This window comes from Prenolepis imparis, unplaced genomic scaffold (assembly GCF_030444845.1).
Source record: "Prenolepis imparis isolate NDT839.2.m4 unplaced genomic scaffold, iyPreImpa1.0 SCAF_5, whole genome shotgun sequence".
Lineage (NCBI taxonomy): Eukaryota > Metazoa > Arthropoda > Insecta > Hymenoptera > Formicidae > Prenolepis > Prenolepis imparis.
In genome coordinates, this window is record NW_028141163.1 from 13,852,997 (window position 1) to 13,907,129 (window position 54,133).

Sequence of the window (54,133 nt, forward strand, 5' to 3'; positions counted from 1 at the left end):
TCTTTTGTACCAAGTGTTTTATAACTTGTATGTCTGATTCTTAAGTGAATTTCAAGATAATCATAATTTTAAATCATTTTAAAGTTCCATAAAAGAATAGATCAAGCTTAAACTTTAGATTATTTTTAAGGAATGTTACCTGAATTATATTTAAGATAGATATATAACAATGAGATGCATTTCTATCTAATGCTGTGGAAACCATCATATTTTTTGGTTGCAGTAATCGTCGCATTACATCCAAAACAGATGTTTTCCTTACAGATGGCTCCTGTTTTTAAACAATACTTTTTATGAATACATCATAATTACAAAGTTTAGTCATAATTAGCAATATATGAGATAATTTTTCTTTTACGTGACAATTATATGTAACAAGCCTTAAAGTTTAAATCAGATTGAACTTTGATAAATACAGATTATATACTAAATATACAATACACACATACACATACATGTGTGCGCGCATATATATTATAATTTCAATGTATATTAGCAAATGTTATCTATTTTATAAATGGATATAAATAATCATTAGCAAGGTTCAAAAGTTACCGTCTCTTATAGCTGACTTTCTAAAGAAGCCTATTATCATTCAAACTCAACTGCAACATTGTCATAATAATACTTTTACTTAACATGCTGTAAGCCAACCATAAGAGATGATAAATTCTGAATTCTGATTCTTAGTTACCTCTTGATCAGTTGTAAGTGGAGTGTATCCAGTCATTAGGAAATGTAAGCGAGTTGGTATGAGCGGTGCAATCAAACCAACTAAATCATTATTCATATACGAAGGATATCTCAAAGTGGCTGTACTGGCGGATATTATTGTCGAAACAAGTTTATTAATATGTGTGAAGCTGGGATTCTGAATATGTAATCTATCTGAAGCAATTCTATTCAAAGCAGTATTATCTAAAACCACCACACAATCCGCACATTGAGTCAGCCTTTTTAATGTTAGCAATGAATTATATGGCTGTACTACAACATCGCTATAATAAAAATTTGATTGTTAAATACGAATAATTGAAATGTTAAATTCGAATTGTTTTTCAGTACATATTTACCTTATCTCATCTTGATTTGGAAAGACACTGTATGTCTGCATTAATTTCTTAGGAAATCTGTCGGCAAGAGATTCTAACATGAAAGATCCCAAACCAGAACCTGTACCTCCCGCTATCGAATGGCACAAAACGAAACCCTATATAAGACAAAACCCTTCAATAGTATTTAAAAAATTTTAAACCTGTATATAACTCTATATGACAAGAAATTAACACTAATCTTTTCATATGTTTATTATAGACATGAGACTAAAATCATATATTATTAATGATAAAATGTAAAAGAATAAAAATAATTACTTCCAAGCTGTCACTGTTATCAACTTCTCTATCCAGTATATCAAAGATTTCTTCCTGTAATTTTTCACCCTGATGGTATCCAGATGCCCAGTTATTTCCAGCTCCTCCCCCATGTTTTGATAAATAGATATTTTCAGGATTGTACAACTTGTAACAATTTAAAAAATGTTGATTTTTATATGTCAATTATAAAATAACTATATAGGTATATAAAAAGAATATATAAAAATTATAAGATGCGTATTACCTTTGAATATGAAGAATTCATAATAGTATGAATAACCCTGGGCTCTAAATCTAATAACACAGCTCATGGTACGTAATGCTCATCATCTGCTTGATAAAAAAAGACATCCTTTCTATCCGTTCCCTCTATTGCATAATCTTCCAAGATTCCTTCTGGGCTGATTCCATGCTCTGTGCATAATCTCTTCCAAAACTCAAATCCAACTATAAATAAAATGTATAAAAATATATAAATTTTATTCTAAGAAAGAAAATATATAGGTTTTATTACAAATTATAATAAAAGAGAAATTTTAAGTTTGTAAAATTGAGGCATAATGTAAAAAAAAAGACGATAAAGATATTCGTTATTTTCATATTTGTAAGTGTTTGGAAATATTGTAGCATTTGTATCAAAAAATTATAAAACGTATGAAAAGGATTTATATTATATGAGACAAAATAACATGTAATACTTTGATTGCCACATTGGCCAAGCTGCAAAGTTATCACCTCGCTTGGCATTTTAACGTTCTAACAATTCAAATATAAATCACTTAATTTTCTTGATACGAAAAAACCACACACAACTGTATAGGCTGCTTTCAGCAGAGGAAATGGCTCAGTGAGTGCTTTACGTTATGCTTTCAGCGGTTTACTGTTTCTGCTGATCATGAGTGTTATTGTTTTTTTCTTTTGACCTTTTAAAGTAAATGCTTTCAGTCTGTACAGACTATCTCGCACTTTTATTATTAGAATATTACTAGAATATTACAAAGCACGCGTTACATTTGTTTCTTTATGGTATTATTTAAATAAATTGCAATTAAAAATCCCAAACTTAGAAGAAAGAAATGCTTTTGTCAATCCATAAAAGTAAAATTATATACTGATAAATATAAATATGCACATTCTATTTTCAATTTACGAATTTATCACATAAAATTTTGCATTACTATAAGGTTCCACCGATCTCTTTGTAAAACATATTCTTCTAACTCAGATACATAAAACAGAACATAAACATAAATGTACATACATATTCATATATATGCATAATCATAAATGTACATACATATTCATATATATGCATAAACATAAATGTACATACATATTCATATATATGCATAAACATAAATGTACATACATATTCATATATATGCATAAACATAAATGTACATACATATTCATATATATGCATAAACATAAATGTACATACATATTCATATATATGCATAATCATAAATGTACATACATATTCATATATATGCATAATCATAAATGTACATACATATTCATATATATGCATAAACATAAATGTACATACATATTCATATATATGCATAATCATAAATGTACATACATATTCATATATATGCATAAACATAAATGTACATACATATTCATATATATGCATAATCATAAATGTACATACATATTCATATATATGCATAATCATAAATGTACATACATATTCATATATATGCATAATCATAAATGTACATACATATTCATATATATGCATAATCATAAATGTACATACATATTCATATATATGCATAAACATAAATGTACATACATATTCATATATATGCATAAACATAAATGTACATACATATTCATATATATGCATAAACATAAATGTACATACATATTCATATATATGCATAATCATAAATGTACATACATATTCATATATATGCATAAACATAAATGTACATACATATTCATATATATGCATAAACATAAATGTACATACATATTCATATATATGGATAAACATAAATGTACATACATATTCATATATATGCATAATCATAAATGTACATACATATTCATATATATGCATAAACATAAATGTACATACATATTCATATATATGGATAATCATAAATGTACATACATATTCATATATATGCATAAACATAAATGTACATACATATTCATATATATGCATAAACATAAATGTACATACATATTCATATATATGCATAAACATAAATGTACATACATATTCATATATATGCATAAACATAAATGTACATACATATTCATATATATGCATAAACATAAATGTACATACATATTCATATATATGCATAATCATAAATGTACATACATATTCATATATATGCATAATCATAAATGTACATACATATTCATATATATGCATAATCATAAATGTACATACATATTCATATATATGCATAATCATAAATGTACATACATATTCATATATATGCATAAACATAAATGTACATACATATTCATATATATGCATAATCATAAATGTACATACATATTCATATATATGCATAATCATAAATGTACATACATATTCATATATATGCATAATCATAAATGTACATACATATTCATATATATGCATAATCATAAATGTACATACATATTCATATATATGCATAAACATAAATGTACATACATATTCATATATATGCATAAACATAAATGTACATACATATTCATATATATGCATAAACATAAATGTACATACATATTCATATATATGCATAAACATAAATGTACATACATATTCATATATATGCATAAACATAAATGTACATACATATTCATATATATGCATAAACATAAATGTACATACATATTCATATATATGCATAAACATAAATGTACATACATATTCATATATATGCATAATCATAAATGTACATACATATTCATATATATGCATAATCATAAATGTACATACATATTCATATATATGCATAAACATAAATGTACATACATATTCATATATATGCATAAACATAAATGTACATACATATTCATATATATGCATAAACATAAATGTACATACATATTCATATATATGCATAAACATAAATGTACATACATATTCATATATATGCATAAACATAAATGTACATACATATTCATATATATGCATAAACATAAATGTACATACATATTCATATATATGCATAAACATAAATGTACATACATATTCATATATATGCATAAACATAAATGTACATACATATTCATATATATGCATAAACATAAATGTACATACATATTCATATATATGCATAAACATAAATGTACATACATATTCATATATATGCATAAACATAAATGTACATACATATTCATATATATGCATAAACATAAATGTACATACATATTCATATATATGCATAAACATAAATGTACATACATATTCATATATATGCATAATCATAAATGTACATACATATTCATATATATGCATAATCATAAATGTACATACATATTCATATATATGCATAATCATAAATGTACATACATATTCATATATATGCATAATCATAAATGTACATACATATTCATATATATGCATAAACATAAATGTACATACATATTCATATATATGCATAATCATAAATGTACATACATATTCATATATATGCATAATCATAAATGTACATACATATTCATATATATGCATAATCATAAATGTACATACATATTCATATATATGCATAAACATAAATGTACATACATATTCATATATATGCATAAACATAAATGTACATACATATTCATATATATGCATAAACATAAATGTACATACATATTCATATATATGCATAAACATAAATGTACATACATATTCATATATATGCATAATCATAAATGTACATACATATTCATATATATGCATAAACATAAATGTACATACATATTCATATATATGCATAAACATAAATGTACATACATATTCATATATATGCATAAACATAAATGTACATACATATTCATATATATGCATAAACATAAATGTACATACATATTCATATATATGCATAAACATAAATGTACATACATATTCATATATATGCATAAACATAAATGTACATACATATTCATATATATGCATAAACATAAATGTACATACATATTCATATATATGCATAAACATAAATGTACATACATATTCATATATATGCATAAACATAAATGTACATACATATTCATATATATGCATAAACATAAATGTACATACATATTCATATATATGCATAAACATAAATGTACATACATATTCATATATATGCATAATCATAAATGTACATACATATTCATATATATGCATAAACATAAATGTACATACATATTCATATATATGCATAAACATAAATGTACATACATATTCATATATATGCATAAACATAAATGTACATACATATTCATATATATGCATAAACATAAATGTACATACATATTCATATATATGCATAAACATAAATGTACATACATATTCATATATATGCATAAACATAAATGTACATACATATTCATATATATGCATAAACATAAATGTACATACATATTCATATATATGCATAAACATAAATGTACATACATATTCATATATATGCATAATCATAAATGTACATACATATTCATATATATGCATAAACATAAATGTATATACATATTCATATATATGCATAATCATAAATGTACATACATATTCATATATATGCATAATCATAAATGTACATACATATTCATATATATGCATAATCATAAATGTACATACATATTCATATATATGCATAATCATAAATGTACATACATATTCATATATATGCATAAACATAAATGTACATACATATTCATATATATGCATAAACATAAATGTACATACATATTCATATATATGCATAATCATAAATGTACATACATATTCATATATATGCATAATCATAAATGTACATACATATTCATATATATGCATAATCATAAATGTACATACATATTCATATATATGCATAAACATAAATGTACATACATATTCATATATATGCATAATCATAAATGTACATACATATTCATATATATGCATAAACATAAATGTACATACATATTCATATATATGCATAAACATAAATGTACATACATATTCATATATATGCATAATCATAAATGTACATACATATTCATATATATGCATAAACATAAATGTACATACATATTCATATATATGCATAAACATAAATGTACATACATATTCATATATATGCATAAACATAAATGTACATACATATTCATATATATGCATAAACATAAATGTACATACATATTCATATATATGCATAAACATAAATGTACATACATATTCATATATATGCATAAACATAAATGTACATACATATTCATATATATGCATAAACATAAATGTACATACATATTCATATATATGCATAAACATAAATGTACATACATATTCATATATATGCATAAACATAAATGTACATACATATTCATATATATGCATAAACATAAATGTACATACATATTCATATATATGCATAAACATAAATGTACATACATATTCATATATATGCATAAACATAAATGTACATACATATTCATATATATGCATAATCATAAATGTACATACATATTCATATATATGCATAATCATAAATGTACATACATATTCATATATATGCATAATCATAAATGTACATACATATTCATATATATGCATAATCATAAATGTACATACATATTCATATATATGCATAATCATAAATGTACATACATATTCATATATATGCATAATCATAAATGTACATACATATTCATATATATGCATAATCATAAATGTACATACATATTCATATATATGCATAATCATAAATGTACATACATATTCATATATATGCATAAACATAAATGTACATACATATTCATATATATGCATAAACATAAATGTACATACATATTCATATATATGCATAAACATAAATGTACATACATATTCATATATATGCATAAACATAAATGTACATACATATTCATATATATGCATAAACATAAATGTACATACATATTCATATATATGCATAAACATAAATGTACATACATATTCATATATATGCATAAACATAAATGTACATACATATTCATATATATGCATAAACATAAATGTACATACATATTCATATATATGCATAATCATAAATGTACATACATATTCATATATATGCATAATCATAAATGTACATACATATTCATATATATGCATAAACATAAATGTACATACATATTCATATATATGCATAAACATAAATGTACATACATATTCATATATATGCATAAACATAAATGTACATACATATTCATATATATGCATAAACATAAATGTACATACATATTCATATATATGCATAAACATAAATGTACATACATATTCATATATATGCATAAACATAAATGTACATACATATTCATATATATGCATAAACATAAATGTACATACATATTCATATATATGCATAATCATAAATGTACATACATATTCATATATATGCATAAACATAAATGTACATACATATTCATATATATGCATAATCATAAATGTACATACATATTCATATATATGCATAAACATAAATGTACATACATATTCATATATATGCATAAACATAAATGTACATACATATTCATATATATGCATAAACATAAATGTACATACATATTCATATATATGCATAAACATAAATGTACATACATATTCATATATATGCATAAACATAAATGTACATACATATTCATATATATGCATAAACATAAATGTACATACATATTCATATATATGCATAAACATAAATGTACATACATATTCATATATATGCATAAACATAAATGTACATACATATTCATATATATGCATAAACATAAATGTACATACATATTCATATATATGCATAAACATAAATGTACATACATATTCATATATATGCATAAACATAAATGTACATACATATTCATATATATGCATAAACATAAATGTACATACATATTCATATATATGCATAAACATAAATGTACATACATATTCATATATATGCATAATCATAAATGTACATACATATTCATATATATGCATAAACATAAATGTATATACATATTCATATATATGCATAATCATAAATGTACATACATATTCATATATATGCATAATCATAAATGTACATACATATTCATATATATGCATAATCATAAATGTACATACATATTCATATATATGCATAAACATAAATGTACATACATATTCATATATATGCATAAACATAAATGTACATACATATTCATATATATGCATAATCATAAATGTACATACATATTCATATATATGCATAATCATAAATGTACATACATATTCATATATATGCATAATCATAAATGTACATACATATTCATATATATGCATAATCATAAATGTACATACATATTCATATATATGCATAAACATAAATGTACATACATATTCCAGATGCGTACTACCTTTGAATATGGAAAATTCATAATAGTATGAATAACCCTGGGCTCTAAATCTAATAATACAGCTCGTGGTATGTAATGCTCATCATCTGCTTGATAAAAAAAGACATCCTTTCTATCCGTTCCCTCTATTGCATAATCTTCCAAGATTCCTTCTGGGCTGATTCCATGCTCTGTGCATAATCTCTTCCAAAACTCAAATCCAACTATAAATAAAATGTATAAAAATATATAAATTTTATTCTAAGAAAGAAAATATATAGGTTTTATTACAAATTATAATAAAAGAGAAATTTTAAGTTTGTAAAATTGAGGCATAATGTAAAAAAAAAGACGATAAAGATATTCGTTATTTTCATATTTGCAAGTGTTTGGAAATATCGTAGCATTTGTATCAAAAAATTATAAAACGTATGAAAAGGATTTATATTATATGAGACAAAATAACATGTAATACTTTGATTGCCACATTGGCCAAGCTGCAAAGTTATCACCTCGCTTGGCATTTTAACATTCTAACAATTCAAATATAAATCACTTTATTTTCTTGATACGAGAAAACCACACACAACTGTATAGGCTGCTTTCAGCAGAGGAAATGGCTCAGTGAGTGCTTTACGTTATGCTTTCAGCAGTTTACTGTTTCTGCTGATCATGAGTGTTATTGTTTTTTTCTTTTGATCTTTTAAAGTAAATGCTTTCAGTCTGTACAGACTATCTCGCACTTTTATTATTAGAATATTACTAGAATATTACAAAGCACGCGTTACATTTGTTTCTTTATGGTATTATTTAAATAAATTGCAATTAAAAATCCCAAACTTAAAAGAAATGTTTTTGTCAATGCATAAAAGTAAAATTATATACTGATAAATATAAATATTTTATTTTTAAGTTACGAATTTATCACATAAAATTTTGCATTACTATAAAGTTCCACTGATCTATTTGTAAAACTTTTATTCTTCTAACTCAGAAATAAATTTTGAAGCATATTAAAAGATACATTACTGCGTTTGCACTATTCACATTTTTTCGCAAAATCTTCTAATAACTTTAATGTGTATTTTCGAAGATATCTAAAGGTGCACATTATTGCTTATGTAAAAGTGCATTACTTACTTCTTCGCGAAATATATTTTCCGAATAATTCAGACGAACTTTTGAGAGTATGAAAAGACGCGTATTACTGCACGTCAACAGCATTATCTGTAAATTAATAGAATATATGAAAATTAATTATATCTAAATATAAATATCTTAATAAATTTCCAAAGTTTGAAAATAGTATATAATAATAATCTTAATAAAATTGTATATAATACAAAAAAAACTTAATAAATATTTCCAAAGAAATGAAAATTAATTTTATATCTAAATATTATATATCTAAATAAATTTCCAAGTTTTCATATAAATATTAAAAATACATTTTTAAAATACTTATCTTTATTTTATATAATTGATACTGTGCTATATAAATTGTTTTACTTTCTATTCTTTTTTTTACATAAATAATTTGTAGAAAAATTTTACATAATACTTCAAACAGAGATATACTTGTTTGAAAAATGAATACTTACACATAAAATGAATACTTAAATAACTTTCATCATAAGGATCTTCTGGATTTCCTAAAGATCATTTTTGAATATGAACATTATGGGTTCCAATAATACTGAACAACTCAAGTTGAAACAAGCTCAAAGATACTATTAGCATTCATCGCCCACCTGTCGCATAAGTTTTGGTACAGTTTTATATATAAATTTGTATATAAGGGAGGAAAAAATATATATAACTCTTTTTATAAGAAAAGTGAAAAGAAAGATACCTGTATTCTTCTCTGTTTGTTGTTTTGGCTTTTTAACAATAAATGTTTTCTCCTACACACATTTAAATCCACATGACAGAAATATATCTTTATTTGAGAGATCCAAAAGCAACTCATCCTCCAATTTGTTAATGGGATTTGCACAATTTGTATGGAAACAGATTTTTGTTAAAGCCAAAAAAATGTCTGCGTGACATCTGCACTGCCATAATTCATATGTACTTGTGTATCCTTGGGAGAAATTGCGTCTTCCATATATGATATCTTCTGCGTTTCAACACCTATCATAAATCCAAACATGCAATCAAACAGTGCATCCACATAATCTTATCAATAATATAAAAGTAATAGAAATTATATTTTAATTTTCAAATTATTTGTTAAAATATAACAGTTGATTAAAAGAATTGTAAAGTGCTTGTGATACCTGCAGCAGAGACTCTTCCATTGCTTGCATCAATTCCTTCGTTTATAAAAAAACAATGTTGATAACAAAATCCTGTCCCCATATCACACTTGTTTATATTTATTAATATTACGACTAATAGCAGAAAACATTTGTACTTTATTATACTTTGCAAATATCTCCTTGCCACTGCATGTAATGAAGATACATAGAGCCAGAATGAATAACAATGTTTGTGCTTGGATTTGCTGAAAAAAAAAAACATTTATTATTATGTATATTTGAGAATAAACAAATATAAAACAATATATGAAATATATCGAAAAATTTACTAATATTTATCTCCCTGTAAGTATATATATTTTTAATGAAGGTATAATTACTTTTGCATCCTGATAAATCGCCATTTTCTCGCAATATAATATTATAATAATAATTGATAACACTTTGAGTATTTTATTTTTCTTCTTTTATTATATCAATTTTCTTTTAAAATGCAGTATTTTCTTTCTTTTTCTTTTTTTCTCCTTATTTCGGCATTTTATTATAATTTTCGCGTAAAAGCTGTCATCGATATTTCACATCATGACTAAATATTTTAATAATTGTTAATAACAACGTTCATAGTAATACATATTGTATTTTTTATTATTATGAATTTTTAATTTACGAGTATCATCAATTTGTAAAAATTATTTAGCATTATTTAATAAATTTAATTTAATTTAAAACAGTAGGTTATGTATCCCATATGTGCCACGTGTCTCTTAAGACGTTCGAAAAATCGTCCGAGTTAATAGGAATACATGTTATGCAAAGAGGTTGTTCAAAGTAACGTCGGTAATGAAGGTTGGTAAATTATCGACGTTATTATCGATAAATTACCAACCTCTATTACCGACGTTACTTCGATCAACCTCTTTGCATAACATGTATTCCTATTAACTCAGACGATTTTTCGGACCTGAAAAGACACATATTGCTACACTATACCTCTTCGCAAAATATGTTCCCCTATTAACTCAGACGATTTTTCGAGCGCAATAAGACATATATTATTGCTCGTTAACTATTTATCTCTTTGCAAAATATAATCTATTAATTTAGATGAATTATCGAAGATATTAAAAGACTCGTATTATTGCACGTTAATTGCATTAATAATTATCTATAAATTAATAACAAAAATATATGAAATAACTGATTTTTCTCGTAGATTCTGTCACTGAATAAGCGCAAGAAAGAGTCCTGATGTCTTTTAATATATTTTAAATATGTTATAATACTTTAAACTTGATTAATATTTCTGAAAGTTATCAGCTGGATTTCTATCAAAAAATATTAATCGAGAATAAGATATTATAACATATTATTTACAACATATTACTATTTTAATTTTTAATTATGTTATTACACATGCGACATTTATTTCTTTACACTATGCATTATTTATAACAAAATATAATTAAAATATCTCAAATTAAAGTCTTCTCAGAATATGAAAATTTATAATTTGCAAATTGTCAAATATAGCAAGCAAATATCAGTATTGATGAGTATATGATTGTATTTGATGAGTATATGATGAATTTAATAAGATTAATCATTTGAAATAAAAAAAACCAAATTAAAATTAATTTGAATTAAAAATTTTAGATATACAGCGCAAAATTGTATATATGAATAAAAATAACTTCGTTACTTTGAAGTATTCCAGAGTTTTCTTTTGTAAAATAAATAAAATAAAAAACCAAAAGGAAGTATTTATAAAGAACTTTGCAGAATTTATTTTGTGAGATTTAAATAACACTTATGTAAGAAAGATTGCGATATTAATACTTAAATATATTTATTGTTCAATTTGGAGGTACGACATATCTCTACTTTCTAGAATGATTATATAGCACCTTAAGTAAAGGGCTTGCTGTCGTAAACATAATCGAATAAAACTCAAATCGTACATGTAAGTACATGAAATTCAAGTACATGCCAGACATAAAGATATCACAATCTGAAACAAAATATCAGACACCGAAACAAAAGCTTTACAGGTACTAAGGCCTCGTTATTTATAGTAACTCTAACAGACATCAGTATACACGATCATATATATAGTTAATACATTGACGTCTTAGCTCCAAAACAATCGTATCTCTCCCAGAGTGACATTCTTTGTCGAAGCAACACAACTTTTCTCAATTTTGTAATCATAAATATTAATTTACATTTGTCGGTTCATAAAATACACCGCGTTTATATTACATATATATTGTCCGTTTACTGTGAAAACTGAAATGTAAAATCTATCAATTGCCAGTTTTATTTAATCATGTAAAAACACCCTCAATAAATTATTAGATTGGTGAAACTTCTTACATTGTATTATTTTTTTATATTTTGCTTATTTTATATCATTTATGCGTCTATAATTCTATAGATTTCATCAGTTTTCATAGGAAACCGACTTAAATCTGTGTATTGCAGTGCTTCATTACTCATTTTGTTAAATGGTTGTACATTTATTTGATTTTACCGCAATTACTGTGATTCTTAGTAATACACTCTGAAGATATGATACGTCTGCTATTCACGAGAGATCTACAAACTATCTAAATGCATTTTTTATAGTACACTCTAAGTCTTTCATGCAGAATATTTAATTTTTATCTTGTTCATAAATCATCTTTTACGAACAAGATAAGCTCAAGTATTTTTTTCACATAATCACATCTCTAAAATATGTAACACTATTTTGCGGGAATAAATCATCATCAGAATATATTAAAACATATTTACATTGAAACCGTATTCTTCAAATACCAGTATACAATGTGTAATTGCAGTAAAATATGTTTTTTAACAATCGCCTCAATCGCTCTATTTACAATAACGCACATAGCTATTGCACTGAAATTTTTTCGGCTAGGCCTTTCAAACGATCAAAAGAATACAAGGAGATGCTAGCAAACAGTAAGATAGCGACACAGCGTTACTTTATAATTTAATTTATTAATCTGTACGTCTATGTACAAAGCTGCGTCGAGCTAAATTCACCCTCTCTATAATACACGTTGCAATCTCTTCTTACATAAAATTCAGCTCCATTTACATTTAGTAATAAAAAGCTGCAATAAATTACCGCAAGTTACAGAAGTTTAAAAAAAAAGAAAAAAAAAAGGAAAAAAAAGGCCCTTTATCATCCTGTTACATTTCAATTATGTACAATACTTGATGATCAATGCTAAATGTACAATCTTCCGTGTGCAAAGACTGACAATAGTATTGATGATACTATAATTTCGTCATCAAGAATTCCTTAAAAAAAATTAGCACCAACTTGATTGATTTTGTGCCAAACTGCATAAAATGTATTATAGCAGGATGCATCATATTCTCAGTATTCCTCTTCCTTTATATATTATTTATATCATATTTCGTGTAACAATAACTTATTCTCCAGAATTATAATCCAAATTTCGAATACATGATATTCATTTCACTAACTATTCTGCCATTATTACAGCTCCTTTCACACATTTGTATCTCGTTTTATATAATTAGAAACGTATATCTTCAATCTTCAACTGTATAAATATGGACTGTATATGTTAAATAGTTAAATGAATTGTGTTTATAGCAAAATTCAGTGAAATGTTCCCAAATATAACAGATGTTTGACGTATCTGCGTAAAATTTATATATTTATCTCAACTATAAATATATATTGATAATATAAAAAAAAATAAATACAATAACTAGACTATATGAACTAAAAGCTGCGAGCTGTTTTTCATACTCTCTTTGGCAGGTCTTTATTTTAAATATATATATTTAATATATATTATAATGATATAATATATGTATATAAGATATATTATATATATATCTAATATATTTAATATATATATATAAATAAATATATTCTGTATATATAAAATAGGTATATATATTTATATACATATTTTATATATAAACATAATATTGTATATTCCTTTTTAAAATAAAACTTTATAAAATCATAGTTTTTCATAATAGTAGTCAGTATTTCTTTCTAACTTTTAAACAAAAAAGTATTTAATAATATCTATTAAAAAAATATTTAGATATGTATCCTTATTTTTATAAACTATACAACTCTTTCTTCTCTTCTTCTAGCAAATTTAATCTTATAAATTTTGTGAATCACACACATGCACACGAACTATACATACTTTAATTCTTAATTTATTGTATTGCTAGAATATAAGATGCGTGAATGAAGCAACTTGCAGTCTATAGATATACAGTCAAAGATTTCATAATGCAATCACAAGTTAAAATAATCTTTAGTCTTCATTTCTGAGCTAATAGTTTACAGATTCTTATTCATTCTTTCTATTCTTTGATAGATTTTTCTCCCACATTTTCATTCAATCATCACAAATTATCAAAACATCCAGCTTTCAGTGTACGTATAACGGTCCTGTTTTTAATTCATTACAAGATAGAACTTAGAATATAATTTCATGTTCACTATTCAAAATGTGTTCAAAAGGTCTGCCTTTATGTATTTACATTTTTAGTTCATTATAATTTTTATAACAAAACTTAAAATAAAAAATATTTACTGTACAAAGTATATATTATTATTACAATAACCTGATTTGTAAAAATGATTGAAATTAACGTATTCATCAAAATTACTTTTGACATTTATATCTTTATAATTTATGGATTTGAGAAAACTGTATTATATGAATCAGCAAATAAGAAATGCAGACGATCAACAATACTGACAACAGGCGTATATCACATATTCCAAGTAATAAAATGTAATAAAAAAAGAATTTGTTTTGCAATTTCTGTTAACAATTAATTCGCTGGAATTGATCGATCCATCCTTATAGACTCTATAAAATATTCATAGTAAACCGCCCTTGCGACCAAAAAGAAGCGAGCTTATCGCTCCTAATGCCGACTGTTTAGTAGATTCTTTAGTAACGGGCGTTGAAACTGGCGGCTTAACTCGTCCCAGATCGGGCCTCGTCGCTTTAGCACCCGATCGTCGTTGTCGATCCGGCGACTGACCCGATGCTCTCGAGTTAAATGCCCAATTGGAACCGGACACACTAGGTTCGGGCTCCTTGCTGTAGTCTGGTTTGTCCGGCGATTTGTCCAACGGAAACTCATCACTGATGGAGGATGTTGAAGACGAGGGAGATATTTTTTCTTGGCTGGTACTGGAGGATATGGAAGTTTTGAGGAAAGTCAATTGTGCCATTGGACTTCCAGTCGAGCGACGCGTGTACAGAGCACCTTGTAGAGCTAGCGGCGAGATCGACGAGCTAACCGTGGTAGCCATAATCGTATCGATTCCGATTCTTTCCAATTTCTCCACCAGACGTATTCCCGTGAGAGCCTTCTTATCGGAGCGCGTAATCGTTGATTTTGGTGGTCTCTTCTTCTTAGATTGCGCTGCCGGTACCTCGTAACTGAAAGTACGCCTCAGTAATTCCGCGCCGCTGCTGAGCAAACCCAATGTCAGAGAAGCACCGCTTTCCGGTGACAGCGGCGGCGACGACGATCTCGTAGGCGACAAACTCGCATCCGGGCTGTTGCACGGTGTAGCAGTCGGCGAGAAATTTCGTTCGTCGGTAGGCGTAGCTACGCACGAAGGCGTAACTGCTTTGATCCCTCTTTCGTTCAGCATCTTGGCTAGTCCGAGCGTGGTGGAGAACGTCGACGTCGAATTGCGTCGACTGTGCGTGCGAGGAGTGTTCATACCGGAGTTCATACCGGAATTCATACCTGAATTCATACCGCTGTTAGGTGCGGTAGCGACGCGGCTGCCGACGATGCTCGGTGTTACGCTGCTAGTGGTATGATCGTCCGGATGCATCACGGTGCTGTTAGTAAACGTGTAAACGGAACCGGTATCCTGGAAAGGTTTACCAGGATTTGTATATTCCTCGTCCTCTTCCAAATCGCTCAGGGCGAACGTAACGAGACCGAGATCCTCGAGAGCGCGACCACCCCTGGTCTTCACACCCGGCCTGTCCTCCAACAGTCCACCCAACGTCGGTGTCGCTAATCGCGACCAGTGATGCAACGTCTGAGAGCCCTCCATCGGTTTAACTATCTGAAGTTTTTGCGGGATACGCCAAGCGTTGCCGCTATTACCGCTAAGACCGCTCAGATTACCGCTGCTGCCGGTCGACATAATACTATCGGGAGTGCGACAGTCGAACGGCAGAAAGGTTGACGGGGAATGTAACGTGCCACCATCGTAATCATAATTATAACCGGCGCCTGTACTGAGACACGCACGCCTCGCCAATACTTCGGCCGGTGTCAAACGTCGCAGAGCGGCCTCCAGATCAGCTGCACCAGGAGCACCGGGTACACCCGTTCGTTGCGGTCCTCTGAAACACCACAAAGGATATCAGGGTTATTAAAAAAAACCAAATCAAATTTTCGTGAATAAGCAAAAACAAAAAAAATAGATACATACGGATAATCTTCCGACTCGGCCAGCAAAGAGCCTTCACTATCACTGTGACCGGTAGAATCCAAGCTAGGAAATGTAGACACCTGTGGTCGTATCTGTCCACAACTCATCCGCGGACCAGTAGAGCTGCTGGATAACGTGGACGTCGTCATAGAGCCTAACCTAGGGAATTGATTCGGATCCATACCCGCGTACGACGCTCGGGATGCGCTACGAACGGTTTCAAATACTTTCTTGTAGGTTGATCTACAGAATTAAAATAATACGAATTGTTTATTAAGTGAACGTTGAAACCACTATTTCTCGTGATTCGAATATAAGAGAATGTATTATTTATGTAATTATAATTTTAACTCTAAAAATAATAGACGTTTAAACGAAACTTTGCAACATACATTCTGTCGCCCGCACAGATTCCAGAGTCGAGACTCAATTCCGAATATAAGGACGATTCTAGTTCCGAAGCGATGGAATCCGGTTGAGGCGCCGCGCCCATCGACGGAAACAGCGATCCACCGCGTACAGTCGGCATTCCGCGTTTCCTTTGTTTTCGCAACTGTTCTTGAGTTTCAGCTAGGAGGTTTACCACCTGGTGCACACAAATAACACGAGACATTCAGCGCGTTTCAACAGGTTTACATAAGTGAAATAAAAACGATAATTCAGGATCTTTTCAAATCATTAATCATGAAATTATTTTTATCTTTTATACTATGATCTATGATTCTTTCACGCGTGAAATTTTAAGAGAATAATTAATTGTATGTCTTGTTGAAAAAAAGAAAAAAAAGAAAGAAACATACCTCTGCATATCGCTCCTTGAATTCGGCTAGTTCACTGGCAAGTGTATTTTGATTATCCCTAGTAATGACTAGAGTCGTTCCCACTTCGTCGTGCTCCGCTATAAGCTGAGCGAGCCTGAGCTCCGTCTCAGCTAATTTCGCAGTGAGACTGACTATTTGCTCATGTTGCAGGCGATTCTCCTCCTTTTGGCGACCGAGCTCCTCCGCTATGCCGTCCACCTCCATATTGGCACTTGCTATTATTCAAAAATAATTAAATTATAAAAGTATTATTTCAAAAATATAGTACTATCAATAATTGCTTTCAGCTAATTTTTTAATATACTCCTCGATATAATTTTATATGTAATTTTATTGTCTGATAAAGAGTTAAATTTTATACCAAAAGATTGATCGACGCGGTATTTAATATCAAATGCAAAAAAAATTTAACAAATAAAAGTTTGTGTATAAAAATAAATATAAGAATATGCACCTAATTGTGCTGCAATGTCTTTTACGAGGCGTGCCTCCTGTTCCTCGGAATTGTCGGTATCGTGCACCAAATTAGCGAATTCGTTGCGTAGCTGCTTGTTTTCGTCCTCCAGAGAGCTAACCTTCCTCTGTAGCATCTCCAAATTAATTCCACGAAGGCCGGTGGGAGTCCCGGCCTCCGAACTAGATTCGTCCACATCATTCGTTAGTATCTGTATCAGCTCGGTCTTCTTCAACACTTCATGATTCAACTGGGTGATCTTCTCGTTCGCTTCCTTGAGCTCAGCTTCTAACGCGTTTACTGTGGTCTCGAGCTTCTGATTGTGTGCCAACAGTTCCTTGCCGATGCGCGCTGTCAGCTCTAAGTCTTTTTCTTTCTGTCAAAAAAATGTAATGTTTGTCTTTCGTTGTTATTGTAACTCAAGATTTCTTGTACACAATTATCATCGAATAACTGCTTAAGCTTATTTAATGTTTCTCTTGCATAGAGCAATGCATTTTTTTCAATATCTCAATATAAATATTGTCTAAAGAATTTTTAAATTTGCAAGATATTTTCTTTTTTTAAATCTGTAAGTAACAATTAGACCCAAATTTTAAATACAAACTTTAATAGTTTGATATACTACATTCTATACACACGAAGTGCGATTATATGTTATTTAATTCGTCACTTAAATGGTTTAACTATTTATTAGTTTGTTACGTTTTATCGATTTGTGTCACATCTCATTAATATTTTCAGATACGGATATTACGACTCGTAAAATGATATGCGTGAGGTTTAATTTCTACTAACTCTTAAAGTTGCCAATCAGATTTACCTCCTCTAGAAGCCTTGTAACTGCCTCTATGTCATTATAGGTCTTGGTCATTTGGCTCACCCGGTTGCTACATAAGACTGTAACAAGAATAATATTTTATCATTAAATTGCCAGATCCAAAAAAGAAGTCATCATAGCACTTTGATAAAAAAATATATGCAGAGAGGCCGGACTATTACATATAAATTTTGTGAGAACAACGTAAGCGCAACATTTGATAGGCTTGGTTTTATACCTGCATTTGCTTTTATTTATTCCGTAAAAAATATCACATCGTATCGCCTAAAATATTTTTACATTTTATTATAAATATATTATACCTATATTTTATTATAAATAATTAACTATACATACATACATACATATAATTGCAGCTTTTCGACTTGCTATATATAATTGCCATAAAATCGTTGTAGTTTTTTATATACAATTCTAATCTCAAATATATTATAAGTCGTTCTTATAATATTATACATTTTAAATGTGTTATATAAATACATCGGTTTTATTTAATTTTTTATATTAATATTAATTTAATTTTTAATTTAATATTAATACGCATTAAATATTCTCTTGTCCTCCTATACTCTTATCTAACATGTCACGTATAGAATCGCATCGCGTGCGATACAATGTCTTCTACTATTTTTACGTCGCAATCGATGTGTGAATACGATATCATATTTCTTTCGTTGAACGACACTTCGCACGTGATCTATTTGCGTATCGACGATGCATTATACGACAGAGTGATTGAAACCTCGGTGTAATTTCAACGAGTTCGGATTTCAGGATGCAAAATCTCGACATTTATTCGCGATAATTGAATTCGCTAGTCCGTAGAAAAACCAATTTTTCTTTATATCTATAGTATCAAGAATTGAATTATATCGATTCGAATTTTGTTTTGCTATATGAAAGAAGATTGCTATATTACAAATTGAAATTTCACTCGGAAACGAGTCAAGAACAAGAAGAATAACGCGTAAAATCTTTTGATGCATACACAACTATCTTGTTGCCAATAATCGATTTTTTCCGCTATTTATAATCTCCTGTATTAGTAACTATTCCGATATCTAAAATTGTAATGAATAGGCAAAGCGCATTATTATGTTCGTTAAACTCGTTGTTTAATCTTTATCAACAAGAATCAACGGAAATAGATATACATTGTCATTCTGACTCGTATGAAAAAGCGCGATATTTTAATCTTGTTAATTAATTAAACTTATGAAATTTTATTTGTTTAAAAAATTTAAATTAAATCATGTTTTTTAACCAGAAACACGTCTGCATGCGGTTAATGTATTTTTTTCGCTTATTTTTTCCGAATATAACTCATCAGTTATCATTTCGCGAGTTGCAGTTTTTATATAATGATATTTTATGACGTTTTTAAATACCATTTTGATGTATTGTTAAAATCATAATTTTTCTCTTCAAAGACATTATTAAAATATAATTTATACAAAATATAATTATAACCATTACGTTGTTTTTTTGAACGTTCAAAAAATATGGATAAAAAATTTTAATTTCTATTTATTATATTAAAATATATTAATATTGTATTCGCTCTTTAATATGATGTATTTTCTGATTACCTGATGTTTTCAAATTAAAGGATTTCGACGTGTATTTCATGCACTCGTGATCTCGCAACACGATTGCGCCAAAAGTGCGCACAAACATGATATTTTCAATGTTAAAAGTTTAAGCTTGAAAAACTTCACTAGATCCAATGTTAATAAAACTTATTTATGTACATATATGAATAGATTTGTTATTTCTGCTTCTTATCGTAAATTCACAAAATACAAAAAAGAAAATTCTAACTATAAGATAAAATAAACTATAGACAATTTTAACGCACACTGAACATTTTCACTTATGATTTCCACTTATGATCTTTTTCAAAATCACAACTTAACAAAGATTGCAATATTAATTTTCTATTCCTCAAGTTTTCATAAACAAAGCAACAGGCAACGGATGCTCGTCGCGAATTCCCAGCGACTGATCGCTCGTTCCGCGCGCGAGACGAACTTGGCGAGAAAAATCGCGAGAAAATGGCAAGGAGACACACGACATCGCGTGTTTTGTGTCGAGGGGTGCGGTATATAATGAGAGCAGTGAGGAAACAAGGCACGCGAACGAAAAAGAGAAGAAAGCGTGGAGACGAAATGACGCACTCGCTCTTATAAAGAGAGTCGTAAAGTCGAGAATCCCTTGCTTCCCTTCTATCGATCGACTTCGCCGGCTTGTCAGAAGCGCACACGCATTTGTTTCACTTTCGAAGATTTACGTCTCACGTGCAACCAGACGGGTCTGCACTTCCAAAAAGATTTGACTTTAAAATAAGGTTTTGAAATGTAACCCAAGATGAGACCCTAAACGTAAAAAAAAATTAAACTGAAACTATATATTCAATTCTGTTATGCATTAATTTCTTGAGGGGATTATTTAATTTAGAACTGAATTATTATTATTATTATTATTAAGCCTGATACATCATAAATTGCATCGACTAATAATTTTATCGTGTAACAAGAAAGACGAGACACACCTATTGTAATATTTATATTAATATTTATATTTTCTAAAAATATTATAGTAGATTTTTCTCAGGTTGTTATAAAATATTAAATGTAAAAGTGAAGAAGATGATGTAAGCGAAATAAATCTAAGACAGCCGTAATGTTTTTGACAAGATAGACACTTACGCCTGCCTTCATTACATAATTGATTCACGAGTGATTCTTTTTTTTATTAAAGGGAGATGACTGGTTATCGCATAACAATCAAAGAAAAGAGACTAAACGAACGTAATGATCTACTTTTAATTCTAACGAGAGACACGCGCTTCGATGCCCATCACTGCATTTCGAATGAATTCTCCGTCTTCATGACGGAGATGTCTTTACGAGCGAATATGTTAACAGACACCTTATTCATGGCCAATTAATCGCGATGATCGATGACTGAAATCGCTCTCTTGATCATCTTCGTTCGATAAGCCCCTGCGAAAAGTGGATCTTGGAAAAAGCGGCGACGCGAAAATGGAGCTTCGGTTTTATTCGCGCGCGAATAAGCTCTCGCGAGTCTCGCGTTTTACCGAAACGCGTCGAAGATTGTAATAGCTAAAACCCGGGCGTCGCCGCGCGTCGCGAACGAAAAAAAACGCGAGTGCAAGTGTTTCGAAACTTCTACGAGAAGGAAGCCCGGGGAGGCATCGGGCAACAAAGGAGTAGCAACCGTGAGGTGAGTAAATTTAAATTGTTTAATAGTTACATAGTTCCTGATTATTTTTTGAAAGAGTTTTGCAATTTTTATATAGAGATAAAAAAACATACTTTCAATATCGAAGATATTTTAGAAATACCTTCGATATTGAAAGTACGTTTTTTAATCTAAAAATTGCAGAACTCTTTCAAAAAATAATCAGGAACTATATAACTATTTAAAAGAACCTTAAAACTCTGCTCAAAACTATTGGAACTCGATGTGTAAAAAAATGTGACGTTGGTACACCCTAAAAAAGCATTTCATTCATTTTAAATAAATGATATCGAGAAAATCAATGATCTTGTAATATTTTTGTTAAAGTATAGTATTCTTGAGTATAGCTTGATATACGTTTTGGATAGTTTCTAATTTTCATTTTGCTGCGAAACAATGCCATTAGAAATCACAGACCATACAGTTAAAATAACGTTAACTCTCATTATCCAAAGGCCACGCGATATTTTATGCGTTGCTGTTATCCTTGATAATGGATTGAACGCAACTAATAATTTCACAAATTAACAAACATTTAATTGAAAATGTAACCTAATGATATGTAAATCTTTCCTTCATTTTATTACATTTCATTAGAATTTTGTTACATTTCCCTGCCTACTATTATACATGGACCTTTCAGAAATCAAACTGATCAACACTCCGCTATTTGTAAATTTCTTTTATAAATTGTTGCTTGACTTCTGAGAAGCTTATTGTCATAATTCAAATTACACTGATTTATAATATATCTCTTGGAAAAATAATTATTTACTCTTTTTAAAATAATTAATTATGTGTTAATTACGTATTGACGAGATAGACGATTAATCAACCTTTCGTTGAAAAGCAAAAGCAATATTATTAAAAATAAGATTTGATAAAAATCCGTTCGTTTTAATTGTGAAATTTTTCTCAGATAACAACATATATTTTATTTCTACTTTTATCGAAAATGCCGAACATCAGATTATAATCCATATATTAATATTGATGCCATCCGGTTATTCTATACGCGGGACTTTAAAACCGGTCCTGTGTTTTTTCATTCACTACGGCAGACTCGTCGATTTGGTATGCACAATCGGAATGCAGATAAACCCTTCTTTCCTCCTTTTCTCCCTTTCCCCCGATGCTAAAAAATCACGAGGATGCAAATAGCGTCCTGTATGCGCTAACTTGTTCCCGCATTATAAAGAGAAAATTAATCATTTCCAGAAAAGTTTACACTTATTATTAAATATTCGCAGGAAGAAAAAAATACAATATATCAAGCTAATAGAAGAGTAAGAATTTTTCTAACTTGGCAATCAGATCTTTCAGGCTAACAGATCTTTTCGAATATATATGTTAGTACATAACAGTTTTTTTGTAATAATATATCCTAATTTTTAAATAAATTTCTACAAAAAAAAAAGCGTTTTCAAGCAAAGTGGTGGTACGTGCATATAGCAGCAAACAATAAAATATTTCCATATATAATAATAAAAAAATTTGCATTTGTAATAAACACTAACTGCGCAATAATATTCGCAAACAAATCGGCATGTCTCGATTGATTGTATCTTATCTAATTTTATCGAGACAAGCTGTTATTTATTATCAATGTACACTATGGCTTATCTAATGTGCGTGCATTATACAATCTATGTTTGAGTTTAAGCTGTGTAATTTCGAATAAGCCGTCTGTGTCAGATTCGATATTTTCAAAAGTGAGTGGATTAGGCGAAAAACGAAATTCAAAGCAGCACGTAAAACGATGCGACGAAATTTAGAATATAAAAAAAGACAGGTGAAATGCACAACGTTGAAGAGACAGATGACGACGGTGCCACTTAAAAACGTCCACACTGCGCCAGATAAATATATGACTCGCTAAATATTTTGCAAATGCATGACGTAAAACGAGATGCATATGTGTATGTGTATATATATATATATATATAAAGGAGGAACTTGGATTATTAACTATTACAAAAGTATATCTCTCATAATAATCGTCGCGCACAATCAGAATGATTAGAATACAAAGTATCATTCATCCGTTAATGTCAAGAGAAAGTCTACGGTTATGTAATTTTTTATGTTCGCTAAGTCGCTAACGAACAGATAAAAGATTGATCTAGAAAAAATATTTGTCGATTTAAAATTTTATAGTATAAGTTTATTGACCCCCTTCTATTTCCACAAAGATAATGTGTATAATAATCTTGAAAAATAATCTTTAAAAAGATTGTAAAATGCGTCAAATGTATTTTAAAAAATTAAAAATAAAATTAAAAAATAGCATATAACAACACTCTGCCCTTTAATTATATATATATATATATATATATATATATATATATATATATATATGTATATATATATATATACATATATGTATATAAAATTGTAGAAATAGAAAAAAATTCGGCGAACAAATATAAATTAAAAAATATAAATTAAACATAAATATAAATTAAAAAAGTCTATATCGAAAAATATATGTTGCGCGATCAATTCTAATAATTTAATTAATTGATTCTTGCATTCAGAATCCCAGTATCTATTTTTAATATCGTGACACAACGAGAGACGATTTAATTAACCACCGGGGAAATCAGTTCTTATTAACGCGCTGTAATCCAGACGCAGTGCGGACGCGAACGACACATCGATTAGAGCAACAAAACGGATTTACTGACAGGAGGTGCACGTGCAGGATGCCTCCGACACCGGCGAGCCGAGGAGGAACAACGGCAAGCCCTCGACGGCGCAGCCCTTGCATCCCCAGCAGGGTGCACTGACTCTCGTCGTCGGCACCGAGGAACCCGAGACGAGGTAATTCGCCGCTTCGAACAGGGACAGGCACTCCTCGTCCTCGTCATCGGAATCGCGGTGCTCGCCGGAGGTCGTCGGCAGCCTGATGTCGTCGTCGTACTCGTACGGATCATCCTCCTGCGGATCGTCGTGCACCCGGCCAAGCTCCTCCGGCTCCACGACGTCCGGCGTCGGCGTACACTCTTCGCGGGTCGCGTTGTCCTCCTCCAGGGTATACGCGTCCGTGGGCCGGTTCCGGGACCAAAAGCTGCCGTAAATAGTCTTTCATGCCGACGCGCTCTCGCGATTATTCGTAGTGATTCATCGGAGAATGAGAGAGAAAACGAGCGATTGTCGCGATAACGAAGCGATTGTCGTCTGATGGGCACGTCTACATCTCTCCGTTCGGACGACGAGTAATTGGTTACGCATATAAATAAATTATAGTTTCATCGATGAAAAAATTGTATTGTGTACGTGTAATCTTGAGGAAAAAAGATCGCGCAATATGTGGAATTTTAATTGAGAAAAATGTGTAATAAGAATAGAAATAATTCAAATTTATGTTTAGGTCGTGTATTTGAAAAAAATAATAAATAACAAAATCAAATGATTGCAAAATCATGACACATTCCACGTGACGGAATTCAAATTAACGTCTCTCTCACCCGTAACTTTTGATCGCTAATCACCGATCGATAAGCGTCTTTTGTTATCATTTCCCGTTATGCTTTCCCTTTCATATTGTTCCTGCGTAAATTGTGCAATGTAATGATTTTGATCTCTGTTGACTTTTTTCGCAGAAACACTTTGAAATATTTAAATTACATTGATAGCACCAATGAATAGCATTATAACATTTTCAGTTTTGTCATTTCATCATTTTTCAATGCTACTTTACCAGTCTAATATATGCAATCCAAAATTTGACTTATAATTCTAATTCTCAATAGTTTTGCATTTATTGGATATTTTGTTTCTATTGTGATTGACATTAAAAAAACTTCGAGACGAAAATTATTGCGCAAGTCATTAATTATACAAATAATAATGTCTTAATAGCACATATTATTATGTAATTATAATATATATAACAATATAAATAATTATACAATATTAATTTTTATTTCACTTAAGTCGACAACTCATGAGTAAATTTTAAATGTTTCTTTGGTCTAATTTTAGAAGAAAAATATTAAACAAGAAATAATAAGATAATATTTATATATTAAAATACTTAATGTGTCAACATTTCAAGCTTGTATAAAAAAGTTGCGAATAGCGTTACGCTAGCATAGCAGCTTCTTGAGGTAAAGATGAGCAGGTAATTTATTGATTTCCTTGCCGCACTTGCATAAGAATCTGCAGCGAATAATGGAGAATCTACAAAACCTTGCGGAACTTAAAAATGCATACAGCGCAAGCAATATTATATATTAGAGATAGAGTCAACAGAGATAATTTTTTATGATACGCGATTTATTTTTAATATATTATATATCACACATAAATGTATTTAATATACACATTTTTAAAAAGAATTTATTAATTTTTTCTGGTACGTGTTTTTAATTTTCAAAAATAATTATATATCATTATAAATGTTTCCCGAATAATTATAACGCACGTGCGCGTTTAAGGTTAAGAAGAATAAAAAGATTCACAGTATCCTAGAGTTCTCGGTGATTAACGTATAATGAGTATTATTTTGAGTTTCCTGCTTTTTTGCGACACGAATGCGAAGTGCTTATTGTAAAAGAATTGGATTACGAAACCTGTTTCTGTTATCAATGCCATTCATTGTGTTTTATGTCCCATTTCTGCGGTATGTAATGTTCAAGACTGTAATGTGCAATTTTCGTGCACAACTGTTTATCGCATTCGCGCTTTTTTCTACGGCAAGACACGCCATCGAAATATATTTTTATAAAAATTAATTTATATCTGTTTCTTTTTTGTATAAAATGATACTTAGATTATTTTAGATTAATCAAGAATAAAATATTAAAATTAGAAAAATGCTAAATTAACATTAAATATTTCAAATGTGTTAAAGAGATTTTTATTATTCTTACGCGCCTTTGTTAGTTTTCATTCTTTTATTTTATTGTTAGCAAAGCAAGTCTATTTGTGAATTTACGACTTATGTTATCTTCCAATATTTCTAACGTAATAAGACTAATAAATCGATAACGTAATAATGTTTGATATACCATATAATAAGTTGAATTTGAGATTACGCCATCAGCGGCCTTGAAATAATATCATGCGCAAAAGACGAAGTGAACGTTTAATCGTAAGACGTTAATTTGAGACCGTCTTATCGGCATGTACTCAAACTTTATTATTGAGACTTTATGTGTGTCTGGTATGTGGAACTGTTAGATTACACGTAAAACTACACTTAGGTCGTATTATAATGCTAATAACAAGTTTGCAATTTTGCTCGCAATATCGTAAAATGCACATAAAATATGCGCATAAAAATGCAACAAATTCTCAAATAAAATAAAAACATGGAATAAAAAAATTAATATGAATAAAACTCAGTCACATTTATGAATATTGAAAATCATACGTAGAAATATATATTCGTATATATTAAATATTTATCGTATTAATGAAAATGTATCATTCGTCGCGCAAAAGCATATTTTTCACTAAATTGTTATTTTTTTCCTTATAAGCGATATTTTTTCAATGAGAAAAGGTATGAAGCAAAGTTTGTTAGACAACGCAAACGTCATAATAATCGGAGTCGCGACGCTAGCTAAAGACAGAGAGAGAAAGAGAGACAAAATGATAACAAAAAAGAAAGAGAGAGAGAGACATGGTGAAACGCCTAGTCTGGTTGCGAGACGACGTATTTATTCTCACCCTCCCGAAACAGCCAATCGCGATCGAAAAGCTGATTTCACGGTCCGATTGATTAATGATACCTATGCCGATGTACGTGCAGAGAGCTCTGTAATAGCAATATATTTACCATTCAACGCGTTATTCCGCCGAATAGAGGCGAGCCGAAAGGCGAAGCCGGCAGCGGGCGAGCGTGACGTCACGTTGCAAGACTTCACCTCAGCATGCGTGACTCGGCGACGCGTCTAGAGCGCATCGTTTCCAATTTCGTTCTTCCGTTCCGCACAGATTTGCGCGCACAATTTTACGCGGAGAAAAAAAACAATCTCTCCAAGAGCGAGCGACGCTGATTCGCGCGCACGAGAATGCGAAACGGCGAGTAGAAACGTCACGCGACAGGATCAATGCGCGCCATGTTAAAGCCGTCCGTGCCGCAGACGACGGAACAGGAACACGGCCGGACGGGGCGGAACGGAACGGAAATGGAACGACCGGGCGCGCGCGCAACCCCGCCAACTAATAATATGAAGATCCCAACCCCTCGGCGACCTTGGCGTAATGCTTCGGGTTTAATTAACGACGACCTCGGACCGCCTTTTAATCACTCGCTCGAAGTCGTTTTCCATCTTAAAAATGCACTCTTTCATCTAGCATCTTATTGTTAGAGAAATGTGGATTTTCTACGAAAACATGTGCGTGCGCGTACAATTACTTTTTTTTTAAGTTTTGATCGTCGTACTTCTGTATTTTAATAATATTCTAAAAAATGTGTAGAACTGATGCAAATATTAGTTGCTATTTAGTTCTAAACACAACATACACATATGATGTAAAAATATATATACATATTATATAAGTTGATATAAAATAAGCAAAAAGATAGTGGAAGAGTATCGATCGAGATACGTCAATTAAATCATAGAAGATTGGCAATCATTTTTTCAACTATTGAAAATTTTGTAAACGTCATATTCATGCAAAATACTATTTGTTTCCGGGATATTGTGCGGTTTAAAACGGGGTGGTGCAAAGATAGAGAAAAGCGAAGCCGTCGTGACCGGTGATATTAAAAGGGAAGCTGTGTACTTATTGTTAGAAAGCGACGTTGATATTATGACCTTTCCGCGAATAAGCCAACACATTTAACACAGTCTTACAGTATATCATATTGACGTAATAAATATCAAGTTAGCAATATAAAAAGCAGCATATAGCAATCTGAACTATTCGCTGGCCTTTGCAAAACATTTTGACAATCACCGCGAATAATTTAGCGAATAATATAAAATCATATATCTTCGAGAAATGGGAACGTATTACATTACATGTTCGCACACTATTATATTCGTTGAGGCCGTTCGAGATCGATAATACTGCTATTATGCGTGATATCGTGCGCTATGCGGTATTTGGATTTTTGCAAAATGCATCCTGTTATCGGAGGGCACATGCAGAATAAATGGATGGGGCGCTGAAAGTAGCGCGAAGAAACGCGCTCCTCCTCTTTGCATTGCCCATCGGCGAGATAATACACCATGGAAATCAAATTTTCACGGTCTCGAAGCGGTCTTTCCGGCTGCAAGCCGCGCAGATCCGATCGATTTCTCGAGCGTGTCGAATATTTCGTGCGCGACGTTATATTCCTTCGTGTGCTTTAAAAATAAAGGAAAAAATACGACCGCTGACAATTCGAGGTTAACGCGAGGTCGTGTTCGAGTTCTACTCGCTCTGGCGAATGTTAGAGATAAAAAAAACCATGTTCCTGTTTATGCATCTCGAAGAGATGAGAAATGACACACGAATATGTGTTTCTCGTATTTATTAATTTCGTCGTCAAACAGCTTTCTAACGGGATTATTTTTATCGAAAAGAGAAAAAATAATAAAATTTTTTAGGACGTCCGGATCTAACTCCTATTTTCACGTAATAGAAAATTTGCTTTTTCTCATAAAAGTAGAAAGAAAGAGATTGTTCAATATTAATGAGTTATAATAAAATAAAGAATTATATAAGAATAAAGAAAAAGTATATCAATTTAATTTCCGAAACCGATAATAGAATACTTATCTTTTTAAAATAATTTTATCTAATTTTTAGACTTCTTAAGTAATATATCTTTCTTCAGTAATTATTCTTTACTTTATCATAACTTATTAATATTGAATACTCTCTTTGTTCTGAGTTATGATAAAGTAAAGAATTATAAGAATCGAAAAAATAAATATCAATTTAATTTCCGAAGACGATAATCACTAGAACGATTTACATTGGTAAAAGATATGTATATTACTGAAGAAGTTTAAAAATTAGATAAAATCATTTTAAAGAGATAGGTATCCTAGCGGAAAAAAAGATGACTCGACATAAAATTATCGAGCGTAAAATTATAACATTGTAATTAAGAGCGACAGGCGTCAAGGAACTCGCACTACACGATTCGCGTGCAAAGTGCCATGTAAATGTAAAGAAATAATCGTGGGAGAGATATAAAGATAGACGCGTATAAATACTGACGAGAGACGAGTTCACAGATTTCACATGACCTGAGAACCGGAAGAGCGATGCATAAGATGTTAATGCTTCGTTAACTGTAAATTATTATTAATTGCATGTCTCTATTTAGACGCATGATAAACGATGGTGTTGATGTGAACGGTCACATTTCATTTCGTAATTTCGACGTTAATATTCAGCGATCGAAACTCTTACAATTTCGATAAGATTCAATCTCCGACAAGTTCGCGAAGTCTTACGTGAATTATTTAATACATTTTTATTAACGCGAATGAATACAGGGAATATTTTTCACCTTTATATATCTCGAGAATTGAACTTGACGAAATTTTATTGCAATTCCATCCCTTCAATCCATTATTATATTCGAGCTATATTAAAAATTTTGCAAGAGACATATATTTTAAACATGCTAACAATATGTTTAGTGGGTCAATCCATCACCTTGTGAAATACAAATTTGTAATCTGTCCATATATAAGATTGCATCTCTGTCTTATAAATAGAGTTACCGTATTAAACTTGGTCTATTTTAGATAATCTTAGAAAATATCTCTATTCTGCAAACAGCAGCGTACAAAATTGTTGGCTGTATCTTGTCAATTTTATTTTATATGACATATTGTGGATTATAAAAATTCAATTATAAAATGCTTGTCTGTCGTCAATATTTGCATGGTCCAGGATATCATAGAACCCTATTAGACGACATGCATGTTATACTACAATAACATTAAAGGAGTGATTAATGAGTTATACATCTGATGTTTCCGCTTTCAAGCTATCAAGATCATGAATGAAACACTAATCGCGTAATGCTCGATTAATCTAATCTCTGACTAACAGTAAATAGTACACATATTAAATTATAAATGATTTTTGTAAATTATTCCACGTGATTTTCCCTAAAATCGAAGATTCTGTGAATCTATGAATGATTAATCTATTACTTTTTAATAGGAATTTCTGCATTAATTAATTAAAGATCATTCTTTCTATCTTTTTTTTAATTAGTAATTTAACAAAAGTTCTGTTAGCCCGTCGATACGTATGTCACATTAGACTGATGAAACAATATCCTAATGGCGTCTAAGTGAAATAAGATTGCTGATAGTTATTTCGATTGTAAAAATCCTTCGCTGATTTCGAACGTATGTGATACTTCGCATACGCGTTACTTTATGTATATACAAGATATTTCGAAGAAATTTTGCTCTTTAAGAATTTTATCAATTTAACAAGAAAAAATAATTTCTTTTATATAATAAAGTAATTTATATGTATATCAGAAAATAAACATTTTTAAATAAAGATTGTTAAATTTATATTTTTATTATATTGTTTGTATTATTATATATTTATATTATTATGTATACTTTAATCTTTTTATAATATGTAGTTTGCTAAATTATATTAATTAAGTTTGATATATATTTATACTTTTATTTTAAAAATGTCAAACCCCCGCAAGAATAGCGGAATATAAAATCATATACTATTGGTATCAAACATCCTTTCTCTTTGGATGCTGTACTTCTAATGAATCAATTCGATACCAAATAATATAATAATGAGACAATCGCTAATAAAAACATTCAAATAGATTAATAAAAGACGCAATGATCCTTTGATAAAGTCGGATCGTAAGATACATCGCATATAACTAAGAACACATTTAATAGAGATTTGGCGCAATTTAAATCAATGTTTACCTCTATTCAACAGCAGAGTCCGGATAACTCTTATGTAGATCTTGCCGTGTTTAGTTCGCGCGACGTGGAAGAGGAAGTCCGAGAGATCGCCGTCGCCCTCGTGTATGTCCGTTCTCTCGGAGAGGATCTCCCGGAGCGTCGCGACACGTTCTTCCGGTGTGCTCTCGTCGGGCCGACCCAGCTTTCTATCGAGATAGTCAACCACCCCAATGTCTTCCCAAAATTGCGGTGAAGCCGGCGCATTCTCTCGCGATGTATCTCTCAACTTGGTTCGTTTACTGCCAGAGTCAACAAGATCGCTCCCCGCGGATACGTCGAGACCGGCATAAGACACGTCCAGTGCGAGACTATCGAAGGTCGATTCGCCGAGAGTGATGATGGAACCGATACTTCTACCTCTCGAGGTCGACGGGGTAGCCTCATCACTCTGACAGGAAGGCGAATGCAAAGGGCTCGGAGATGCGTCGCTATTTGTACGAAGGGGGGTCGAGCTATTCATGTCCTTGACATGACCCTGTCCATCGAACGATCGAGATTTTGGGAGACTAAAAGCTCTCTTTCGAACAGCGAGCTTTGTACAAAAATGTTTTATATGGAAATTCTTTTCCTCGTTATCTTGTCCAATATTATCTCTTAAGTCGTCACAATATAGCAGCGAATATCAAGATGTGGATATCCATCGTTAAATTCCTTATATAAATAATCGTTTTCTAATTTTCAGAAAAGATGTATTTCGCGTTATCGCTGTCCAGATCTTGATTTTCGGCAAAATCATCGAACAATTGACAATTTGGCACGCGTCTCTTCTCATTCAGTGATAAATCCTTTCATTTGTCTTATTACTTGTGCGATTGTTGTTTGATTATTGTTATTATCGTTTTTTCTACGAACGTCGTATATCAGTCTTCTATAGAGAATGTCGCAAATATTAATCTTGCGGTGACACATAAAGATTTATTCAGTCCTTAGAGTCTATATACACATAAAACTGCACATGTGCGTCGTAGATTTTTCTCATTAAACTAGTTCATGCCGTTGCATTTTTTACACTTTTACTGTTGATGTAGACGGTAGTTGTTTAACTCGATCGCGAATCAGGAAATGATGCAATGATCTATTATCAGAGAATGTCAACCATTTCCGGAGACTATCAAAAATCAAGGATTATATTCTAAGTCCCATAACTTACTAAAAAGAAAAAAAATATATCGTCTTTTTATAGAGTTCTTTTTTTATCGTATATAATATTTTTTATAATAGAATATTTCTCCCCAAAATTTAATGTTACATATTTAGTGCTCGGAATACGTGACATTTTTTAATACGATAAGACCGAGAACGCTTGACTCGAGCCATAAAGAATAATTAACACGGATTAGAAATTTTTCAAGACTTGATAAGCAATACGACAATTAATTATCGTTTAAAAGCACGAACTGCTTGGAAATTGGCCGCAAAGGAATAAATCACTATTTTGATTTACGCGAAAAAATAGCCAAGTTTTATCCCTTTACAAAATTCATAATTATATATATAGCTATTATTATATTATATAATCAAATTTCATTATTTATGTCACGTTATACACGCGAATGTATATAGTCTATGCGATGTTACCGCAATGATAATCTATTGAGGTAGAAGTAGGTGAAAGAGGAAGATTCTCTCGATACCGTGGCAAAAGTAGAAAGAAGCAAACGCAAGTTTATCAAAACAGAGCATCAAAGTAATCAGATATATGTATTGTATGAGTCATCTATTATACAAAATGTATCAAGATCCACAGACACCGGAAAACGAAAAAATCTAACATAGTCAAGTTCTTAAAAGAAACCTCTTTGACAATCGATTTTTAATATATTATATTTAATTCTAGATATAAAATCATGCAACTATACTATTCAATAATAAATAAATATTGTTATTATATAATAAATAAATATTTTAAAATTATATTAATATTTCAAAAATATTTTGTGTTACAAGATTAGAGATTAGAGATCAAAAATTATTTTTGGCTTTAAAGAAAATATTCGATCTATTCATATAAATATTGGCACGATTTGGACAATTAGGGTTTTTTTTTAAAACGTACAGTTGCACAATGATATAAAAATTTACTATTGAAAAGATTCCATTAATATTTGATATTTGTGAAAATATAATAAGTTCCGGGCATTAATAATGAGTGGATGTACTCGAAAACTTTAATCATGAAGAGAAACAAGAGTGTTTACGTATGTATATAAGTACTACACGTATATTCAACCGCGTGTATAACGAAAGATATCGAGCGATCCCCTTTCGCGATAATTTCAGTCTGCGAGATCGACCGCCCTAAATCGACGAAATCATTTCGAAACGAAGAGAGCTTTCGCTGCACAAAGGTGAGAGTCAGTTTTTAATGTAATAAATTCGTTTTAATTCGTACGAATTTAAGGATAGCGCGAGAAATGTAAGGAAAAGTGTTAAGGGAAAACGAAGGAAAAATCCGGAGGAAGCGGAAAAATCCGCTTCCTCCGGATATAAAATTGCACTCGAGACGAGCTCGATCGCATACGCGCCTCTTTAAGATTAAAGTAAAAAGAAAAAAAAAATTGTTACCACCGTTAGACTAAACGTGTCGGATAAATTTTACGCGTCCCGTTGCAACGTAGGTGAACGGTATTATCGCAAACGATATTACGCTACTGACATCAATCGTTATCGTTGCGTCTCATTGCGCGATAATATTGTCAGAGACCAATAATTCCACGCCAACATTTTGTAAGACGGTCACTCTGCCATGAACTTATAAATGAATAAAATATACGTTCCATATTCATATGCATGGAGATAATTTATTCATTACGCGCGTAGTAGAAAGGGAGAAGAGCCAAGAGAGTATAAACGTCGTAGTAGAATTCTACATTCTAAAAATAATTTTAAACGCAGTGCAACGACATTCTAGAAATAATGTCAAATGGCACCGACCGTACGTGTATTTGTACAAAGGTTGAAGTAGAGCAACGGGGAAAAGAGAGTTTCGATTGCCTATAGGGACCTCTTATATGAAGATAAAAAGAAAAGTACAGCTGGTGACTACATTATCGTGTCATCAGGTATCGCGCGCGTTTAATATTTATTTATCATATGCGTAAAACTCATGTCAAGGTAGAGATCACAGATCGTGAACAATACCGAACATTTCTGATACAATGACAATGATCTCGCCTATTTGAAAATGAATTTGAGAGTAAACAACGCGAAAGATAAGAATGAAGTATCGCGAAAACATGACTAAGCGCCTGTATAATCGACATGCGTTAAATAAAAAATTAAACAGCGATAGATCGAAAAAATTTCCTGATAAGACCGATATTGTCCGAGTATCGTAATCAGGTGGAAAATGATTGTACACAATCTAAATTTATTGACTATTTACATTCTTCTCTACTCTCTCTCTTTAATATTTGAGAAATAATTTCTACGAAATAAAATGCGAAGAAACTGTAATAAATATTTATACATAAATTCGTATAGTTTCGAGATACAGTGTATAACTTTTGATTGCCACACACGTCGTTTACTCGTAACTCGCCTTTTCCCCTTACACGTGACACCAATGATAATGATAATGTAAATACACGTAGCTCCTTCGACTGACAATTGTTTGTACAGTCAACTAAGTAAGAGTTACTTCAACTTCGATTTATGTACACGCAGCGTATATTGAAAAAAATAACTACACGATGTTTTTGTTACAAATTTTTCAGATTATTCCGATCGCTCTAACATTTATCAAATAATAAGCTCGTTTCGCATTTAAATTTACCGATCGGTACAATTTTCAGAATAAATTCATTGTGCATTCCGAATTAGAACACAGAGAATTTTCTCTTAAAATTTATTTCTCTGAAAATCATGGTAATCGTGGGACAATGTAGAAAGAATTTTATGAGAATTTCTCTGATTAATATTTATCACAATAAAAATAATAATATATCTATCACAATAAAATATAAAACATGTTTGATTAATTAAACTGCATGGTAAAATTACTCAAACATGTTTTATATTTTAACGTTTAGATATTATTATGTTTATTGTGATAAATATTAATCAGAGAAATTCTCATAAAATTCTTTCCATACCATATTGTCCCACGATTACCATGATTGGTAAATTCTAAGAGAAAATTCTCTCCGTGAAGAGATAAATATAGAAAGAAGTATAAAAATATTTGGCAATATCGATCTTTCTGCATGAAAAATAAGTTGTTGATGTAAGGTAAACTGAGAAATTTGACAAGTAAACTTGATGAAAAGTAAATGAAACTGGATCAACTCGAATCAAGCTGCGCGAATGAGAAATGTTAAGTATTAATTAGGATTAGAGGAACACTTCATTTGGGAACACATTGCGATCGATCGGTGCCAGAGTCTATGGCACCGGATACGAACGATATTGACGTGTGCAACGTTAATTACGCATTGCGGCCGGCAGGAGCAGCGAACTCTGCGTAACGGTAACAATGCTTAACTTTTTCGCCATGATCACTAATGCAATGCGGAATGCGATCTAACATCTAGCGGCTGTTTTACGCGAGCGGGACCAATCGCGTTCTATTAATAACCGCGCCGTTTGAAAAAGGAAAAAAAAAAAAAAAAAAAAACTGAAATATTGCGCATTTCCGAATCCTTGCACGAATCTACATTAATATTCTCGAAGGAGCAAATTATCCGAGATAGGGTAGGATAGGGGATAGGTACGGCTAGGTTGACCCCCGTGAGACTGTCAAGGTCGCACTTTCGTGACGTCATACGAGAAAGACGGAAATAGAGTTATTTCATGAAGGACTGCATCGCGGTCCGAGTGAAAGATCGTCGTCTACTCCCTTCGTATTTTGAGAAGGTCATTATCCTCACAGCAAAAATAAACATTAACATACAACTTTAAATTTCACATGAAAAATAAAGAGGATAATCGATTTTTTCGCTTTAAATTTTGCATGAAAAATAAAGAGAATAATTATTTCCTAGAAAAAAATTAAAATAAATAAAACGTAACGACGTGCTTTCTATAAAATATAAAACGACTCTAAAAAATGAGGTATAAGGACAATTTAAAAGCAGGAAAAATGTAGCAATAACTTCATAGCAAAATTAATTCTAATCCCAAGGTATAAAAACTCACCAACCCACTCTCTCTCTCCCTTTCCTAAAGTCGCAATTAATAAATTCTACACAGAATGAAAAAGAAATGTACGAGTAAGACTTTGCTCTCGGTGATAATTCATCGATGCTTTTCTCGCTCGTAAACAATCATCACGTTAATCCAATTCCTATGTCATCACATCGTGACATTCTTTTATATTTTTCGATCTCTCGAACGATCACGATCACGTGGCGCGAGTTTCTCGCCGGAACAGCGATATAATTCGTCTTCGAGGCACGTATGAAATGAATATACGTACAGTGGATGTGGAAAAGAGCGGATTCGATCCGTTCGTGGCCAATTTCCTGTTCTCAGAGCGACCTAACCTAGATCGCTCCGCACCGGGTCGTCGAAATTCGCGATCGAGCTTAAACTACGAGACTTTCGACAATCCAGCTTCCGTTCGCGCGCTGGACCGCCACAAGGTCGACGATGCTCGAGCGATAACGCGATAACGCGGTCGAGTCGCGACGCATCTCGCGCAAAGGAAATATCTCGCTCGCTCCGTCACGCGCACGAGCGGGGAAAGATGTTGCAGAATCCGGATACGGGCGGCAACTACTACCTAGAGAAGAGGAACGGCTCGGTCGCGCATGCTCGACGTATCGCACTGTGGACCGACGAGGAGGATGTACTCACGTCGATGCGTCAAACGTCTCTTCCTCGCGCACACTGGACGGAAACGTGGTTCGCGCACTTAACCTCGCGACGAGGCAAATCGGATGTGACGACGACGACGACGAGAGTCGACGACACAAGAGCGCACGAGGCAAACGTCGCGGCCGCACAAGCGTGACTGACAACGAGCCGCACGCGGCGCGGCGCGTAAAGGCGGCCGGCGAGTTGAAGTTTGAAGTGTCGCGCCACGTGATTGGTCGAGCCCGTTCCTGTCCGTCCGTCGACGAGTGCGTTGAACGTGCGAGAGCGAGGAAAGCGTGATTAAATGAGGAAGCGCGCTCGATCGCGAGTTAATCGCGACAACCCTCGAGCTGCTGATAAGATTGAATTTTTTGTTATTTTCCAACCACGTATTGCATTCGATATTAATAATCGCGAAGCTTAATGAGATAAGCTTTTAGAGCCCGGGGTATTTATTTATATATATGATTATTTAAACTTTTAAAGAATATACACAAAATTAAATATTGGTTCAGTTATCGTTGAAAAAACTCGGATGCATAAACGTAAAATTGCGCAATTCGTGTGAAAAGATGCGCAGATATGTACGCAATGCGGAGAGAAATACGGTGTATGATATCACGTGACGAAAATTAGATCAAGGTTCGCTTTGTTGTCGTATCATATCGTTACAATGTGTAATACTATTCCCCAATATATCTTTTTTAATTATAAACAATTTCAGGTGGTCACGACACTCTCCCTCTCTCTGAGGAGAATTTTTTCAGTATTTATCTTAAAAATATATTATATATGCATATTTTTTTTTATTTATATATCTGACATTCTGATCTTTTATCTTTGGCAGCCTGATAATAATGATTACATTACGTTATGTAATTGTTATTTGGTTATTAATTTTTAAATGCGCAATTGCTATGTCGAATGTTTGAGTCAAAATTGATTTATACTTTGTGATAGATATAATAATCCTTTCGTGCAAGATAATTCGTGACTGGCAAACAAGGAATGCGAATTGCGTTATCAAATTATTCGATCGCTGATGATAAACACGAGAATATTAAGCGCAAATAGGCATCCGACATTTTCAAGAGATGATCTTTCAGGATACCTCGAGCACGCTTGAAAGATATTCCTTGAGAAAGCATTGCTCTTTGCTGAAAGATCTAACAGATAGATTCTTAAAGCGCAAAATAGCATCTGCAGTTCTCACTCACTAAGAGAGATACATTTTTATTTATTTATATCTAACAAAAACTAATAATTTTATTTTATTTCTCAGTTTAATATTTTACGCGAACTTTTTTAAAGAGACACATGTCATATCGATATGATATTTGTGTATACAAAAAACCTGCAGTGTTTTTTAATTAAATTTTTTGGAATAATTTTACACACAATGCAAGTAACGATTTTATAATATCTAGTGAATACATAGAAATATGATTATTTATATAAAATTATGAACATTTAATAAAGTACATTAATCTTCTTAGTGAAAGATTAGAGGAAAAATGTCGGAGCGGATGTTATACCTCGAAGGCAATTACATTAAAAAGTTCATTGTACATATATCTTGGATATTATCTTCACTCTCTAATATAAATAAAATTTCTCATACAATACAATAAAGATCCATTATTCCTATCATTAAAGAGCTCGAGGACAATTTTCCCTTATTTACCGAAGAAAAAAATGTTATATAAAAACCGCGAAATATCTTCGCGGTTTAATAGTTAAATGACAGGTAATCAAATAAAATCATTAACCACGTAAAAACATATTAATATTTTCTATGTTTGATACCGCAGCATTTTGAAGTACGTTTGACTTCCTTGTTTCTTCGACCGATGAGAAAATTGACGTCTCGAATTGATCGGAGAACGGGGGAGAAGGGATAACAAATGACTGAATAGCGTAATTATAAATGACAAACTTACGAACAACTTTCTACGCCGGGTGCAACGAAAAAAATGAATGGAGAAATCACGCGCGACGTCAGAAAACAAGAATGAATTGCCGTGGGAAGCGAAAAAAAAGAAACAGAAAGAAATGTCGTATCATTCTCCTTCCGTCTGATGAAATTTCACCGTTTAACGCTGTCGAGGAAAAGGCGACGTATATGCAAAATATAATAAGAAAAGTGGAGCGGCTAAGAGAGGATACGTCACGTGTGTCGCGCTAACAATGAGATCTCGCGCGCACTTCCACCCCCGCGAGATTGTGAGAGGATTCTCATTATTATCTTCGGTAATAACGCGGAAAACTATGATTAGTTGTGTAAATGGGGTGGCCTCCGATAATAATATAAAATTCGATGTGAGAGAGAGTAAGAGAGAGGCGGAACGAGAAGTTTCAATCATGATTCGATAGAGAAACGCGCGAATAAACTCGTTCCGTAACGATATAAAATATGAATGAATGAATGGACGGAATATTACTTTTGCTGGATAATTTTATAAGAGAAAGTTAATATATAAATATAGGAAATATATATAAATATTTTTTATTATCTCCTTCATTAGTAATTTTATCCTACACAAATTATTGAAATATCCGTACAAACAAGTTGAGGTGTTATATCTCTTTTTATTTGTCTACTTAATTAGTTTTGTAAAAGTAATTGAATAGATGATTAACGAAAGAGAATACGATGTATACAAAATATTTGCTAATGAAAGCGATTAACGTAAACATTTTCTTTCGATTATAAAGGATGAATTTAATCGATATCGTGCATGTCTCTATTTTTATATTACGTTTTTCTTTCATTTTCTCTATTATTACTGTTTCCGGATACTGTTTATTTTAAAATAGATCGCGCCATTAAATGCGCATTTATTATAAATCAATGTATACATATTTGTATACACAGTGAAATTATACAGTCGTGATTATCCCACGAAATAAATATAGAAAAAAATCGTTAAAATTACACAAGAAGAAGAACAATAATTTACACAAATAACACATAATTTACACAAATCTAATATCACATATTTTCTTATTATATATGTATACGCATTTTTGCACGTATTATTAATCCTATGTTTTTTTTTCATAATTTTAGAATTTTAATTATAACAGGAAAATATATTTCCTCTTATATCAATGAAATTTAATAAATAGATATAGAGTCTGAGAAGAAACGAAATGGACGAAAAGTTCAACGATGAATGATAGAGATATGTAGGGAGAAAGGGAGATACTTTCGCGTACCAATTACTAAATAGACTGGTACATCTTAGGTACCGTTCTCTCCCGTATTCGTCGATAGTCACAAGAACGTCTGACCTGGCTGCGCATAAATATCGAGTCCTTCCGTGGAACGAGATGTTCCGTAAAGGAACTGAAAGGTCGCGATTATTTATCTACTTTCAACTGCCGAGAAGAATATCAGCTTTGTGCCAAACCAAACATCGTTTAGAAAATAGATCTGTTTGTGCATATTTCATGCAATACATATTTATGAATGAAAGCTGGTATACGCCAATTCCTCATGCGTATTTAAGATCTCGGTACTTAAATTATTAGAATACTCACGTATTATGTAAAAAATAGAATATATTAAATGATGAATATATTCCGCGAGAGAATATTCCCTTTTTCGGAACAATTCTTGTCGTGGAAAAAATAAATCACGCGCATGGCAAATCAAATTTTCCCTATTAAATGTCATTTTACAGCGAACAATGCGATCGTTCGGTAATCAGATGTTACCTGTCTACCACGGTATCTAGAGCATGTAAATGAAAATAAAATCGCGGCATTATTTCTCTGTATGTTTCAAAAATAGAAAGAGAAATACGCGAGTGACACGCGAGATATCTTGGTCGCGACACTTGCACCCGCATCGCGTATAGCGAAACGAGCGCATCATTTTCCGCTCGTGCGGGAAAATCGTGTCAAGCTGTTTCCTTTTTTTTCTCTCGTTTACGAAAGAGAATCCGCGAAATCTCTCACACGCGATCAGTCAGTTGCGCGAGTTATAATAATCGCGACACACACGATTTCCACACCTGACATATACACACACATAGTGGTGATAATTCTCCACTTTTCCATCTCGTTTAGCAGGACGTAGGTATGTATCTCTATATGTTTCTGTGCACTTTCCACGCATCGTGCAATTGCAAACAACGATTGCCATTGCGCCACGTCGGGTCGACGGTTTTCGATTAAGCGGCTTTGATTACATTTGATTTATTCCGCTTATTGCATTAGCATTCGCGATCTCTATATATGCGCTATATGCGATTGATGGATCTTACTGCCTTCATTTCCATTTTTCCCCCTACGTTATTTTTTCAATTTCCACGCTATTACGTTTTAATTGCTATGATAATACAGTGCAATTAGGTAGTAATTGCGTAAGCAAATAACAAATAACGCAATTACGAATCTCGAAATATTACTTCGATAATAAAAAAAAATTAAATTTTAACACCGAAAGTGCACATAAACTCACGGGCTTTTATTAAAGCGTTAAAAGGATTGCTCTTAATTCGCACATAAATAAAATGGTTGCGAATTCTATTTCCAGGTCTCTCTGTTTTCCTCGAGAATTATTCGTTCGATTCACGTATTATATTCTACACATTTATACTATCTACATAAAAAAAAATTCCACAAACATCGATAAAGAAAATTGAAAATTGGACTTACTGAAGTAGTTAAGAGTCTCCCGGATCTGATCCGGTGATAATTTCAAATCGATGTCCTCCGATCTGAGCGCAGGTGACGGAATAAACCAATCGGCGTTCTCGTATCCTGTAAAAATCATGCATACACGTTCCTTTGAAAAATCTCGCCGCATATATCGCAATCAGTCTAATCTAAATTGCGCAGAGAATCGATGCGTTCCGAGTTCACGCGCAACAATCTAGTTTACCCATCCGCTGCAACGGAGAGATTGCAAAAATGTGTTAAGCGCCTCGGTCTGCATATTATGATAGAACACCAAGTTGTATACACGAGGGCAATGTATTAGCGTGCTAATTAATGCGATAATCATATCCGTTCTGAAGACGAATAACAAAAAAACGCACATTGCGCCTCGCGTGTTATAATTCGCACGAGGCGAGCTAAATGTACTGTAGCTAATTAGTAAATATACGCGTGCATTAGGCGCGGCCCTGGAAGAAGGCGCGCCTTTTAGAGCTTCGTTTTATTGACCGAACACACGATACGGGGCCACTGATCAAATTAATGGTTAATCAATCGTCATATACTGCCTTTAATCCAATGCGTTCATGGAACACGATGCGAAAATAATGATATTCTTTGCGCTTTCTTTATAATACATATGCAAATAAAGAGCTTTTATCGTAAACATTTTTTTTCACTTCTCTATAATATTTTTCACTATTTTTTTTTCATCCCTATGCTTATGTTCCAACATATTTTTATGTATGAAATTTGTCTTACTTTTCGCGCAGATATTTTGCAATTTCAGTGCAAAGTTAACGTGCTTGATAAAACCCTTATTTGCGTACGAAACCCTAAAGATTCGCACAATGACGTTGTAAAACGTGAAACATTTATCCTATAGGTACGGTCATACCCTCGTAACAGGCTTCCTCGTTTAATTAGGCCGCACATTTCCTCCGACATTCGATCGGGCGCACAAGTTGCACCCTTTAGCATGCTAAGGTTTTCTTCGTTCATTTAGATTTTCAATATCGCGTACGTACCCTTTCATCAAAGATGCGTCATATTAAAAATGTATAATATAATCATCCATAAAATTATATATTACATGTTTTTCTCCTCGCGAGAATAACGTTTGTACAAAACGATTATATATTTTTACTGTCGATTTAATCGCTTATTGATCAGCTGATCACTATCGACATATTTATTACAATTATCTTTTATTGCTATGGATAAATTATTTCACGCGATACGAATACAACGCGATAAAATGTAGATCACCACGGAAATATATTTTCATATAAAACGAAATTTATTTTCCGATAAAACGGATCTCTCTTTATAATATTGGTTATAATTAACAGCCGTATATATTTTTTTCGTTTCACGCTAAATTTACGCGTTTCATAAAAGCTTAAAAGAGAAGAGGAAAAGAAGAAACGGATAGCCAGCTCACCTTGAAACTGCGTTAAGGTGTCAGCTCGTAGACGGTATCTCGGTATTTGCTCCTCCAACAGACTGATTATCTCGACTTCTGGCAGCTCTTCTCCGCTGCATACATCTGTAACAATCAAGCAGCATCCACCATGGCGTTACTAAGTGCGAAAAGGCGTTCCATTATATTTGCGCGCTACAAATTGCCGTTCCGCTTTAAATCGCACATACTCGAGCGTGCATAATTACATATACGTCGTGTACATACACGACGTCATTCCGACGCGATCCGTAACGTGCATACGCGAATTACGATGCGACGAAACGCGACGTATGCATCTTTTCGTTGCATCAAGCTAACTGTGCGACTAGAACGCGAGAAATTGCAATTGCAGTCTATCTGTCATCACTTGTGCGCGAGTCGAGATGACAGTATGATTTAATAATAGTGTTGGCGTAACAGTTTATGTCATAAGAAGCGTGAAAATAAACAGCGAAAAGAAGCGAATTTACGTGATAAAACATTCAATAAACATTTTGTTTTTAATGCAAATAATATATAAGAGAGAAAAATACGCGAAATTTTTAATACACACACAGAGAGAATTTTCTTTTAGAATTTACCCTGAAAAACATGGATAATCGTGGGACAATATGGAAAGAATTTTATGAGAATTTCTCTGATTAATATTTATCACAATAAAATATAAAATATGTTTGATTAATTTTATTAAAAGTGTAATAAAATTTACTAAAAGTATGGTAAAATTAATCAAACATATTTTTGACTTTCAGGGTAAATTTTAAGAGAAAATTCTCTCTGTGCACAATAGCAGCATAAGTGTAAATTTTATAAAATTGCCAATTACTCTTTTTTTCTTATTATTTTGAATGCATGTACATAACACACAAGATATACATATTGTTATTATAAATATATTTTTCTTTATATTATAATATATTATAAAGTTATTTCAATGTATCGTGTATCATGTTGTACATCGCGTGCAGAAATCTTTTACTCTGCGAGGTAAGATGAATGTGCATGATCTGGGTGACAAAAAGTTCCTTACGGTACAGCAGAAGGAGGAGGGATTCGCGGCTAACCGCAAACGAGAGGATGAGCCCTTCGAGCAGGAGAACCAGCATCAACGCGCGAAGCGCATGTTGATGCACTTTAAAGCTGACACGATCATAATATCCAAGTATATGTGCAAAAAACTCTAATAACAGATTCTTCCAAGATTTGAAACCGGATGTGTTCTAAGCAAAATTTCTTAATGGAATGCTGTCGTGTCGCGCAACATTCTTTAATATTTTTAACTCTATATATCGCGGAGAATAAGTTAAAAAAAAAGTTAAAGATCTTTACAATTGATTTAAGATATTACGTTCCTTAAATTTAATTCAGCAAAGATCATGGAATAAATATTATTTTTATTTTCAAAATTTAATTTCATTATTAGTTTTAATTAATAATACGTCTTGATAATTAAGACCTGTTTGGCAGATTTTTTTTTTTTTCAAGAAAAGATACACTTTGCAATTGTCATTAAAATTTGTCGCTGCAACTATAGGTTGCAATTATACAACAATATTGCGCAGTATATCGCGAAGTCGCTTTTGGATTTATATTGCGGCTTGGAATAAGAAGAGCGTTCAAGGTTCTCGAAAATATAATCAACACTACTAACCTGATATTATACGGGATTCTTACGAGAGATCGTCACGGCAGTCAAGTAGCGATAAAAACATATCATAGCGAATTAAAAAAAATTGCTAGAGAGAGGGGCGATGCCTCTTTTTTCTCATGAAAATACGGCATAATCTATGCAGCGCTGGTGCAATGTCGCAACTGCTGATACTGACTTCATCGAGAGACTTCAGTGCAGGCCTCAACTTTGTCTGAACTTTGTACTTTCGGTACATTCGTCTCTCGTGAGACAGAGATGACCCGTGCGGAGAGGAGCATCGAGCCGCATAAAGTTATCGCGGTTTAACACATAATCGAGATGACTCTTCAGATTATAGCCGTCTCGCGATTGTTCGGCGAAGTCGAGCGCGAGCCACGCGCTCTTTTCACAAAAATTTCCCAGATTACTAATAAAGTTAAGTTCGCGGAGCCGTTTCTCAACACCTTCGTTCGAATTGAATTATGGAAACCAGATCGTGCATGTAGGACTTTTGTGTCTGACTGATTTATACATGGGAATCATATGTAGATAGAGAATATGTCGAACAAGGAAATAATAATTTAATTCAAGTAGAATATTTCTCTTCTCGCACTTCAGATAAACTTTTCTCAGACTCAAATAATGGATGATGATAAACTCTTATGCAAATTAGATCAAGTATTCTATATATACAATTAATCACTTTGTCGATTACACAATATGCTTTATACTCGCGATTTACAAGCATCAATTATGCGATAAAATTTTACACAATATTGTCTCGTGAACTATTTGTATAATGCTCGAAAATTTTCTTTACATTAATGTTTTACAATTAGTCTTGTCACCAAAAAAGAAACGTAAAAAATTGAAATATAACATATGGAATATAAATTTCATACCTGCTAATTCGTAATTCTCTTTTCTATATTTTGTGACTAGAGACGAATATTTATTAATTAAAGATGTTTGCGTAATACGAGATTAAATCCAACTTTCTCATTATGCAGGAAAATATTTGTCATGTGATAAAAATAGTTTAAATGCAGAGTACGTGCTGCCACACATCGGCGATCACATGCAAGAAGACAAATCACCGACATGTACACTGTAGAAGATAATAGATATTTAATATTGTTACCAACTGCAGATTGCATTGGTAACGTAGGCAAAATATTGATAGAGATATAAATACAAATAAATATAAATATATATATATATATATATATATATATATATATATATATATGACAATATTCAAATTATTAATAAATCTAAAAACAGTATAATTTATATTCGGAATACGTTTCAAGATATAAATATAATGTATTGCATTATATTTATATTATGTGTGTAAACGATTTTTATTATCAATTAATAATTAATTTAAATAATAATAATTTACAATAAATTAAAATTTCATTGCACGATTAATAATCGTCACAAACAATAATTAATTATACCTAATTGAATTGATCAATTATTAGAAAGATCAGAGTACCTTAATTTTTCATCTTTTAAATAGATCCTAGCATTGTTTCAATTTGTTTCTCAATAGCATTTTATTTTTTCGCCCTCCCAATAGTGTGAAACGATTTAATATGTTCACGGTTGATAGCGGAAAAATTGATAATTCTCGCACGCAAAGTTCGAATAAAGATACGAGCAAATATCCTACCATCTCGCCACTTGCTAAGCACAGCCTCGCGTTTCTCGAGAATGCCTTTGAGTTTCGCCGGGCCCTTGGGCCTTCTCAACTCCTTCCCGTTTAGGTACATAATCTCACGTCCGGCACTGGCCGAATTCCCCGCCCTTCTACCGTCTTCATTAAAGCACCGTCTTATATAGCGTGTGGTCAGCAAACTCGAGTTTTTGCTCTCCACAGAATTCAGGAAATTCGATCCCGAAACTCACGAATTACATAAAACTGAACTGGCGATGGTCCACTGAGGCTTTGATTATCAAGTTTCGCGACTTTTGCGAGCTTCCAAATTGTCCGATCGAAAATCAAGGTGCCAAGAAACTTGCGTAATTAGCTCCCGAGACAATTTATACGATCCGGATTGCTTAATTAATAACCGATGATGTCTATACTTTGCGAGTATAGCGATGATACAAAATGAATTCTGCAAAATGAACTAAAAAAAAATTTTTTTTAAATAATTTTTCCTTACAAAATAATCCGCAAAATTTTTCGTCTTCGCGAATCATGTAGTATGTAGTATATCAGTACTGAAATCAATCTTTTTACTTTATATAATGAAACGAAATAGGAGAAAGCGCCGTGTTTTAAATTAATGTTATCGATAAATAGAAACATATGATCCAGTAAACCCATCGAGTGCGTTTGCAATGAGTCATTTATATAAGTGGTAAATTCCGTTTATTAATTCTTTTATCCCGACAGCTGCGAAGAATTATGTTGTGTAATTCGTCCATGAGAGTGTGTGTACACCTTATCGATGCGTAGAATTATAGCGAAATTGATGGCGCAATCGACAATGTTGATCGTGTCGCGATTATTATACGTTGCTCTACGTTTGTTAACTTCACAGTGAACAAAATTGCCAGACACCTGTGTCTGGCAATTTTTATTTTTGGTGATTACGCGACAAACGAAACTCCTTGCGATCTATCATCGATGGCGATTCGTTCGCGAACTCGGGAAACGTTCTTTTTGAGTCGAGAGCCACCGAAGAACTCCTTCGGACGTCGATGGAGGAAAATAGCAGCGACCAGTATAGTTGGAGCTAGGCCAGTTTCGATTCCCGCGAGTCATTTATCCAGAACAAATTTCATTAAAAAGTTAAATCCCCGTGGCGAAAAATAAATTTAAAGATAATATATATATTCATAAAACTTTTCTGTGCATATAATTAATTCTTAATTAATTTTTCAAAATTTTTTCTAATTGATATATCCCTCTTCTCTCTTTTCTGGATTTTCTCTAATATGACCATATACAAAAATATATTTTAAGAATAATCATTATAATAATTCTCTCACACTTTTTGTATATTAAATCAAAAGTATTAATTTATTGAGAGAAAAATTCGCTATTCAGTTCTTAAAATATAGAAACGATATTTTAGATGTAACAAGCAATCGATCAGTTTAAATCTTCACTAACGTAGTAACTCTCGACAAGGTTGCTGGCAAACGATACAAAGTCAACCAAACCCCCAAAAAAACGTGCATAGTATGCATATGTGTGCATTATATAATAGACGAGAATAAACCAGTATATGCCTAGTAGCCTGGATCTTAATTGTGCGTATAAAAGAGTTTTCCTTCACCGCTAATATAGCAGCTAGATCGACACAAAATTTCGCACAAAATTCAAAAATTTGAAAATGTCGATTAATCAAAAAATATTATGAACCGATTAGTTATAATTAAATATTAATTATGGTTAATAATAATTAAACAAAAAATGTTTATATGCTCAGATCTCCTCGAAAGTGGACAAAACTATGACAACGTCTTGGCTTAGATTTTAGAAACGTTTACGAAACTAGCCCTTTGTAGGTCGCCTATTTCAAGATCCGCATAAAATGCAGATGTTCTCGATATTTCGGACGCGTCGCGAAATATAATAATATTCATTTCAAAGATCCGATAATTTTATTGTAACATCGAATGCATTTTCGATGTCACAATCGATACGATATCAAAGATACTTGCAGATATCTGCGATAACGAAATAATTATAACAATCATTTTTAGCCACAATGATGATTATGATGATGATTATGATTACGATTATGATGCTGACGACAAAAATTTATGATGATGATGATGATGATGATGATGATGATGATGATGATGATGAAGATGATGATGACTATAACGATAATGATGATGACGATCATGATGATGAGAATGGAGCGTGGCGTATTATCCGCCGGGCAAGAGTAATCATCATTTAGCTCAGGCCAATGGAAAACACCATGAGGCTTGGAACAGGTAAGCCGTAGAGCACTCTATAAAACTCCTCGTACTAGCACCGTCAAAGACAGTTTCTCCTCGTACGCTTACAACGTCAGATGTATTAAATTCGTATACGCATCCTGTTTGCCGAGATACTCAAATCACGCGCAAATTTCTTTAAAAAACGTCTGTTTACAAAACAAATTATTTTCTCAAGAACTTTAAAAATATTCGTTCTCGCTATGTTCAATAATCGCCATCCGATTAAAATGATAATTATATTACACGTGCGTGTGTTTTTTAGTTACATTTAAATATTTACAATCATCATCGTGATTCGCGAATATTGAGTGGTATCGTGATTCTCGATTATGTAAAACCGATAGAACCTTGAACACTGTTCCACAGCGTCGTCCAAGCAGCACAGCTGGTACGTATATAAAAATATAGATCTTTCATCTTACCCGTGATGGTCTCAGCGTCGCGGGTATTAACGGGGATGACTAGCTTGCTCTTCGGTGACCGTAATGCTTGGAGAGTCGCCCTGGCCGTGGGTGAAACCTTTAAGGAGGCGGCGGATGGTCGGATGGGGCCTTCGGGCCGCTTTGGACCGACATCTTCCACGGTGGCCAGCTTGGACGCTGTGGCGACGAATGATATCGCCTCGCTTTCCTGAAATTAAATATTGACGTACGTTTTAATCAATGTACGAGGGATTTTTCTAAAATTCGAGAGATTACTTTTGTGCTATTTTAATCAATTTTTTGTTGTAAAGTGCTTTTAAAAATTAAAGATGTTCCTATATAACAACGTATAATTTTTTTAAATTTTTTACTACGATCATAAATTTAGAAAATAAACTTTTCAATTCGATATATTCAAATAAATTTCACAGCTGAATTATATCATAGATGTATGATTTCGTAGAACAAAGCGCATTTTTTCTTGTATGTCATAGAGCTAAAATAAATGCGAAATATTTTTGAAGGGAAGATCTCACAATTATCGAACCCCTAAATACACGTGGGGGACACACATGTTTAAGCCATCGCGCTTATTTAGGACGGTAACGCATTGGCGGACGTATTCATTTTGCTCGTCTTCCGGTTCTACCGAGTTTATTTCAGGACACTGACTCGAGACAGCATAGTCATTTCGACTGTTCCTGCACAATAATATTGTCTATGAAACTCGTATTCCGTGCCGTTACAAAGATCGCATTGATTTTATCAATGCGAATGTTCACAGAAGAGAGATCAATACAGATTTTTAATTCAGGAATTAAATTCGTATTGTAGGAATTTTTAAACGTATAATTCTAGGATCTAAAGTTACAGCCCTATTAAAGAAAAAAAATGCCAGGATCGATATTATGTGCACGTAATAATAGAGAATAAATAATTTAGATGATTATTATATTTAGAATAGATAAAATAGGTGACTTAGTTTTTGAATCTGGTAAATTTGTCAATTCTATAGCAACTCTCGCTTCTTTTTTCATCATCATCGATATCATATCAGTGCAAATGATACGGTGATAATTTTAATCGCGATTACACTGTCTATAGTCACTAATATGTATCAGAATCAGAATTATACTGTTATCGTCAAGAGTTGGGACGTCAGAGAGGGCTTTAATTCCGCGACGCGTTTCGCTTTAATTTACGCGGAACATAATCAATAAAAAAAGAAGGTACACGCGGACGTGATGTAAATTTACGGAAGATATTTATGAATAAACCTCAACATCATAGTGAACGCGGTGCAGCTGCGCGATCGGAAGTGGCCCGAGACGCATTTTGCACATTTTTTTTTCTACACGTCAGTCAAGGCTCGTTAGTGTTTCGCCGTCAATTTCACTTTCCGATCTTCTTGGACGACTCTAGCTTCGCAACGCAACGTGGCGCAAGGTTATGAGAAACAATGCTATATTTTACGCTAGGAAAACGCGAGACGCGAAAATGTCTTATAAGATAATCGATCTGTGCCGACTCTACCCTCAACTGATGATTTCCTAGAAGATTAGCATAGACAATTGCAAATATAGCTACTCAATCATACGACATGTAAAAATAAAGCAGGAAATATTTAAAGAAAATAAAAATAAGAAGCACACTTTTTGAATATAAATATACGTACAAAATCCAATGATTCCATTAATGAATAATAATTATGACAGCTAAAAGGAAGAGAATAATTTCGAAAGGTAAAAGAAGATTAAAAAGTCCGTGAAAAAAGTTGATATATTCGACAGCAAATCATTTTAAGCACTTCAATATCTATTCTCGAGAGATGGAACGAATACTAAAAATTGTGAGGCAAATTATTCAAAGCAAATTCCCTAAGTAATGGCAAATAAAATATTTAAAGATCTTTGGTTTAACTTCGCGAAATAATCACACAGCTGTATTTTTTATCTACCTCAAACGTATACCAATCGATTACTTGAGCATTGATCGCGCACTGTATTTCGTATTCTGAGTTCAACATGATCAATGTCACGTTACTAATTGTCAGATGCGAGTTGAGAAAGTCTCTTTGAGATGCGAATGACAACTTTTATAGAGTGGGAGAAACTGGTCCTTATTGTTTATCATTTCGAAAGACATAAATGGAAATTTCAGATTCATCATAATGCATTGAGCAAAGAAACTGCATTTTTTACATATAATTTAATACAAATTATCTGAGAAATAAAAAAAAATCGAATAAAATATTTCATATTTTACAAAATTAAAATATTTTGGTGACGTAATCTGTGACTCACTAACCGGTGGCAATAACGTCAGCTCAATATCTATTATATATATGCACGCGCACATACATAGATATATTTAAAATACCTTATTAAGGTATCTTATTTTACGCGCCAGTAATTATTATCCCCCTAACTTTTAATTTACATTTTTTCACAACTTACAAGCGGGGTCGAAAAAACGGGGGACGGCGGCTGCTCCGTGGGCCGATAAACCATCATTGCCATCGTACGCATATGTCGCGCGGATGAGGATCCATCATGAGAGAAATCCGCGACATCTCGCTCGCATCCATTGTTACCCTGCGTCTTATCACGGTTCTTAAAGACGCGCCGCGCCGAATTACGACGTGCCTCCGCGAATGCAATTCCACGCAGCAACATCGCGATCCGCAAAGTGTCAATGAGATGGAAAAGCGTCTTATCACGAAACTCGCAGAGCAAATAAAGGAGACGCGATCTCTTTGTCAACCTTCGGCGATAAAGAGCAACGGCTGGTCGACTGCGCGCGAAGCTTTCAATTGTGCAGCTGATGTAATTTAAATATATATTAAAACGTCGCGCGTGCACGAGACGCGAATCGAGACGGACTATCCGAGATAGAGATAAGTTTGAAATCGTCGAGACTGCAGTTCGCGATGCGCGAAATAAAGCGCGATAATCCGCGAAACGTCTCGCGAATTCGATCCTTCGCTCGGATAACTTGATTAGGTTCTGCAGGATGTGCGTCGAGCCAATGTGTAAAAACAATATAAATGCTTTTTCTTATCTCTGGCTGATAACACATTGTACAATCTTGCGTAAAATTGCTCTTTCAAAATGCATGCTTTATACAAAGCGAATGCAAGAAAGAAAAAGTGAAAAAAAAAATAGATTTATGATTATGATAAAAAATCATATTCTAGATTGTAAATAACAAAATGTAAAATGCGCTATTAATT

The 54,133-nt window shown here is 32.0% G+C and overlaps 2 protein-coding genes and 2 long non-coding RNA genes across 11 annotated transcripts in view; 1 reads left to right on the top strand and 3 right to left on the bottom strand.

Moving 5' to 3' along the window:
- LOC145936216 (tubulin gamma-2 chain-like) overlaps positions 1-2,613 on the bottom strand; it is a 3,405-nt gene extending 792 nt beyond the window's left edge. Inside the window, exons 1-6 of the mRNA XM_083038176.1 lie at positions 2,555-2,613; positions 1,621-1,823; positions 1,374-1,520; positions 1,074-1,210; positions 695-998; positions 140-271 (exon numbers count right to left, since the gene is read on the bottom strand). Of these exons, the coding sequence (XP_082894302.1) occupies positions 140-271; positions 695-998; positions 1,074-1,210; positions 1,374-1,520; positions 1,621-1,641 (741 nt within the window). The 5' untranslated portion in view covers positions 1,642-1,823; positions 2,555-2,613. The remainder of the gene's footprint in view (positions 1-139; positions 272-694; positions 999-1,073; positions 1,211-1,373; positions 1,521-1,620; positions 1,824-2,554) is intronic.
- A 6,370-nt stretch (positions 2,614-8,983) lies between these two features.
- Positions 8,984-12,318, bottom strand: LOC145936217 (uncharacterized). The gene is made up of 6 exons (XR_014425343.1): positions 11,542-12,318; positions 11,180-11,406; positions 10,753-11,033; positions 10,502-10,651; positions 10,041-10,127; positions 8,984-9,124 (listed from the first exon to the last, which is right to left on the bottom strand). It is a non-coding gene; the product is annotated as an uncharacterized LOC145936217 (long non-coding RNA).
- Positions 12,319-14,147: 1,829 nt separating this feature from the next.
- Milt (trafficking kinesin-binding protein milt) lies at positions 14,148-53,888 on the bottom strand. Of its 8 annotated transcripts, XM_083038229.1 has the most exons (10): positions 53,358-53,888; positions 50,902-51,109; positions 44,857-44,961; positions 43,413-43,517; positions 19,747-19,823; positions 18,924-19,299; positions 18,449-18,684; positions 18,041-18,234; positions 17,649-17,891; positions 14,148-17,559 (listed from the first exon to the last, which is right to left on the bottom strand). In XM_083038229.1, the coding sequence occupies exons 1-10, from the start codon at positions 53,574-53,576 to the stop codon at positions 16,059-16,061; spliced, it is 3,264 nt and encodes a 1,087-aa protein (XP_082894355.1). In that variant the 5' UTR covers positions 53,577-53,888; the 3' UTR covers positions 14,148-16,058. The 8 variants fall into 8 exon arrangements, with proteins under 8 accessions (XP_082894355.1, XP_082894359.1, XP_082894361.1 ...); XM_083038233.1 differs by lacking the exons at positions 50,902-51,109; positions 53,358-53,888 and adding an exon at positions 48,186-48,337; XM_083038235.1 differs by lacking the exons at positions 50,902-51,109; positions 53,358-53,888 and adding an exon at positions 45,103-45,123.
- LOC145936230 (uncharacterized) lies at positions 48,734-50,976 on the top strand. Its single transcript, XR_014425357.1, has 3 exons — positions 48,734-49,777; positions 50,234-50,473; positions 50,846-50,976. It is a non-coding gene; the product is annotated as an uncharacterized LOC145936230 (long non-coding RNA).
- Positions 53,889-54,133: the final 245 nt, after the last annotated feature.

Bases quoted from the DNA above. Each gene is read 5' to 3' on its own strand.
- Milt (XM_083038229.1), bottom strand. From the start codon at position 53,576: ATGTTGCTGCGTGGAATTGCATTCGCGGAGGCACGTCGTAATTCGGCG. The intron at 19,824-43,412 runs GTAAGTCCAATT...TTCTTGTTACAG, and splicing joins GGAGACTCTTAACTACTTCA to TCTTATGTAGCAACCGGGTG. The intron at 17,892-18,040 runs GTATGTTGCAAA...TTAATTCTGTAG, and splicing joins ATCTGTGCGGGCGACAGAAT to ATCAACCTACAAGAAAGTAT.